Genomic DNA, 72089 nt, shown 5'->3' with positions numbered 1-72089 from the left:
CGGACGAGAAGAACTTTTGAATCTAACCCACTAACTGGTGAAGACAGGAGAGGAGAGAGACGAGCAGAGCATAAATATATGTCAATTCTTGATGCTATAAGTGTGTTTGTGATGTGAGTATGGAAATAAATATAAACACAAAATGGGAGGAGACTGAGGAGGAAGACAAGAGGCTGTAGAAGGAACAAGAGAGAGCAATGCTATTATAAAGTGTGGCTGCATGGAAGGGATGAGGAAGCAAATGTTGAGTAAGAGCAGCAAGAAAAGGAGACCTCATCTCATGCATTCGGCGGCGGATAACTTCCTCATTCTCTCATTTTTTATTTATGGAATATATTATTATTATTATTATTATTTTATTTAAATAGGGAAAACTACTGAACTATGAACTGACCATGCCAGTTCCCTGAGATTATCAGTACATTACACTCACGCAAAATCTCAACTAACTAAAGCCGCTGCCCTCTTTTTCAAATTTCCTGCACTTACCTAACACTCAACGACTCTCTTTACCTCTCCCAATGCTGCCGCTCTTCTTCCGCCGTCATTCCCTCCGACGCCGACACACGCACCTCTACTCCACCTGGCAACCGCTTCATCTCCCGCTTACTCATCCAATTTTTCAGATATGGTCCGCTAACACCTCTCTCGGAAAAACCCTAGTTTCCGCTGGCCTTTCCTCTTCCTTTCTCCTCTCTTCGTCCTCCAATAAGAAATTCCTCTATCTCAAGCCTGTACAGACCGGCTTTCCTTCTGACTCGGACTCTCGTTTCCTCTTCACCAAACTGCGGGCGCTCTCTCGCCGCAGAAACTTCCCTTTCAATCTCTTACTTTCCAATACCGTACTCAAGTCCTCTCTCTCCGCCGCAAAAGCTGCTCTTCCTGAGAAATTTGAGCTTCATGGGGAGAAATGTCGGTTGGGGATGTGTGATTTCAATTTTCGCGCAGAGAGTAAGATAATGAGTGATAACAATGGTAAAGATGTGGTTTCTGAGTTGGATTGTAAGACACTGTTCGCGTGGGAGGAGGCAGTTTCGCCTCATTTGGCGGCGGAGAGGGAGAGTGGAGCGGTGGGGGATAATGAAGTGGTCCAACTGCTGGGGAAGTGTTTGAAAGAAGGGTTGGAGAGTGAGTGGAGAGAAAAGATGGAGGTTTTATGTGTGGTGGAAACTGCTGGAGGGGTTGCCAGTCCCGGGCCTTCGGGGTCTCTACAGTGTGACTTGTATAGGCAAGTGATTATTAGCATTGTTTGTGTTCTACTTTTTAAGTAAATTTGTATAGGGTTGATTAATTATAGATAACACTTTTTGGTTTGAAATATGGAACTTGCGTAAAAGAAGGTTTGATGGATCATAATGGAGGTTTATGTTGATTTTCAAATTGTTGGGGTAAAGTTCTTGAAGAAGTACGAAACTTGTGGGTTGATTTTTGTTTTAGTCTAATATCAAGGGTCAAGCAAACGTTCCCTTAATTTTATGGACTTAGTGGTGATGTGTATGTGTACCAATTGACTATTATTTAGTTCTTTTTGATGGAGAATGTTATATTTTTTATTTATTGGTATTAAGTGATTTTTTACTTTCGTTTTAAAAATTTTAGGCTGTTTTGATTATGAGTTAATTGTTGGTATTGTTGTGTTGTTCTCTCAACTGAATGCATTGATTAATGAGAAAAAAATTTTCAAGTCATATGTCATGGCGCTGGTTTTCAGATTTTATTGACTTGCCTTGAACTATGTAATTACACATGTAGGGTTTACTTTTGCTATGTGTTTGAAAAATTTTGTTGATAATTAAAGCAATTGAGTGAAACAAACTACAGATTCTCAATAACAGTGAATAGAGTGTTCAGGCAACACGGTGATGGAGTCCATATCAATCATGAAAGTACTATAAATGATTGCTTCACAGTGGCTGTTGTTCCTTATCAGGATCTGCTCATTCAAGTCTTTGTTCTGAAAAATGAGTTTACTATCTGAGCTCAACATTTGACTCTGTTTCTTTCTTTTTGGTATTAAATATTCTGTTAATTATTTGTAGACAAGGATCATTAGTAATTCAAAAATTGGCATTTTGTGCTGAAACATCGGTATGATCAAATGTGCCTTTCTGGCAATCTAATAAACTGCAATAGAAATGTGTCAACATGAGTGGCTAGATCAGGCCCATAATTCTGAAAAAAAAGAGATTGCAAGATAGCCACTAATGCCTGTTGTTCGTTTCTCATAATTAATACTTATTTTGCATCATTTTTATTTATGCTACTCTTTTTTGTATTCTTTCCTTGGATTTATTTCTTCTTATCCATGATAACAGGCCGTTCCGCTTACCTGGTATTCTTGTTGGTGATGGGCGGCTAGGTGGTATATCTGGAACCATTTCTGCGTATGAGAGCTTGAAGCTTCGAGGTTATGATGTTGTTGCTATTGTTTTTGAAGATCATGGCCTAATTAACGAGGTGCCGCTGATGTCATATTTGCGAAATAGGTAAATTAGGTTACTTTTCTTCTCCAGGAACTGTATATCCTATTCCTTATTGTTCTTGGTAATCAGTTAGCATCATCTTGAAGCAATAATTTCCTTCTTGTTAATGGTAATAAGTATGAATTGGTATGAAGCAATGATTTGCATGAGTTAATATTGATGTACTTTAGGTTATGAGTGTCCTCTGTCTATGTGTTTATCTTTCACTTTAGAAGCTTTCAGTATATGTTCTGTTTATTCTTCTTACCTAACATTTTATTACTTTTCTTCATTTATATGTTATTTTCATTTTTTTCTTTACAGGGTGCCTGTGCTTGTGCTTCCTGCTATTCCAACTGATGCATCAAATGACCTTATGGAATGGTTTGATGAATCTCATGATGTCTTTAATTCTTTGAAGGACATAATGCTATCAGCATATTTAGAAAGAATATGCCGATTGAATGAATCTGCAAGGCTAGCAGGGGAGGTTTTCTGGTGGCCATTTACGCAACACAAACTGGTATCAGAAGAAACTGTTACAGTAATTGACTCACGTTGTGGAGACAACTTTTCAGTCTACAAGGTGCATTTTCAAAGCTGATGCCATATCACTGCCTATCTTTCATCTCTTTCTTTTCATTTCCCTTCCAGTGTACTCTGTTTTTATACTATCTGGTTGTATGTTTAATATTTCCATTAGCTAATTATACAATATGGTTTATTTATGGTTCTCAGCTGAATCAGACACAGTAATAATTCTCAATTTTGTTGTTGCACTTTGAGATTTAAAATGTTGAATAACCTAATATCTCGTGAAAATTTGTTTTCAATCTCTTTTAGGTTTGTGATAACGAATTCATTACTCAACAATTTGATGCATGTGCTAGTTGGTGGACTCAAGGACCAGATGCTATCTTACAGGTCACCCTCATGCATACAACCTATTTTAATCTTCAGTTTTGTTAAATCTTTACAACTACTTTTGAATTGTGCATTATGAATTGTATTGGAAAACATCTTGTAACCATGATGGTCTTTTCATTTTAATTTAGTATATCTGCTGCTTTGGATGTTTTCATCCCTTTTCCCATGATTGAACTTATTAATGTAGGTTTGGTCTGTGCCCATCTGATTGAAGCTCAATCTGAGAGAGAGTGAAATAAGATCACCTTGGTAGCATGTGTATATGAAAAGAGAGAGATAAAGAAGATAAGAGAAAGAAAGGAGAGAAAAAAAAGGAAATAAAACTAAAAAGAAGGAACAGAAGTAATACAGATTGGATAGAGAAACAATTTGGAAATTTTATTAATTTAATAATCAAATTTTGCTCCCAAGGACATAACGTGAAGTTTATTTTGATTGGATTTCTTTTTTAGTTCCATTCATGGAGTGTAGACCAAGGGTCAGTATTCTAGTGTCATTGTTCTTCCTCTGGCTGAAACCTCATTACTCAGCTTAAAGGCCGAATTGTTTTATCTGCTTCATATTGATCATGAATCTGAAATTCCTAAATGTGTAATTTGTTTAGGTGGTTTCAGACTGAGCTTGCAAGAGATATGGGTTATACTGCTGCCAGATTTGGCCATGTAATGTTCCCTGAGAATGTTCATGAGCCTGCCTTAGAATGTGCAGAACTTTTGCTTCAGGGTGTGGGAAAAGGTTAGTTGTTCTTGATCCACCATCAAAGTTGTGAATTATTTTTTCTCATATTCTTTTCCTCAAAGATATTTTCAGAGTGTCAGTGTACTCTTATGTACTTAATGAATCCTGATTCACTCACTTTGAATTACAAATCTCAAAACTCTTCTTCTTTAGGATTGGTCAAAAATATCATCAATGATCAGGGTGGATTGTTAGAAAGCTTGGTCTCATTTCTATTATTTACCTATATTACCATGATCTCCATTTGATCAAAATTTTGGTTTAATAATAATAAATTGAAACTGGAAACGGTTTTGGCTTAAAATTATGCATGCATTCCAACTTGTACAGTATTAAAATAAACTTTTGTTTCTTCCCCCCCCCCCCCCCCCCCCCAAAAGAAAAAAAAGAACTGTTCTAGCAGTCTGACTTGTTTGCCTATACTTTTTTTGTTTTAATTAAATTTAATGAAACCGTTTTTCTTTCTAAAACAAAAAGAAATAGGAAAAGAATATATTATCTTTGGTGGCATTCCTCATAAATTAAGTCACATTAGTCCCCAACAAAATTTTCAGTTTAGACTGCATTTCTGTTTATGTATGCTCGAAAAGGACTACAACTGCTTTTTGTGCAGGCTGGGCTTCTCGGACATTCTTTTCAGATAATGGATCTACAGCAATTGAGATTGCTCTCAAGATGGCATTCCGGAAGTTTTCTTCTGATCATGGAATTCTTCTAGATTTTCTCAAGAATAACAGGGCTGAAATTTCCGTTGATCTTAAGGTGGACCTCTTACATAGTTGAACTTATTTCTTGCATTTGGCGTTTCTATGGCAATAAAATTTTTGCTATGGTTGATGAATTCATTATGCTTGAACTGCTCTTCTTTCAGGTCCTTGCACTTAAAGGATCCTATCATGGTGATACTTTGGGTGCCATGGAAGCACAAGCACCATCTCCTTTTACAGGATTTCTCCAGCAACCATGGTATAAGTCTTTTGACCAAATATTATATCTGAGAAAAATTATAATTTGCATATTCATGAAGTCTTTCCTTTTGGAACTGTGATCCAGTAATCGTCAATCATGCTTCAGTATGTCCTGTTTTCATCAATCATTAAATTGTATTTGTGTATACTTCAAATGGCATGGTCTTTTTGGTAATCGCAGAAAATTGTTTTAAGATAATGTTACTTTTTTAACACTTTAGTACTAATATTTATGGAATGCTCTGATGTTTTTGAAACTGGACATGTTTAAGTGCTTAATTTATTGGAGTAAAATGATTCTCAGATTCAGCTTTAAAGTGCTAACTCTTTTCAAATAGTGATTTAGACATAGTTTACTGAACACTTAGGTTCAGACTTGTTCTGAATCACTTCTGGACTTTCAAACAGCAATCTCAAAGGAAGGTTCCTAACAGAATCATATTCAATTTGACTGCTACTATAGCTGGAAATGAATCGTTTTCATTGTTATAACTTTCAGCTGATCTCTATTGGTAATACTTGATGAAAGTTTCTTGTATGTCTCATACATGAGACAACATTGTAATTAGATGTTCATGCTGTTTGTGTACATTTTCTGCAAGCAATTAGGCTTCTCATTATTGTCCTTAGATAGAGGAAAACAATAATAACAAACAGTGAATGATGAAACCATTTTAATTATTGATATATGAATTACACAGGTATGCTGGAAGGGGCCTTTTTCTAGACCCTCCCACAGTTTTCATGTGCAACAGCATATGGAATCTTTCCTTACCTGACTGGTTTCATTCTGAATCTGTAGAACATGAAAATAGGAGTAAGTGGACTTGTTCTCTCTCTCTGTCTCCTCCCTCTCCCCAAGTCACTTCGTCTTTGTTTCTCTGATCCATTGTAATCCTCTGTTGCGCTTTTAGGTATAATTTTTGACAAATATTTCAATTTATTTGAAATTTTACAGCCTTCAGTTCTTGTGAGGATATTTTCAATAAGCATAGGGATAAGTCAGACCTTGCTGGAATTTATTCTTCATACATATCACAAAAATTATCTCAAATCCAGGATTGAAAGGATTTCACCATATTGGAGCTTTGATTATTGAACCAGGTGAGTATATTCTTTTTCATTGCTTCCGGAGAAGTTTTATTTTATCTATCATATGGTTTGCTAAGTAGCCGCAATTAGGAATCGTTAATATGACTTATTTTCATTTATTTTAAGTTTATTTTCTAATCCAGTGGTTTGGACATGTTCAACAGTTATCCATGCATCTAGAGGAATGCATATGGTTGATCCGCTATTTCAGAGGGTACTAATCAATGAATGTCGAAATCATAAAATTCCGGTTATTTTTGATGAAGTTTGTAGTGGGTTTTGGCGATTAGGAGTTGAGGTCTGTTGCTCTTGCTTGCATTTTATTTACGTCCTTTCTGTTTCTTGTCTTTGGAACAGGATCAATTTACTGTTAAATGTTTATCATTCTTTTGACAGACTACAGCAGATCTACTTGGTTGTGTACCTGATATTGCCTGTTTTGCTAAGCTGTTGACTGGTGGTGTCATACCTTTGGCAGTTACACTGGCCTCGGAGAAAGTTTTTGATTCATTTGTTGGAGACTCAAAGGTAGTGTAATATGGTAATTGACTTGAAAGGAATATGATGATTTGTTGGATTATGCTCTTTGCTTTTGTATGGATTGCAATTGTTTTTCTAGATTACTTTTCACTGTGACAGAAATGTGAATAAAGATATTGACAAACTACTTAGTAGCAGTATTAAACTTGTTAAGGGAGAATAGTATTGGAGAGGCTTTTTCATGTTTGTTTCTAACTGGAAGTTTCACTAGGAATTCTTGCTGAAATAGAAGAATGTTCACTGGCTTTAGAGCCTATTTCAACCTTCGAGTGGTACTGCAGTTGTGAGACATCAAACTCAAATGCTCAATCAAGTTGTTACATTTCAAAAAATGCTAATTGGATATAATTAATATGATAATTTTTGATCTCTCCTAGTTTTTATAGGCTTTGCATTTTTAAAAGGTGAAACATTAGTATTTTACCATTGCCAGTAATTAACTTTTTATTCCCTGTAAAATTCCTTTAACTAGTAAAATGATAAAACCGATTAATGTTTTGTACACAAATCAGTAAGATTTTTTCTATTTGTGTAATTTGGATGGTTATATTGTCCTAAATTTTTCCTGTTGAAGTGTAGAAAAGGAGAAGGTAAACATTATTCGGTCTCTCTGTCATTTAATTTGAGCTTTTCATTTTACTGTTGTCCTGTATGCTTTATCAATCTTACTTGCATCTACTTGGTTGTGATTGTAGCTGAAGGCCCTTTTGCATGGCCACTCATATACTGCACATGCCGTGGGATGTGCAGCAGCTGCTAAAGCCATTAAATGGTTTAAAGATCCTAAAACAAACCCTAACATCATTTCTGAAGGAAGGTTACTTAAAGAAGTATGTAGAACTATTTATTGCTCTTCTATTTTTATATTTTTTACTTGTATCACTGGTTTACCAGCTTTCACATTTTGTTAACTAATACTATGGGTTATTTGAATTTTTCTATTATGTATTGATAATCTTGACTTTCAATAATTATAGAGTTATGTTGAGAGAAAATAATTAAGTTTCCACAGTAGCGATTGATTGTTATCTCCAACAATGTTAGGTGTGAAGAAAGGTTTTTTGGAAGAGGGAGTTCATGTTATTGGCTTCAACTTTGGTTTTTGTATTGGGAGAAACCGGTGCACCTTCATACTTGTCAACACTTGTAAAAGTTTTCTGTAATGTAACATAGTAGCTTTTATGAATTATTTGACCTTGGATTTTTTTCCTTGGAGTTGATGCCTCTTGCTCCCACCCCTTCTTTTGTTGAGTTGTACAGTTGGTCACATTCGGGAGGACTTGATTTTCATATTAATTGGTCACAGTCAAACCTGCTGGAGGCGCAACTAAGTAATAATAATGTAAAGGAAAAGAAGCAAACATATCTTTTTATTTTTTGGTGACTGTAAAGAAAGTATAAATTTAGTACCAACTTAATTCATTTATTCATGCAGGACAGGAATTGTAGCAGAATTTCATTAATTCTTGTTACCTTGTTGACATACCCCAAATTCTCATTTCTCGAGTTATTATTGTTTGCTATTTTACTGGTAACCTAAAATCTTGAAATTGGTTGTGTTTCAACACAGTTTTAGTAACAGGTTTATAAGATATTTTTTGTTTCAATTTCCCAAGTTCTATTAATTAAATTATCTCATATAATAATCTAGACTTGTATTTGGATCATGTTTTTAGACTTATTTGATTGTGCACTAGAGAGTTCATTGTTACAATGTAAATGGTATTGTTGTGCCTCTTCAAAGGCTAGCGTTATACCCTTTTATAGGGATTTATCATCTGGGCATTGGGATTGGTCTAGGTAGAATTTTGGGATTACTTGTTTTCTTAGATAATTAATATGCAGTGATTTTATGAAAAGCTAGTATTGCTCGTTAAACTATGATTCTGGGCTGAAAAAAGGCTCTGGTTAAACTCCTGATTATAAGAATATGCTGGATGATCTGCTTTTTGGTGGTAAACATATTTAATTTTAAGGAAATGCTATATATATCACTGGAAAGGAGTTGACCTTTTTCTTGTCATTGATGGGTTGGATTTAGAAGGTGATATGATACATTATCATTTACTGTAAACATTATAATTGAGTGCTAAGTAGATATCAAGTATTGCATGCTTTACTCAGGTGTAAAACTTAGTCTATTCCATTTTACTTTAATGTCAATGCAGTGACCCGATCTGATGATTCTTATGTAGTATTTGCATTGAAATGCTTGCAGCTATGGGATTTGGAGCTGGTAAAACTGATCTCATCGCATCCTGCTGTCCGAAGAGTGGTTGCATTAGGGACTATCTTTGCCCTAGAGCTAGAAGCAGAAGGCTCTAATGCTGGGTATTTGCCCACTCACCTATTTTTGTTTGATTTTCTGTTTACTGGAAGTATTGTCATGCTTAATCAGCCTAGACTAGACTCTGTTTAACAATCCCTTTTGTTAAGTTGGATGAAAACACTGTATATGGCTATGGCAAGTTGGAAGGATAATGCAAAAAAATTTTCCTTGAAAGACACTTATTTCATGCTCATGTGACATTACAAGCCCATTTTATGGAGCACATTGATTGACTTTTTCTAACACATGATATCTGGTTGATGATATGAACCATCCTGCATCTGAAGTAGTTCCTATAATATAGATGGCTGTTTTTATCGTTGAGGAAGGGCTGGCAGCAATTTGAGCTTTGCACATACTGGGCAATTAGTAAATTCAACTCCCAGTATTTGGGAATCATGGGTCATGTGACTCATGTTCTGCAGTCAGTCCCTTGGTAAAAGCATTTTGTTTTTCTTACTAATTTTCTGGGAGTCAGTTTTCATTATCTCTATGTTTTCTCCAATTGAATTATGCTTAAATTTTAACAGGACCCTGCATAATTTTTGAAGCAATATTCGTATCTTGTCTTTAATGTTTCCTATGAAAAACATTTATCTGTTTTTTTTTTTTTTTTGGCAGCTATGGATCGCTATATGCAGCTTCTCTCCTTCAAAAGCTCCGTGAAGATGGCGTTTACATGAGGCCTCTTGGTAATGTTATCTATCTCATGTGTGGTCCCTGCACATCTCCTGAGGTCTGCCGGCAACTCCTCATCAAGCTGCACCTAAGACTCGAAGACTTCAACAGAGTTGATGAGAAAGTGGTATGACGTTAATTGTAAAAGTTTGATAAGTTTGTTTCTATCAAATTAGATACTAAGTCCTGAGTAGTTCAATTGTATTTGTATGACTCTTCCTATATGATGATAAGTTGGACTTTGATTTTGATGGGCCGTATAATATAATATTTGAAAGGATTTGTGAGATAAGATTGTGGTATTTGTAACCGATGATTAGACTGAAAAGATAGATGTAGTTAATACAAAATTATATCAAATCCTATTTTGTCAACTTTTGAATCGTAATAATACTTGTGCCTTAAGTTTCGTCCACCTGTTCTAAAAACAAATGTCTTATGGTTATTCTTATTCAGTTATTTGAAAGTTTTTATCTTATAGGTATTCACCCTTGAGATGAGATAAGCTAACGGGTTAGATCGGGTCGATTTGACTTGGTTCTTCAGGTTATGGGTCGAATTAGGCCCTAAGCTTATAGGTCCTAAGCTTATATAATGATGGGCTTTCGGATTATACTAGTTTAAAGATTTTTAAACACCGAAGGTTTGGCCTTATATATGGGATTAAATCGAGCCTTAGTCAAGGTAGTCTATAGGTTGGCCCATAAACTGATCTATTTAAATAATTTTTTAAATTTTAATTAAAATTTTTAAATATAAATTATTTTTTAATTATTAAAATTGAAGACAGTATCTCGAATATTTGATTTATAATCTCTCATTTGTGACAAAAGAATATCATGATTACGTGATGAAAAATATGAAAAGTTTATCACATAGTATAAATAAATTAATTTACATATTGTATAATTATAAATATATACAACATACTATTTATCTACTCATCTTCAATATCAAAATCTTTAAATTCTTCAAAAATATTTTCTGTCACCTTATATGTATTTTGAGATCAGTTTTGACCCAATTTTTCATATACATTATCATCTCGATCATGTTTGGATGTAAATTAGATCCCTTTTCACCCAACACGTATCCACTTGCACTAAAAGTGGATTTCGTGCTATAGTTTACACTGGAGATGATAGTAAATCTCGAATCATTGCATCAAGCATAGGAAAAATTTTTGTCTTATCTTTTCATCATACCAAAACATCTAGTTTTTCAATATTATATCTTTTGAACAATTTATTGATAATGGTCGATATTGATATGATTATAAAATTGATCATAATTTGTATTTTCACTGACAGGTTGCTTAACTTTACGGAAAAAAGACCATATGTGTGACTTTTTTTTTTTGTTTGAACTATCGGAACTTACCTTTAGTACAAAACTTTGTTTAGTCTTTCCATATTTTAAATTCATAAATACTTTACATTTCAAGTAAAAAATTTTAAACATATTCAACATAATTAACATTATTATTAATTGACAAATTTTTATTAATAATATCAAATAAATTTCGTAGTCCATTAGTTTTTGCTGTAGGGTCTAAAACAGTAGCTACAAAAAAAAAAGTAAATGAATTTCACTCTAATATTTTTAAAATTTTTATTTCATTTACCTAGATATATTCTTAAAAGTAGATTAAAGTCATGAGACCCATGTTTTTTAAAAAATAGCACTTATTTCTATCATATTATATATTATTGAACAAGTTGTTGGATAATAAACACTCAAACAATGGTCTATGGTTGTCTTCAATGGTTTTAATATGTTCATTAGACCTATAATTATCTCTCAATCTTAATCTGTAAAAAAAAAAAAAAGATTCCCCGAACCTTTTGATTGGGTATTAAAGTACCGTATAGTAGAAATTTCATACATTTCACATGTTTTCAATATGAGGTATGTTGAATTTTACTTAGTTTTAGTATTTACTTTTAATTTTTTCTTCTCAACACCATTAATTTACATAATTGATGATATACTTGTACTCGTGATAGAGATGAGGAAATATATGCAATGACATGTCAATTACTCGTATATGTTTTTTTAGCTAAACTCAAACTTTCTTGAACTATTAAATTAATAACATAAGATATACACCTAATATGAAATAATTTTTCATTAAATGGAGGAGATAAATGAGTATACATATATTCAATAATTTTATCATTATTTTTAACATTATCAAAAGTAATTGAAAAAAATAAAATTATTAATTTTATATTCCTAAAAAATATTTGTTAGTGCACGATAAATTATAAAACTATCATGTGAATATTCTAAATTTCTATATGTAATAATTTTTTTGCATAACTGTTAATCAAAATTAGTATAATAGGAAGTTACACAGAGATACTTTATATCTTGATTTGTAGCTATTTATAAATAAGAAGTTATTGAAATAATACCATTAAAGTTACTTAATTCTTCAATAATTTTTAATTTCATTAATTCATAATTTCTTAAGATGTCTGACCTAAAGATGAGCTAAAAATTCTTCTAAATGCTGATTGAACACTATTTTGTATCATCCATTCTAAAATTTCATCTTTTGCATAACTAAAATGTTGATTAAAAATAACTACATACCTGCCATGTAATCCCACATCTTTATATGATTATACGTGAAAGTTAACATTTCTCTCATATGTCAAAAATCGCTCGAACCTCCTATTGAACTGGCGTTGGTACCAACGGACTTCGATCGAATGAATGCAATTTGCTTTTGTCATATGAGTTCATGTGAAATTTTTTTACAGTAATAAGTAACGTGTCGACGAATATGTCCTGTGCTACTTGTACTTGCATATATCAAACAAGAACCACAATTTTTACATAATGTTTGACGAATTAATTTTTCTTTTATCGTTTACTCCACTCGATCGAAATGCTCATACATCATTGATGTTTATTTTTTTCTATCAAATGTGACTTGTATCTGTACCACTTTCACCTATTTGTACTCCATATATTCCAACTTGCCCATCATCAGTAATATCATCAGTGCTAATATTTAAATAGATTAAATTCATTTGACATTGGATCTATTTATTATATTTTCTAATGATAAAACTGAAATAAAAACGAAATTATAAACACAAAAAATTATTATTTACGACATATAATTTCTGAAAGAGAGTTGATGGAAGAAAATGAAAGAGGGTTGATGGAAAAAAATGAAAGAGGGTTGATGGAAGAAAATGAGATTGAGAATATAATAAAAGAATTGAGATTGCGAAATTTGTCAATAAAATTGAAAATGACGAAGAGTTGAATTGGTTTATATAGAAAAAAAATAAAGAAATTAATAAATTAAAAAAACAACGGGTTAGTAGTCTTTAAAGGGTTCTGCCACAAGCAATAATAATTGTGAATTTCTTTCTTTTTTTTATATTTTTTTAAGCAATGTTAGGTCGAATCAAATTGACCCATATGTTTAATATTAAAGTTCATCATCTAGTTTGAAGGACCCATATATTTGGCTTAACACATTATAATATTAGATTAAACCTTTTCATATTAGATTTAAAATTTATATTTTGAGCTGGACCTCTATTTGGTCCTACCCAATTAACCTATTTAAGGTAAGATGATTAAAGGGTAATTATATTGTGTATAAATGTATAAATTTGTTTTTATAATATTTATTTACTTATCGTATTTAGGAAGAGTAACACATTCATTTGATTCTACTTAAATTGATGACATATTTCTATCAATAAAATTTAAATATTTAAATAATTTAATATTAATTTAAAATCATTTAATTATAATTATAATTACTGACACAGAGAATGAAGCAAAGCAGCTGCTGACGTGTACCCACTCGAGCTGATGACTACGTAGCAACAATGACATTGAAAGTGACAGCAAGTTATCTCATTCTCATCTAATCTCACCTGAAAACCAACGGCCGCGATTTAATCCTCGTCTCCTTCGGACAATTCTAAGCGGCAAAAGAAAATCAGATCTAAGCCTGTATTGGTCGAGCATTTATCTACTGTGATGATGCTCACGCGGATTATTCATCACTGCCACTTATTTTAAAGCATGCATTTTCGTTTGTGAATCATATGTAGTTTCTAGAAACTTACAGTGAACGGCGAAGCACTTGATTATTACAAAGTTCTACAGGGTGTAGCCAACAGTAGCCAGTGTGGACTCACTGTACAAATAAGAAGAAAAAGGTGTTTTGAGACTCATCATCACCCCATCAATAATCCGTTTGCTTTCAGTTTGTCCATTTTCTCCCCAGTCTAACAGCAATTTTCTCGCAGGTTTTCCTTCTCTTTCCTTTACTCTCTCGCTTCGTTTGGCTGCTGAGAAAATTTCCAAACGACTCAAACTTCGAAACACTTAACTTTCTTCATTTTTTACTTTGTTTTCTTTGCTTTCCCACGCTTTCTCTTTAACAAACCGGGGTTAGGGTTTTGATAGCGGGAGAAAAATGGTTTTGTTTTAATTTGGGAACCTTTTGGAATTCGAGTTGAATTGTTTGGTTTTTGTTTGTCTGTTTGAAATTAGGGTTTTGTTTTTGGGTGATGTTTCAGATCTGAGAATGCATACGAGGTACATGGAGAGAACCAATAGTATGAGTAGAGGGAAGAGGAGTCTCGAGGGCAATGAAGAAGAGAAACCTGAGCGTAAACGCCCAGCTCTCGCTAGGTAAAGTTATCTTTTTTCTTTTTGATGTGTTTTCTTTTATTTTGTTTTTTCTGTTAATCTGTTAATTTTTGATCTCAAAATGACAAATTGTACAAAAAAGAAAAATTGAGTTTAGCCGTAATTAGGCATTTTATTTTATAACGTTAACAGACCAGTTGGTTGGTAAAATTTACTAATCATGCATTTAATGCTACTTATTATGAAGTTGTATTATGATTAATACTTTGTCACCTCTATTATGTTAGAACTTTTGCAATTAATGTTTCATGTTAGTCGAATGCGTTGGCCTTTGTCACGTTCATGGTGATGGTTGCTGTTGGTTTAATCATAAACTTAGACTTGAGTGATGGGTTTTAATTTGACTGGATAAATTTGGGATCTGCTAATGATAGTCGTCATGTTTTAATTGCAATTAACTGTCAACTGTCATCAGTGCTGCTGCACTGATTTCGTGTTGGGTGTATTTCATCTGTTCTTGCCTTCTCTGTATATCAGACTTCACGTTATTATTGTCATTTCAGCTTGCCGTACTATCTCTAACTCGGCATTGTCCCAAAATCTTGTTTGGTAATAAAAATGTACTATCTCTTGGGTACTTAAAGGAATCATTCAGCTAAGAAAAGGCAAGTAGTGTTTGCTGAATAGATTGTCCGTTTTTGGGACTGCTTCACTGCAGTAGGAGCCTGTGGCAATGTTACAAAAAATAACGGTCTGTGGCCAACTTAAGAATCTTATAGTTTTATCTTTGTCTGCTTAGCTTAGTCTATTTGTAATTTAGGGGTAATAAAAGTTATTAGAAATCTATGTATTTTAACATTTATTGATTCTGGGTTTTATCATATATTTAGGCTCCAATTGTTAAGATGATTTAAACAAATATAACTTAGATACCTATTACATTGTACATTTCAATTTTTTATTTTTCTTCCCAATCTGAGACTTATATATATTAACATTCTCCCTCAAATGCAACCGCACTACCAATTGATGCTTGCCATATATGGGTGACCCACGTAAATTGGGGTCTAATGCTTCTTGGCTGGCCTATGGGTCCACTTGGGTTTTAATTCATGAGTCTGACTTCTTTCAGACTAACCCACCATGCTCAATTGAGTCTTGGATCAACAATTGTTGGGCCTTTACACCTTTGAATTAGTTCATACTTACACTTGTATGACTTAATCTTTGAAGCCCCAACTTGGTAGCCTTGAGGCCCAAATGAGGGGAGATTCTATCCGTTTACTCCTTGTTTGGCCTTTTTGAGAGGCAGGTTCAATTGAAGCTCCAATCTGATAACCCATAAGCCTAGATGAGTGGTGGCTTTGTCCACTTACCTCCGGGTTGGCCTAGTTGAGGGTGAGGTCCAATTGAAGCTCCAATTTGGTATTTTGGAGGCCTAGATAACGGGAGGTTTCGCCCGGTTACTTCCCTAGTTGGCTTGATTGAAGGGGAGATTATTGGGCTTTAGTTGTGAGAGGTTTTGGACCAATGACTTAATTTATAAAGGGGAGGATTGTTGAGAATCTTATATTTGTTGGGAAACAAGTTGGGTTTAGATATATAAATGTGAGGGAAAACTTCACCCTTTGATCTATCTTTTGGGGTGGGAGATGCCTAATAGCACTTGTGGAGATCTAGCAATTGGTATTAGTGTGGGTTAAAATCCCAGGTAGACCTATGGGCTAGCCAAGAAGAGCTAGAGCCAAATTTAGATGGGCCACCCCATATAGGGCAAATGTCAATTGGTAGTGCGGTTTCACTTGAAGGGGAGTGTTGGAATGTATTAGTCCCACATTGGGAAGAAAGATAAAAAATGGAAGCTGTAATGTAATGAGTATCCAAGTTACATTGGCTTAAGTCATTTTAACAATTGGAACCCGAAATATGCTAAAATCCATAATTAATAAACATGTTGATCCACACTTCAAGTTTAAAGGGCCCTAGATTTCTTACAAAAGCTCTACTGAAAGAAAGATTGAAGTAGGGCTTTTGTTCTGTTATGCTTTGTCTACTAAAGAGTTGTATATTCATTTTGATAAATTGTGACAGCAGAACGATTTGGATATTTTTTTGTCTTATGGATATCTTCCTTAGGATTGTGCTGAAATATTCAATGTTTTTGTTTGAGGATCATGTAACACTAAGATGTTTGTGAATATCAATATATTAAATATTTAAGTACATTGTGCAGTGTGATTGTAGAAGCTCTGAAGGTGGACAGTCTACAGAAGCTCTGCTCTTCTTTGGAACCTGTCCTTCGTAGAGTTGTAAGATACATAACTTTTCTTTGATCAATAATTTCCATTAAATTTTTTTGGGGGAATATGGTTTAATGCTAAATATGTTTGATTTTCTGGCTTAAACATTGTTTTGTTTCCTGGATATATTCATTATTTTGTGAGTATATTAGTATTTCATTATATCTAATGGATGTGAAGAAATTTTTATGCATAGAATTGTATGTCAACACACATGCATATTATTGTAGATGTTTTGCTCAGAATATATGTGCTGGTTATTGAGTTTTCTTTTCATATGTGTGATATAATGTTCCTACCTCCTTTTCTTTTAATTTCTTTTAATCTTTAAAATTTTAATGTCTAAACAGGTAAGTGAGGAAGTAGAACGGGCGCTGGCAAAGTTGGGTCCTCCTCGGCTCAATAATGGCCGGTGAGATATACATATGACCATTTGTGAGATTAGTCTTATTATATCAAAATTAGGTGAAAACACTTCTGAGTTTTGCCACAAGATACTCTGATGGTGTGTTGAGTTATTTTGACTTAATTTTCCTCTGTATAAGATTTGGTATATAATAGTGGATTTAAGCATGGGGCATTACAGAATGAGATTCTATCTAGCAAATCCTTTTTAGATCAATGGGCTTTATATGATCTTGTGGTTGTTTTTTTTACTTTCTAGCCATCTGGGAGTCTTATTGAGCTGCCAGGTGATTTCAGATTATCTTTGGGGTTTTCAAGTGTTTGTTTTATTTCAAAAGCATCTCTCTTGTCATGTAGCATACTTGTCTTCCATCTACTTGGATAATATTTCAATCAAAATGGTTTGTCTGTGAACAATGACTTTTTTTCTGTGTCTTAATGTCTTATGCTTCTTACATCGGTATCTCCTGATTTACTGCCTTTCACCCAAATCCCTTTGCCCAGATTATATTGCTTTAGTTCTGTATTCTAATTATATTCTTCTAACGCTCAATTTTCAGGGCTTCTCCAAAGCGAATTGAAGGTGCAGATGGATGTAACTTTCAGCTTCTCTTTAGATCGAGGTTGTCTCTTCCTCTCTTTACGGGAGGAAAAGTTGAGGGGGAGCAGGGTGCAGCAATCCATATCGTTCTTGTTGATGCAAGCACAGGTCATGTTGTTACATCTGGACCTGAAGCCTCTATAAAGCTTGATGTTGTTGTGCTTGAAGGGGATTTCAACAAGGAAGATGATGAAGGCTGGACTCAAGAAGAGTTTGAAAGCCATGTGGTAAAAGAGCGTGAAGGAAAGAGGCCGCTCTTAACTGGGGATTTGCAAGTAGCTCTCAAGGAAGGGGTGGGGACACTTGGGGATCTCACTTTTACTGATAATTCAAGCTGGATAAGGAGTAGGCAGTTCAGACTTGGTCTGAAGGTTGCTTCAGGATACTGTGAGGGTATTCGCATTCGTGAGGCAAAAACTGAAGCTTTTACTGTCAAAGATCATAGGGGGGAATGTATGTTTATAATCTATTTCATTTTATTCTTATTTTGTTGTCTGTCACGAAATCTAATTGGCATCTGTTTGCTGACAGTGTACAAGAAACACTATCCACCGGCATTAAATGATGAAGTATGGAGATTGGAGAAGATTGGCAAAGATGGAGCATTTCACAAGAGGCTAAATAAAGCAGGAATATTCACAGTTGAAGACTTTCTGAGGCTTTTTGTCAGAGATTCTCAAAAATTAAGGGGTGTAAGTCTTGCTTTTTGGTTCCTGAATAGAAATGTTAATGCTCTTTTGTTATCTGCTGATGTGATTTACCAATTGTAGATTCTTGGGAGTGGTATGTCAAATAAGATGTGGGATGCTCTCCTGGAGCATTCAAAGACTTGTGTCCTGAGTGGGAAGCTTTATGTCTACTACCCTGATGATTCAAGAAATGTTGGTGTTATTTTCAACAATATTTATGAACTGAATGGCCTTATTTCAGGGGAGCAATATTTTCCTGCTGATTCTCTTTCTGACAGCCAGAAGGTGGTTTCGATGTTCTTTCTCAGTCGGATCTCACCTTTTGTTGTCTTATGTTTTCTGTGGGTTTCAATTATATTAGCTGCCTAATACCAGTTTTGCCCTGTCTAATTCTAAACATGCAAATGTTGCTTTGTTGGATTTTACTATGTATTTTATTTAACTTGGAATAACATGCTTAACTATTGTCGATCTTTTTTATTTATTTATTTGTTATTGTTTCATCTTTTGGGGTTATGTTTTTAAGAGATTGTTTGTTTCTATTCAGTAGTTACCTTACTTGTAGTGAATGCATAAAAACATTGTCCCAACTTTATCAATTAAATTTGTAGACATTCACATCTGATGTTAGACTTTTATAATGTATGAGTGCTGTTACTGCTGTATTGAAATGCTTAATTAAAAAATTCTTTCTGTTTACCTAGAAGCTGAGTTGATCTGTTGTGCTCATTTAGCTTGCTTGTAGTGTCTGCTATTGAGCTATGGTAAACCAAAAATTTTCATTAAACAACCTTTTCCCCTGCAATAATAGCATGTCATAATAGTACCAACCCTTAAAAGATCCATTTATGCATGCTTCTCTGATAGTTTCATTTGGTTCCCCTGTTGGTAACTGTGCTGTCCTATGATTTTTCCCTTTCCCTTCATATGAACACATAACATAAAAAATGAAATTCATTATAATTTCTTTACTGCAGTGATTGTAATTATGTCTGCTCACTACTTTCTTAACCGTTATTTTTTTGTGTTCTTGTGCCCAAGTCCATTTTTTGGAACAGAGTTGAGTTAATTCTGTTGGTGCAAAGTTTTGGCAATAGGTTGTATGTCTAATTTGTGTCTTTCTGTGTTCTTTACCCTTTCTTGGGTGCTGTATTTAAATTCTGATTGAATGGCATAGTCTTGGTCTTTAAGGAAATAAGTTTGATACTGTAGGTCTATGTGGATACACTGTTGAAGAAAGCATATGATAATTGGAATCAAGTTGTAGAGTATGATGGCAAGTCATTCTTGAACTTAAAGCAAACCAAGAGGTCAAATGCATCTCGTGGTGAAGTTCAGATAGGTCAAATAGATTTCCCTAATACTTTCAACCAGCAGATGCCACTACCATGGCTGCCTGCTACTGTTCCTAACGAGGAGCCGCCATTTAGTACTGGCCAACAAGTGGGAGGTAAATGTTTGTAGCTGTATTGGCTTCACTCCATATTTCTTAGAATGAAGTTATGTTGTTTTCCCTTTTTTTGTTAGTGACAGTTATATTTATACTACAATTACAAGTTATAAAATTACATTTTGCTGCTGAGGTAAGCATTTTCAAGAGCATGCTTGACTTGGCTTACAAAAGCATCAATCTCAAGTACCTGGGGTGGGTCATAAACAATATGCTACCAGATTACAAAAGTGAAGCCAATTTTTTAGGATTTCAGTTCTCACTCGAGACAAATGAATATTTGACAGGAGCAAAGACAAACTCTTAGAAATAGTGTTGGACTTGCAGAGCAAAATCAGTGAAACCTGATTAACTACTTTTGACAAGTACCATGTAGACAAATTTTCAAATTTATGTGGGGTAGGCATATTTGATATTTTAGTCTGAAAGGCTTTCCTCCCTGATGCAATACCAACGCCATTGTACTGCAACAAATTTTAGCTGCTGTGACCTTCAAAGTGTGTTGCACTTTGGTGTCAACTCAGTTGGTAAAGTGGCATGTAAGATGGGAGAAGTTTAGTATTGAGATCTCAGCAATCATTCAGAGGGAGAGAGAGAAAATAGGCAAAGGCCTCTATAAACTTGTTCAAAAGGTTATGAAGTGAACTTTGATAAACATCAACCTTTTTCCAAATATCCATATCTGAAATAAGCATAATGGAAGCTTATATCTCTCTCCACAGTTGGATTATCCCAGTGTTACAAAGAAGAAGAGTTTCTTATGTGTACTCAAATTATTGATTCTCTGTAAGTGTTTCAACAAGATATAAACCTGTGTTTTCTGTTCTGTTTTTCCATCGTCAGGTTATACGAACAATTTGGCCGCAAGATACTCAACCCAGCTTCAGCTTGTGAGCTCAAATTCCCGCAATCAGTTCGACAGTAATTCATTTGTGCCTAATGATCAGCTTATCAATGATTCACACCAAATACAGAGCACTAGATTCGAAAGCAACAATGTTGTTGGGCTGGCTCTTGGTCCTCCGCAGTCATCCAACTCAGGATTTCAAGCTGCTGGCTATTCCATTCAGCAATCCAATGTTAATCCTTTTGATGATTGGTCACAAAATCGAGACAAGGGAGTTGAGGACTACTTCACAGAGGAAGAGATTCGTATCCGAAGCCATGAGATGCTTGAGAATGAAGATATGCAGCAATTGCTGCGAGTCTTCAGCATGGGAGGCCATGCTTCTATTAACATGCCAGAACCGGAAGATGGTTTCCCATATGCTTCTCCAATGCCAAGCTTTGATGAGGATCGGACACGTCCTGGCAAAGCTGTTGTGGGGTGGCTGAAGATCAAGGCAGCAATGAGGTGGGGGTTCTTTATCAGGAAGAAAGCAGCTGAGAAGCGGGCGCAGATTGTTGAATTAGAAGATTAGGTTTCATCACCAAGCCTATCTTTCAAATAGCTCCTGCAATTTACTAGATCTCTTCAACTGACAGTAACAATTCGAGGTTCTGAAATTGGCCAGGACATTGTGGTTTTGGGATCTCAAGGATCTTTAAGTGTTCATGTTTTCTTATTGGATACACCGACAACCTCTGGCTTCAGGGCACTTATTCGACATCGCTATTCCACATCACCATTCCCTTGTACAGTCACTTGTACAGTAAGTTGTTCATTTATTACCATGTTCCTCTCAGTACCTTACTATTGGTTTGTGTATGCTTATGACACCTGATTTTGAGGTCTGAAGGGGTGATCTGCTATTTGGTTGATGACCTCTTATGTTCTTGTTGACTAACTGCGGAAACATTTAAGGCACTACTGTATTAGTTGTTTAATTGTATTGCTGTTCAAGTGTGCTTTTTTAAATCTTATTCTCATTTATGTGCTGGTTGCTCTTTTCATTGTTAAGTCAACTTATCTTTGATTCAACTGCTGCTTGTTTATCCATCCTATAAACTTTAGATTTAATCGATCATGATTGACATATCTAGACGACTGTATTAATGTCTTACAAGGATCCCATTTTCAGAGAAACTGGATGCATCGAATTGGCTGTCCTGTTTGGTTCTATTGTGAGTTTGATTTAGTTGTCTTACGCTTTCAGATGATTAGCAAATAACTAATCCTGCTACGTGGGTTTCTCGTTATTCCTCTATATCCTCCAGGGGCTAGAACTGAACAGAGTTAGCTCGGTTTGGCTTGGTGTTTAGCTTAATTTGAACTGGATTTGGGGTGAAGCTTCAATTTGGTAATTCGATTTGGGTTTAACTTGAATCTTCACCAATGATATTATTTATCTTTTCGGCAGCCCTTCAATGATTAGTTTGAAGAACTTTAAACTCAAGTTGATTAATATAGATTTAAATCAAACTTAATCTAGTCTATGTTGGGGTTCAGTTTAATTCAAACCCAGCCTTTATAAGTCCTACTAGAAAGACAGTAAGCTGAAGTCAAATCAAGCTGTATCTGTATTATTCTGTCTTCAGCGTCATTTACATTGAAGAAGAGAAATGGAGTTGCTTTGTTTCATTTGGATTCATAAACATGTCTATATCTGCGGCATGATTATATTGACATTAGATTAGAGGGTTGGTAAAAAAGGGTTTTTTTTTAAATTTCTAGAATTAAGGAGAGATGATTAACAGACGGTTACAAAGTCGTCAGCAGCCTGAAATTCCGGCACCGAATTGGGAAAGATAAGCTCAAGCCATTGCATGCATCTGTACATCACACATGAAAATTATTTCATATATATATATATATATGCACACATGAAAATTTTATTAGGAACTTCGTAACCTCCGCTATCAAAAGAGTTTTCATGAAACGGATTCAAATAATAGTGTAATTTTTTTCCCTCAAAATATGATGATGATGATAATTTATCACAACTAGAAAGAAAGGTCGTGACAGTGATTAAAGAAGGCAAAATTCAGTGGGGGCTACAAAAATTGTAGGTGTAGTTACAATATCCCTATATATAGAGAGAGCATGAGCAGAGTTGAAATGGGTTTTTGGGGTGTTTTTATTTTTCGTCTTCACCTCAGTTACAAAAATGAGTTGTGAATGAGAACTGAAAAACCCTAAAATTCTCCCTTGAAGGAGCTCCCTTTTACAATCCAAATCCTAGATAAGGTCTTCTAAGATACTCTTTTCAACTACGTTTCACTTCTATTTCTTCTTCCAACGTTAGTATAATTTCCATTGTTAAATATTAATGATATATTAATTATCAATTTTCTTTTTAATCTTTGTGATCTTCATTTTTTTTCCATTGTTTTGTTTTGTTTTGTTCGTAGGTTTGTTCTACAATTAAGAAAACCCGTCAGAGTTTGACATCAAATGATGAGGTTATAGTTTTGAACTTGGATTACAAAATTGATATTATATGTTACAAATCCAAAGGTAAGGTATGAGACTTGAATTTTATATATGAAAGTATTAATTTTTAGTGTGGGTTGAAGTGTGTTCATTATGTTTTCCAGTGCAATCATGCTCGGGGCTAGCTCAACCTACTAGGGTTGTAAAACATTATGATATGAATCGATTTATATGAAATTTGAGATATGATTATCCGAAGATTTGTATAAGATCTATGGATTTTGAAAAGAAAGCTTTTGATATATATAATGGATGTAGTCACAACTGCTCCAGATTTGAGGAATACTTTATATAGAAGGAGGAGTCGATTTTATAAGAGAGTTAGAAAACTTTGATAAGACTATTTCAGTTTCATGCGATCACCCATTTGTTAGTTGAGAAGCATGAAATTAAACCACCAAGTTCAAATTTTGGATTTCTTGATGGATAATTATTGAAATTTGAAACATCTTGATAATACTAGTGAATGTAACAATGAACATTCAATTTTTCATTCATATAATCACATGTTATATGTTATTCATTCATTATTTTTCTATGTTATTCCTCAAATAAACACAAACTATAAATACAAAATTATTATTTATAACCGTCAGTAAACACTAAAAACAAAAATTTATTAAAAATTCATTTATTTATAATAAAAAAATACAAAAAACATCTTAAAAGGGTTTGAAGTTAGTTGAAGTCAAAAAAACGCTAGTGAAAGTTTAGGGTGGGAAGAGAGAGCCGTCAAAGATAGATGGTGGTTGGAGGAAAGGAAAACAAAACTCTAGAGATGAGGGGGGAAAATCAATTTTTAAAACTTCAAAAGTTTAAGGGTAAAATTATAAGTTTTCAAAATTAGGGGAGGGAAGGATAAGATCAAATTATATTTTTTTAATATTACTGATGAAATGACCTTTTTGTCTTTGTAACTAAGAGCTAAAAGTGACAAAATTTGAATGATAGATAAATATTTAGATTTTTGGAGAGTTGAAGGTGGGACTTTGGGACAACATCAATCCTTGGGTAGGAATAAGTGCATCGGCCATTCCAATAACGATGAGGAGACTTCCATAAGACATTATTTATACCAAAGAGAAAGACCATTTATAACTTATTGTTGGGTAGGAATAATGTTGTAAGCTTGTTAATAAAGTAAAAGATGTTGAAAGAGTATGTGTGTATATATATATGACTTATTGTTTTAAATTAATCCAGATTAAGATAAATTGATTTATTATAAAATATCCAATAGCCCATGAAGAATTGATGTAAAAATAAAGGGTTCTAATATTCTCCACATATTATTATTGGTAATAGAAGATTATCGAAATTTTTTATTACTGATAAACCAACACTATAGTAAAAGATACTTATTAATTTTTTAAGACAAAAGTACCTATATTTTTAATTAATATAACAAGTAATATAAAGTATATTTTACAATAATGATACCCATAGATATTTGAGTAAAATAATATACTAGTATTCTTTTATTATCTCTAATTAAACATAATAATTATTTATATCTATCTATTTTTATCAAATGTTATTAAATATAGTAATAATTTTATACAATAATTCTTTAGGTAATTTATCTTCAATGTAATATTCTAATTTTAGTAAGGCCAAATGATTATTTCCCACCTAAGGTTTGATGCAGACCTAACTTTCCACCCGCAAACTATTGAAAATCTAAATATCCACTTATTTGTTAAATTTTATTATTACTGTCAAGAGTAAAATCATCATTTAGAAATTTTCTTTAAATTCATATGATTATCTTAAAGTTTTAAAATGTTAATTTTTGCCCCCTAACCTCGTATTTTTCAGATTTAAAAGTTGACTCCTCTCCCCCCTGAGTCTAGGGTTTTAAACACCCATATTTTTCCATTACAGTCGCCTCCCAAATTTTTAGAAAATTTTAGTTGCACCTCGATCTTCCTTTCTCTTTCTTTCTAGTGACGATTTGCCATCATCGATCAACGATCTCTCTTTCCTGCCTTGCCGATTGCTCTCCCTTCCTACTCTGGTTGTCTTTGTTAGAGATGAAGACGACTTTGTTTTCATCTGAGACGAAGACCATTCATCTTCATCTGAGACAAAGTTTGTTTATCTTTATCTGAGATAAAACCGTCGATGAAGACGATTAGAGAGGGGAGGGAGAGAGTCGACAACCAAAGATAGCAAATGGTCGTCAGAGATTAGAACTAGAAACTGAGGGAGAGAGAATGGGTGAAATTGAAATGTTTTAGAAAGTTGGGGCGCGACTGTAATGGAAAGAAAATGAGAGTTTAAAACCTATACTTGGGCGGGCGATGTCAGTTTTTAAACTTGAAAAATATGAGGTTATGAGACAAAAATAAACGTTTTAAAACTTTAAGGTAATTCAAAATTTGTGTTTAAATAAAATTTCTAAAAAATGATTTTACCCTTAACAGTAACAGTGAAATTTAATAGATAGATGAATATTTAAATTTTCGATAGTTAATAGATGAAAAGTTCAGTTTGTATCAAACCTTGGGTGGAAAATAGTTTTTTGATATTTTAATAATAAAATATTACCCGAACCAAACAGACTCTCATGTTATAAATCAAATTTTTAGTATAGGTCAAAGAGGCCCATTAGGATATAATGGAAAGATTAATTGGCACTCTATATAGAATAATATTATATATACCAATTTTAAGTGTACAAATAATACACACTTATATTTGATGTTGCATAATTGAATATTACTTTATTATTTATTTAAAATCATTTAATTATATAATAATATATATTAAATATATACTCATTTATTTATTTAAAATAGATATAAATAATTTTACTACTCTATCTAATGGAGGCTAGGTCCCCTCTTATGTTCAATTGAAAGAGTTGTCTCTGATTGGAGATAGCCAAAGAGAAAAGAAAAGGGAATTTCTAGAGCAATTGAATTCGACGGTATATTTGTTGAAAACTTTAATTAATTTGGTACTTCGAGTATTCATGTACATGGTAGTATTCAGTTTATATTATGTTAAATTTATTAACACGTGTTATAAGGTCAACTCACTTGATCTTAGAATCATAAAATAACTTTAGATTTATTTATCCATCTTTTGATTGAATCAAATTCGGACTTAAATAAATTATTTTTATTTTTGTCATTTTTTTCATATTTGAATTAAACAAATCATTTAATGAAAACATATGATTTGCTGTTATGGGCCTAAATCGTAGCACGGTTTTAATTAGTAAATAAGTAAATGGGAAAAGAAAGGGTACAAAAATTATATGAAAACAATATGATAAATGATAAAAAAAAATTTATAAAAAAATATAATAAAATTTAGAGATAAAAAAAATTATATAACATGTATTATGAGTTTAGTACAACATATTATTAATAATATATTTATAAAAATACGATAATAGCAATAAAAATTTTAGCACTTGTTATAAATCTCCCGGTTAAAATCAATATAACAATTTAAATGTAATGTATCTAATAAACTATTAAATTTACTATAACATAACATATAATTAAGATTTAATTATCATAAAAAATAATCATTTTATGAAGTTTTTATCAAATGTAAAGTATGTGATTAACAATTAAACAGGATTAAATTATCATTTCATGAACTTTTTTATCAAATTATCACAAAAATATTATGATTTGTTGAGGTTTGAACTAAGAAAATTAAACAAACGTGTTTGTGAGGTCCATGAAATACCTTTATAGTGTCACGTTCTCAGTAAAGCTAATACAATAGAAAGAGATGTAATGTCATCGTCCACAACTAAGAGATTGAACTTGAGATGAAAGGGTTTTGGTTTAAGAGATTGACACGTTTTTTTATCCATTATAATAAAAGCTTTAAATTTTTTTGACTTTAAGTCTTCACCAAGGTTGATAAGAGATGAGTTTATAGAATAATGTAATGTAAAAAACAATCAAAACTTACCTTTTTATAGAATTTTAAAGATGAAGAGTAGAGTTCGACAGAGAAGCATTGTCGATATAGTGAAGAAGAGCTAATGGAAAAACATTTTGCTATTATTAAGAAAGTTGAAAGCATTGGAAAACATAAGAAGTTAGGAATTTGGATGACGACAAAATTGAGTTTTTTATTTTATATAGTTATGACATTATAGTAATTAATTGAAAATGCAAAAGATATTTTTGTACTTTAAAATTAAAAAAAAAAGCATAAAACAACAAAAATACACGTTTAATATGAGAAATGTGTAAAATGTGTGTTTAATATATTTTGGGTTCAAAATTTCAAAATAAAGTGTTTAAACTGTAAATTAAATGGGAATGCGAATTAAATACAAATAATTCGTGTTTTTACTAACTAGGTAAATTCTCTCAGGTTGTCAAATCTTGATCAAGGACAAGTTCATGCACATTAAAACCATAACTTCAATCATATATTGAATCGTCCATTAATATAAATGAAACACGTCATCACAAACAACCTTTGTATAACTATCTTATACTCTGGTTATAGTTTTTAATATTTATTGACATTCGTTCTAGATCTCAAATCTAAACAAATTAATATATATGAAACACGTCATCACAAACAACCTTTGTATAACAATCTTATACTCTAGTTATAGTTTTTAATATTTATTGACATTCGTTCTAGACCTCAAATCTAAACAAATTTGAGTTAATAGATCCTATCTTGACTATTGTTATTTTCACATAGGAATAACTTATGACCAAAACTTATACACCATATGAGAAATATGTATCTATATCAGATCCAATCGTGATATCTTAAGTCCAAGGATCAATGGTACACTAGTATGATCCTATGATAAATCATTGATTACTTATTAAATGTCTATGTGATTCATCATAATTTGTTACGTCTAAAAAATAGTCCTTTAATTGTTAATTCATACTAATGCTTGCATGATATGACTTTCATTTTGCCCACACTAATATCATTTTATGATATTCAATGGAGATATTTAGTATATTTACTATGAGATGTCATTGCTCAATATACATCACGTATGTAGGAGACACTTTGATGATTTGATATTTTGAATATCCATATCATCTAGACACTTCATAGACATTCAATTTATTTATTAAACAAATAAATAAATCAACAAATAAAATTGAAGCAATGTACGAATGTGAAGGAAAAAAACTCTTTCTTCTGTTATTATATAAATATTATTACAAGATTAAATACCTTGAAATTGACAATACAATTGGTTCCTTGGGCAAACACTAACACTCTTGTCATGAATGACCATCTTTTTCCTTTTCATGGTCATATTAAAACCCTAGGGTATAACTATCTTTTCACTTTGTGAATGGTTACATATCCCTTATGTATGGTCATCCGCTATGACCTACTTTATGTGTCACAGATGATTATATGTGTGCTTTGTATAAACATCCACAGTCGTTAGAATTCCCATCATTTGGGTGTATGGGCTACATGACTTTATACACAATTGTATGTGACATAAAATTTGTAAAGTACATGTGCATCTAGAATGCTATATCACGATTATTTTATCTAGTTTTTCCATATCAAATACATCACACTTTTTTCATACAAGTTCTAAAGCACCGATAATATCTATAAGAACATCATGACATGTTGAAGTCATGGAAACATTACATGATGATATATCATTTGTATACTCAAATTGTGTATCAAAAGTATATACAATAAAACTATGTGTACACACTTTTGATATACAGTTGATGTATTATCATATGATTAGATCCAATTATATGATGACACATCACCTGTGTAACAACCTATCTTTAGAACATAACCCTAGGAGTAATTATTTGGGATGATGTGCCATACATGTTACAATAATTTTTATACATATGCATTATGACAAAATTATTTCATGACATACCTCGATAAATTTTTATTAAAATAGAAATATGGTTCAAAATGTCAAAAATGGAAAACATCACGATCCATGAAAACATGATGATGATAATAATAATAATAATAATAATCTCGACTACATAACTAATAAATAAAAAGAGCATCTACGATGGTGGCCAAGCCATCACTGAGTTGATCCACTAGTCTCCACGCCCACCCTGTCCTCACGTCTACCTGCAAACAAAACAAACGCATCAGTTCTGAAATATCCTTTAACAACCCAGTTGCTTTATGTTAATATACCTTAGTGTCCTAGATGCTTATCAAGTGGATGTCTCATATGCCTTTTACGATAAATAATTTATCACTTATAATGCACTCAGGTAGGATGTCCTAAATGTCCTTTACACTTTATCGAAAACCAGGATGGACATCCCAAATGTCTCTCATACATAGTACATTCCTAAAACAGACGTCCCAAATGCCTTTTACTGGGAACCTAGATCGCAATGAATGTCCTGGATGTCTCTTACATCCTTTGACATTGCATGGAGGGCAAAAACATCTTTTCTTTAGCCCTCGATACGGTATAGTTTCGTACCATAGAGGAAAGGTCATCCAACACCAAGGAACAACCGTTTCTTCCCCTTATGAGGGACGGTAATTCTAGAAAGTGATGGGACAACTGTTCCTCCTTAACCTAGTTCTGACATGCTAAATAGGCTATGCGTTGAAGTTACCAATCCAATCGTTACGCTTAATGTAACTATCATCTCCTACCTTGTGATGGAATGACCATCCCATTCCTACTAGGACAAACATCCCCCACCTTTGAAAGCTATGAAATATTATCATTTCGATAATGAGTCACACACCTAAAAAAATCCCAAATCAACCTAAGACTCCCCTACTTTATTCCATTAACCAAAACCAATATGAAGACACCCATAACACAACAATCACAACAACTTGTATCAAAACTCAAAGAAATTCATATATATGTTCTTCATATCCTATCATCATCATGGCCATATTCATGTACAACATAAGTATATACATATTGCAGGCATCATAATATAACTAATCTAAATATAGATTATACATATCACAACAAAACAGGGCAAAAAACATGAGAAAAGGAAAGAATTTCCCTTACCTCTCCTCTAATAATGCTTAGTCTTTGTGTGGCAAGAATTCGACGACTTTCAATCCTCACTGCTCCTTCTGTGAAAAAATGAGTTTAGGATTAAAATACGTAACCCTAAACGTAACACTAAAAGGAGTTTTATAACCACTGGAAAGCATGTCTGGGACGATCGTCCTTTCAAGTGGGACGAGTGTCCCCAAGATTTGCATTGTAGAAATTGCTTGAGCACGTTTTAAAATTGTTAGCTTATAGGGATGGGCTTTCTAGAGACAGGGACGAGTGTCCCACAGGTTTGAGTTTTCTTTGACTTTGACAATTCAACGCAATCAAACCTACTAAAAGACTTGGGTCATGCCAAACTAACTAAATTACCCTTGAACATACCTAAGATTGTTACAATTTCGAAAATTAGATCATATACCAAAAGTGTGTACATATAACATTATTCATTACTATATAATCTATCACCGAAAATAATCATCAATATCAATGATCATCAAACACCACATGCATGTTAAATAAACATTATCAATTTATATATTTTGTTTACTAATTCTCAAGAACTTGTCAGGTTGCATGCATCATCAATTCCCCTAACAATTGTTAAATTTATCAAATTTTTGAATTAGATTTTTCTGAGAACAGAATGCTAATATCGTAAAATTCACACTTATAATATCATATCATGATATTTTATCAAGAACACATAACAGATTGTTAAATCAGTAAAAAATCATCAAACTTCACTAAATAAAATTTCCCCTACTTGTTCTTCCAAGTGGCATAGTTTGTTATAGATAATATGACCCCTTTCCCTCTTTTTATTGTTGCTAGAGTCCTTCACTAATGCCGAAATTTGCTTCTAAACCAAGTATAAACACTCTTTTCAATATTTGGATAAGAAGGTGCAAAATGTTTTATGGGATATTCTTCGATTTTGTGATACATCATATATATATCTTATTTAAAGATTTCATCTGAAATCGAATGCACTCTAGGTATGCATGACTATTTCAAATATGCATATTTGGTATGTTATCCATTTTATTGATGTGGTGTAGAATGAATGAACATTAACTTTTCATGCACAACTATCATGTGGTGTCGGATGAATAGACATTAATTTTCATGCACAACTATTCATGTATAGGGGAAAAATAACAATTTTTTTGTGGCAATTTTTGTAGCTCATAACATTACTATGTGAGAATTCCTTAAGGAAGTAAATAATATAACAACGAAAGTAGGCTTTCGAGCAATAAGCCAAACCATTTAAAAATGCCTCCATGATCATTCAGTTCACAACATTGACTAATCAATCACCATCCATTTGCATAGCTCACAATCTTGGTCTTTGCATAGTTCTCGTCAATGTAAATTTTCACCTCCTTGTCAAACAATCTATCTAATGGTGTTAGCATTGTACTCACTAGAGTCAATGCTTGACCAGGATGAAATGAAATTTCTAGAATCTATAAAATAAAAAGATAACAACACATGAAAACATTGAACTATTATTTTTTTCTATTGAAAGAACCAAATTTTATTTAATGTATTAAAAAGATTAAACTTTTAAATTTTACTATTGAAAAAAAGAAACATTTATTATTTTTAGTTGACGTGATAGTTTTTTCAATTTGAAACATTAACGTGATTATTTTGGTGCTAATTTTGACATTCCATACAATGACATAGATAATTTATATGTTAAAATGGATATTTACAACCTACAAAAATTTAAGTTGCATGTTTTTTAAAAATTTCTTCCACAAAAATCATAAAATACATTCAAAATAAAACCTACCCAAGAAAGCAAAACCTAACTAAAATTATTTTGTTGTTTTGTCCTTTATAACAAGGATATTTTAAGTTGAAAGTTTGGAGTCTGTTGTTTTGTTTTCATTAGTAGTTTGACTTTTTTTATTCATTGTTTGGTTATGTGTAAATGGATTTTAATTTTAGCGGAGTTTTGTTTATTTTGGGCGAGTTTTGTAGCGTTTGTGGAAATAAATTTGGAGAATTGAATTAATTTTGGATTTTTGTGGGGTTGTGGTTGTCCACACCAACCCTAAAATTGTTTAGAGCAAATACTATGTGTATTTATTTTTCGGTATACAAATAATATATTATTATATGTTTGAATATTATTTTATCATTAATTTAAAATCACTTGATCATATGATGATAAATCATCGTGTACTTATTTGAGTACATAAAAATATGTATATATGATTTTATTGAATTATTTATGACAACCTTTAAATTGTATTTGTCAACAAAAACATTTTGCGATTATCATTTCTAAATTGAAAACAAATATCCTTGGCATTAAATTTCAACGACGTTAGAGATTAGATTGATCTGATTCCGTGTAACTAAATACAAGTTTGGTCTTTCAATAAGAAAATCGAAAAGTTAGTTTCCTTCAATAAGAAAAAACAAATTTCAATTATTTTAATAGGAAAATGGTGATAATTCCGTACCAGCAAGTATTATTATCTTGTAAAATAAATATGATTACTTAATATGTTTTTGTATTAAGTGAGCCTAATTATTTAAAAAAAGAAACAAATCAAAACAGAAAAAAAAAAAAAACTTTCAAATCCTTGAACAAGCCATTACATACACATTTATATGCCTTTGCTTGCTTCCTGGTTGTTGCTTTATGAATCGAATCAAATATTTTATCTTTTTCTCACAACTTTACATGCAAATGGAAATGGAAGATCCAATAACAATTAGCTGGCACTCAATAAGGCAAGCTGTTAAAGTGCAACTTAATAGAAATTAGAAACTTAGATTATCGACCATAATGAGTTATCAGAAATTAATTAATCAAATTTCACTTCAGTTCCATCACTTGAACCAAAGAATCCCTTGAGTTCATATGGCTTTAATTTGATTCCCCCTCTACTAGATTTAACGCATTCTTTTATAGAATTTCAAAATTATGAATTCCAGCTGTAATAAGAATAAAGAGTTTATAAGAATTGAAAAAGAAATATTGTCAATTCTTAAGTATTCACATTCTAGAAAACCGGAAGTCTACATACATCTAAGACTTTGTAGATGAATAATGTTATGGCTATAATATTATTCATATATAAACTCTTAGATTAAGGTTTTAACTTTTAGCTAATAATTAAAAAAACTTTATTTTTAATGATGGACCCAAGACATTTAACTCATAGAGGGATAGCAAGGATTTAGATATAAAAAGAAAAGAGATTAAAGACTAGTCAAAGTAAAAAAAAAAATTGAGTGAAAAAGATAAATAAAGAAAATAAATGCAATAGAGGAAGACTTATGGACAATGATATGACAATCGTGGGTGATATGACAAATGATGTGATACTATTTTTAGTGACTTGGTGATACTATTTTTAGTGACTTGGTAAGATAACAAGACATAATAACGTGGTTTATTTATACAGAAAGTTGGATAGAGTATTTTTTAGTTATTGAGAGTTTAATTTATATAGTTTTTCTAATATTTTTAATTTTATTTAAAGTTAATTTCCTAATGTTACGAGTTTTAATTATAAATCTATAAAGAGTTATATTTTAATTTAAGAAATAGAGAATTTTTAATTTTTTTCGATTTGGAAAACTCTATTTAATATTATTAATGTTATCCAGCTAAAGTCCAAGTTTCTATATGTTGAAATTAATTAATTTTTTTAAATGTAATTAAATTATTATTTTAGTTTAATAAGTTTTTAATTCTAATTAATACAATGACGTGAGTTGTTGTAATTCAAATAATAATCGATGGATTTATAAATAAAATATAGTTTATTCTCTAAAGAGATTGTTTACTTTTAAGTATTGTTCTTGTTTATTTTTCCATTGGTTGAATGATGTCAATCATTAATTATTATTGTGAACAATATCACAATCCCAATTATGCTGCATTTAATTTAAACGCCCTTTTGATCTTTTATTGTTTAGTTTATTGCAGAAAAACATACGGATGATGTTGAAAAAGTTGTTTACATAATATTAGAGACACCCAAAATTGAAGCCTCTTTCAGCAACTTATTGTAAGTTTTCTAACATCAAATTATCTCATGCCTTGGTAATTTTTGATACTTGACTTGATCCGTTTTTATGTTAAATTTTTTTTGTACTTCAAACTAAAAACCTTTTCAATATTTTTCTAACTCTCTCTCTCTCTCTCTCTCTCTCTCTCTCTCTCTATATATATATATATATATATATATATATAAAGCCCTCTATCTAAAATATTTTTTTAACAGATCCAATGAAAATGATCCTATAACCCCTTATACCAATTACACAAATTATTGTACTTAAATTGGAATCCAACATAAACACACATAGTATCACTTTAACCAAAATGAATTTACAATAAAATTATGTATACAATTTGTGTGCACGAATAACAATATGTCACCATGTGATTGAGTATTATTTGATCTTTAATATAAAATTATCTAATTATATAATGACATATTATTGTTTGTACACAAAAATTATATATATAGTACTACTCAATGAACTTATTACCCCCAATCTTCTCACAATAATAATCACTGTTTTGAAAGTCAGACCGGACCAGTCGATTCAATTGGTTGAATCAGGAGCCAACTTTAAGTCCAGTTCAGTTAATATTAAAAAGTGATTTAATTGTTGACTCCGTCAAAATCGTGAATCAAATGAACCGATCAAAACTGACAGAACCGGATTTAACTAAAATTTAGGGTATTTTTATAAAATTTAATTATTTTTAAGTAATTTTATTATTTTAGATTAGACTGGATGAATTTCTAAAAGTTTGTAGGGAAAATATAAATATAAAAATAAAAATAAAATGAAAAAGAAAAAAAAGTATCTTATATCCATTGAAGTGTCTTCTATGAGTAATGACTTGTAGAATTATTATTTTTATCATGAGATGAATACTTTTTTTTCATCTAATTGTTTCATTAAAATCAATTGAATAATTGTCACTCCTTAGAAAATATCTGTTCTAATCACCATAGGTCTGAGTATCTTGATTGATTTCTTTTTTGCAAATTTTTAAGCAAAATATGTTGATTAATCTGATATCATTGAAACAAATTTATTATGATTTGAAAATAAGTTAAATGATCAATTTTCAATCAAATTAGTCAAACTATGAAATAATGAAACAATCGATTTGATCACCGGTTTAGTTTTAAAAACATTGATAATAATAATAATAATAATTTGTGTACATATATAAATAACCTATATTTTATAATATTATCATTTTTGTACGAAGATAAGAGCTTAATTAAATAAATGATTATAATTTTGTGATATTTTTTACTTTAGCTGCAATTTTTTGTATTCAAAGTTGTTAGTTTTGATGTTCAACGCAATACTAGGTATAATATTTCAATTTTATTATTTATATAGATTTAATTAATATTTATGGGAACAAGGAATCTGGCAAAAGGATTATTTGTACAAGGATTCTCCATGTTTAGAATAAGATGCAGGGAGCACCAAATTAATATTATAACACCAAGTAACCTTTTATAATTATGAGCTACAAATATATGGCATGCATTTTATTTTATATTTATTACATAAAAAAATATTTCACAAGAGTTTCCTTATACCAAAATTACATGGAACGAGAGAACTGCAACCTCAAAAACCCTGAATTAAAAAGATATAAACAATTAACGACGAGCTAAGCTTTTAGGATGAGCTATTGATTGCACATTCCGCAGGAGGGCCCTGGGGGAATCGTTTTGAGTCCTTGCAATAATCATAAATCATGTAATTCTTCTGCACCCAGTTTAGTCTCTGTTGGCTTGTGTTATCCAGTTCCTCCGACAACCAAGAGTTGCTATTATCTGAATTCGAGTTGCAGGAAGAAGAACCTGAACTTGAAGACCAGACGCAAGCATTAATGGCGTTGTACTTTCTGTAAGAAGCTGTGAAAGGAGCCTGTGACCAGTCGGTTTTGATGAGCCCGCCTCTCGTCGCCCAGTTATCGGCGTTCCAGAGACTTGAGTAGATCCTCATCGGCTGGCTCTTGAGATAGGGAACACCAAGGGACTCAGCGTTTTTGAACTCTCTAACGGGCGTGCCATCGACATAGAAGCTGAAAAAGAACATGAACGAGTTAAGAATGAACAAGTTCCTGGTCAAAGAAGAAGCGTGGTAAATTTTGAATTGGTGGAAACTTGCATGATACGTTGAGGATTCCAGAGAATTGAATAGGTGTGAAAATCAGCTGTCGGATCAAACCAGAGATGGAACTGTTGCTCTCTGTCACCTTTGCCTTGGCTAAATACATTAGTGTGAAGAGTATAAGGATCACCGCTTAAATTTCCAAGGAATTCAAAGTCTATTTCATCCCAAGCTGAGCCTGGTGATTTTAACTGCATCAAACAAATTTCTAGGCGTCAGGATTTGATTACAATAACACTTTAATAAACTGAAAGAATCACTATAGTTTTAACAAAAGCAACTTACGTAGTAGGCAGTAACAGTGCCCGCAGAGTTTCCAGGTACGAGCTTGAGTTGCATATCAATTTTTCCGAATAGATATTCACTCTTGGACTGAAAGCCTGAGCCAGAGGCTTTGTCCAGGGAGAGAGTGAGAAGTTCACCGTTGTTGAGAATTTGTGCGCGGCCGTCTCCCCAAGTTATATCAAAATTCTGATAGAAATTAGCAGAAGCAAGTATGAAGAAAGAGGTAAGAATAACCATAAATATCACTAGCATTTTGCAAGAAGAAGAAGCCATTGATTGAACTGAAGCTTTGTATTTTGTTGGAAGTGATGAACAAATGCAAAGAGTTTATATAGCAGGAAAAGTGGCAAATCAAATCAATCAAACAATTGGCAAAAGAAGGGAAAGTGCGTGTATTGAAGGATCCCGGTGGATGTTAAAGTTGATGGAGAGGAAATTATGAGCTGTGAATAGCTGGCTCTCGCTATGAGATGAGATCATTATAAACTACAAAAATTAATTGATTAGGAATATATTAAAGGAACCTTTTAATGATTGTCTTAGTTCACCGAACGAGTAAATATTCATGATGAGATTTCTCCTTACCACCTCATGTATATAATTCATAGTCTTAGCAGAGTTGAGTATCTAATAATAGGTCTTTATATCTATTGCAATGACACAAATTGAGTGTTGAGAGAGAATTGAACACAAATTGGTTTTTTAATAAAATTCAACTCATTACTCAAAATTCTAGGTGTCCATATAAATATTACAAAAGAATACTTAAAAAATAGGACTCAAAAGCGGAAAGATACCTCCGAAGAGATTATTGGGTCTAAGGGTCTTTGTCTCCTAACTTAGGATGGATCGAATGGGACAGCTCCTAAGTGTAAAAAATATATATGATATCCATATGTGTATTTCTGTGTTTCTTTTCCTTATCGTAATTTTTCATATTTACATTTACATTGAAGATAAAATCACAATCTAAACCACTAAGATAGTAAATTATTGCTTTTTATTGTGTGAGATGATATGAAGTTTATTAATAAAATTATGTATATATATTTTTAGATATATAATTTAGTACATGATAATGTATTATAATATAAATGAGTGATTTTGAATTAAGTATAAAATAACAACTAATCATATGATAACGTTTCATTTATATACTTAAAAGTATGTACATATAATATTGCTCGAACTAAATATCAATTGACAGGACATGTTCACTCGCTAGTCAAAACATGGATTGTGGCATCTATCGATTAATGTTTTTCTAGGAGCCACTATAAGGGTAGAGAACTTTCTCTATCGTCAACAAATATATTAACCAATTTAGATGAAAGTAGGAGCAGACGTCTCATTGTCAGGTCACATTCACCAAACGAATTACAAAACTTGAGAATAAGAGAGAAGAAATTGAGAAAATTGTTTCGTTTTCGCTAACAGTAATAGAATTTTAACTCTCTATACAGATTGTTCACGGCTTACTGGTGACCGAACTCGTCATCATCAGCATTCTACATCTTAAAAGAAAATGGGAAGTCAAATATCATCCATGAAAGTGCATGGATCTTTCCTCTCGGGATTTTTCGGTCACTGAAATTTGGCCAAAGAAACTTAAGGTCTAGTAAAATGTGAAAGTTAACATTTGGGCCCTTATGTGTGCGCTTATAGTTTAAGCGAACAATTATTTAGAGAATTTTGAAAAAGTTTATAATATCACTAATCTATTAAACCTAATTTTCTTATCGGTACTGGAATTGTTCTATTTTTTAACAAAATTTTCCGTTAATAGTTTTTTTTTGTTAAATAGTTATGTTAATTTTTAACGTCATTTGCATAAAACAAATTACATGTATTTTAGATATCTAATACAAAAATAAAAAATTAGAAGTGATAAGAATTTAAGTGATACTTTTAGATTTTAATGGACCAAAAAGTAGAATATGATCCAAAACTTCAACATAAAGTTTAGGATTAATTAATAATCAATCTTACCAAAAGATGCCAGTAGCTTTCTACTTCAAATTCGTTATCATACTAATAATAGATTAGAGAGAATAAAGAAAAGAATGAGGTTTAGATATCATCTTACTTCCAATAAGATGCTATCATGTGTCCGGTTTAGATAGTTGACAAAGTAAATAAAAGCTAAAAAAAGCCCAACATATAGGGTTGGACTCGAATCGAGCCTGTTTGATCTCAGTTCAAACGAGCCTGAAACGAGTCATCCCTATACGAGATCAAGCTACTCATCAAAATTTTCAATTAAAAATTTTGATACAAAACGACGTCGTTTTGATTAATATATATTAAAACGACATTGCTTTAATAACGAAAAACGAATCGAACTGAATTCGAACTGAGTTTGAGCTCAGCTAAATGTAAACCAAGCCAAACTCAAGCTCGGCTTGGCTCGAATCCAACCCTACTAACATAGAGTACAACCTACAAAATTACGGATCGTGTCAAGATTTGCTTTTAAGGTGAGCCATGATAAGAGCCTAAAGGGAAGACTTGCAGGTCAACACGACATAATTTATAAAATTTTAAAAAATAAAAATATATAAAAAATTAATTTTTAGTGAGCTCACTCAAAAAGCATGCAAGCCTATCCGCAAAAAGCTCATGAGAGCATGACCTTGTTAACTCAAAGAGTCATTATGCTCTTATTTTGATGATAACAAACTAATATATCCCTAAACATATTGACTAATGATTTTACTTGAGTGTGAGTTTATAATTACAAGAATTTATCAATGCATTTGAAGGAGTTTCAAGATGGAAATGAAGACAAAACTTAAGTAGAAAATTCTTGAAGATTTGAAGTAAAACTCAAGTTTAGGTAGATATATTTGTAATTTGGAGCATTCGTTTTGATTAGAATATTTATTTGCATGAGATAGCTCACTTGAAAACTTATTCTCATATCTTTCACATTTTGGGTTAAAATGTTGTTTTTCAAACTTGTTGGGTTAAGCAAATTTTTTCACTAAAGTTTATAAATTCATTTAAAATGATGAAGTTTTGAAAACTACATTTTCATTGTCGTGTCTTTCGAACAACGCTTTGTTGCCGTTTGTGGTGGTGAATGGTCGTTCTTTATGGGTGGATCTGAAAGATGGATAGAAAACGTCGGTTGTCGACTGGAATGGTGGTGGTCGGAGAATGAAAACAAACCCTATGAGTGAATCTAAATTTTTCAAACTTTGAGAATGAGGTGAAGTATTAGTCTTTAAAACTTAGAGGAGAAATGACATAAAATTTTAAGGTTTTAGGGTTTAGGGATAAAATAACGATTTTACTTCTACCTGTAATTGAAAATTTTGATGACAATTAGTTTGTGGGTGGGTGTTTAAATTTTTTATTAGTCGTAGGTATGTTTTTAAGATTGAGTTAAAATTTGAGGGGAAAATAGTACTTTGACCTAATTGCATATTCTTCCATTATAAAACTGAATAATTAATCTATCAGAATAGCATCCAAACTTACAAGGTTATAGATTAATTATTATTTAAATCGAATGACTATTTCCCATCCGAATTTCGATGAAACTGAAATTCCCATCCGTTCTTCATGTTGTTGGTGAAAATTGTTATGTTACAAGATAGAAAAATTATTTTGCGTAATTAAAAAAACAACAATTCAAAAAATATTTATAAAGTATAATGGGCCCTACCCACAATATTACACATTCATATATTTTTAAAATAACTTTATCCTATATTCAAACAAGATATTTTTCAAATAACTTAATCCTATATTCAATTTAGATAATCTCAAATAATTTAATCCTTAAATTATTTCAAAATTAATAAATGTTTAAACACCCTCCTGATTATGCGCCATGAATGATCTCTTCTTTTCTTCATCGTTTTCTTTATTATTTTTCATATTTCTCCTACCACAACACTTGCTTATGACAAAGACAAGATGACTTCTGGCTTCAAATTCAATTTTAAAGTTTAAATAATTAATGGTTTCACCACCAACAACAGTCCACAGATCATTCAATGTCAATCGAAAAATGATGATCTAGGATAACAAGGAACCACTTCATGGACCGACCCATGAATAATCAAAAGAAGCATTTGGTACTAAAATATTTATAAGTAAAAAACCCATGATGGGTTAATATTACTATTATTATATTAAAAAATGTTATATAACTCAAACTCTACAATTAAGATAAATTATAAAAATAAAACCATTACACAGAACTAGTCATGTGGATAGGCCATATCGAATTGAGCTAGACTCAAATTTGCATAGCTTATCAAGCCATAGGCCATGCTAGGTTGAGGCCCACAAAAATGGTGACCCTAACAAGTTATGTTAGCCTGTGAAATTTGAATGCCCAGGGCATGAGTCGTGCCATAGTGGGCTTGCTAGCAACCTCTCTCTCTCTCTCTCTCTCTCTCTCTCTCTCTCTCTCTCTCTCTCTCTCTCTCTCAATATATATATATAATTTTTATAGGCCTTGCCAAGCTAGCCTGTAGGTCTTCTTGTCATAGCACACAAATTTATGGGTCATGTAGGTTGTGCCAAAATAATATGGGTCATATTGACCACAATGTTGATAGGACCCATTACCGCCTCTACCAAAAATTGATGTCGATATGAAACTAGTGATGATAAATGATTTATAAGTTTTAAATGCCTTTAAGACCAACAATGATGGACTTGTAAGCATTTTAATGAGAAATTTGAAGAGTCCATACATCCTTAAAAGTATAGACTTATTTAGTTTAACAAGAACATAAATAATTGGTTACTATAATTATAAAAATAGTACTTATAATAATTGGATATTTATCCTCTCGTTATTTATTTCACACTAAAGTTTTTTTTTAATCGATACAAGATTTGGTGGTTGAACTAAATATTTTGTTTGCTTTAAAAGACTTCCGAGAGTTGAATTACTTCCTGAGTTTTGAGGCAGTGAGAAAAACCTCAAAAATATACTTATCCTAGTCTAAATATGTCATTGATGTTCTAATGAAAAACAAAATGCAATGTATAACCCTTGTGCCACACCCATGGTAATTGAAACAAAGCTTTTTATACATTATAACTGTGAGAATTAAACCAAATTTTTATTAGTTTATTTAGTTGGTTTATGTAGACTTATTTTCATGAGATTTTAGCCCATAGGTTAGTTTTACAGAGGTTTGTGTCAGTTTTTATTTTTTTAATGGTTGGTTTCTTTTTGGTCTCAAACTTATTGTGTTTATTTTGTAATTGTTCTATGCAATGAATTATAAACTAAAGAAGTTTGCCTCCTAGTTTTTTTTGTTTTTTGGCCTTCATCTTTGTTCTTTAGATTATATTATTTTGTTTAATCAATATTTTGGCTCCTTCAAATTGGTATCAGAGCCTATAAGGGTCTTGTAAAAAATCTTAAAGCATGAAAAATTCTCATGTCCTATAATCATGTTAGGTTTTTGTCTTTGATGGCAAAAATGAATTTGAGATGTGGCGTTTGCAAATAGAGGAACTTTTAAAGTGTGCTAGAGTTTGGCATATTATACAAGATGGGTTAGAAATACTCATAAAGGGAATACAATTGACTACTACTGAACATATAAAATTGGAGAAAAATTAAGCTCGTGATAACAAGATTGTTGCTATATTATTAGCAAAATTGATTTAGATATCTACAACAAATTTATGCATGTGAAGACATTGAAAGTGATGTGAACAATATTGGTAAATTCCAATTGAAGCAATGATAATGTGAGAAGGGTTTAATTGCATAAATTGAGAAGGCAATTTGAGTTAGCATGGATGAAACCCACAAAAGGTGTTAAAGAATTTTTTGCAAGAATTAACAATGTTGTTACTATTTTGCATACAAACGGTAAGGAGTTGAAGAATGTTCAAGTTGTGGAAAAAGTCTTGTAATCCTTGAGTCCTAAGTTTCATCACAAGAAGACAATTATTGAGGACACTAATGATCTAAACACATCGCAAATTGACATCTTAAAGGCCGATTGGAGACATATGAGATATCCCTAAATCGTCAACATGTTGATATTGGTGAAGAAGTGTTGTAGGCTCAAATATTTCAATCTAAGGAGAAAGGGAAGACCTCCAATGCTACTGATTCAAATCAAAGAGGCCAAAATTTTAGAGGTAAAAGATGTGGAGGCAGAGGCAATTTTAGAGGTTGTGGTAGAGGTAACAATTTCAACTACAAGAGAAGTAATAATTCATATAATAAGTAGCAAAATAATCAACAGAATAATAATAATTATCAAAGGTGTGATAAATAAAAAATTGAGTGTTATAAATGCATTAAGATGGTTCATTACCACTATGAATATTGGTATGATAGGAGATTTAATAATAGAAATTTTCATGCAAATGTGGCTGAGAATTTTGTTGATAAAGATGAGACAATTTTATTTTCTTGTTTTGGGGATGAAGAAAATCAGGAAAATAATTGGCTTATTGATTCTGGCTATAGCAATCACATGTGTGGGGAAAATAAGTTGTTTACAGATTTGGATGAATCATTTAGATCCTTTGTTAAATTTAGAAATAATGAAAGGGTGTTCATTATTTGAAAAGGGAAGATTGGTATTACTTTGAAAAATGGTACTTCTAATTTTAAATTTGATGTATTATATGTGCCAAACCTTCATCATAATTTGTTGAGTCTTGGGCAAATTTTTGAAAAAAGGTATGATTGCACTTTAAGTTTGACAGTTGTATAATTAAGGATGATAAGTTCGAACTAATTGCAAAGGTAAATATGAATAATATTTGTTCGCGGCCCATTACTCCTTACCTTGTCTTAGTTTTGTGACTTTTGATGACACTTGGTTGTGGCATTTAAGTTTTGGGCACTTGAATTTTTGGAATTTGAGTTTTCTTACTAGAAGAAAATTGGTAACTAGGCTACCTTCTATTACTTTTTTTGATAAATAGTGTGAGTCTTGGATTTTGGAAAAGAAACATAGAGATCCTTTTTCCAGAAGGCAAGGCTTGAAGAGCTAAACAGTGTGAAGTTTGCTTTTTTTTGAATATTATACTTGAAGAAGAAGTATATATCGAACAACCTGCAAGTTATGTTAGAAAAGGCCAAGAAAATAAAGTTTACAGGTTCAAGAAGACATTGTATGGATTGAAGCAAACTCCTAGAGCTTGGTATACTAGTATTGATTCATACTTTGTTAAAAATGGTTTTCTAAAATGTCCACATGAGCATACTTTATACATTAAATTTAATCTTGGAAGAGATGTTCTTATTGTATGCTTATATGTGGATGATTTGATATTTACTAGTAATAATCTCAAATTAGTTTTTGAATTTATGAGTCATTTTGAGATGACGGACTTAGGATTGATGCCTTATTTTCTTGGAATTAAAGTTTATCAGCTAGATAGTGAAATATTTATTTCACAGAAATAATATGCTGGTGACATTTTGAAGAGGTTTAAGATGGATATTGCAAAATTAATGATCACCCCAATTAAAAAAAAATTGAATTGACAAAAGATGAGACTAGTGAATTTGTTGATGCTACTTACTTTAGGAGATTAGTGGAGAGTTTTAGATGCTTGACTTCCAAGATGCCTAATATCACTTTTAGTGTTGGATTGATTAGTAGATTTATGGAATGCCTGTGCAAGTCACACTTCCAAATAGCTAAAAGGATATATCTAAGGTTTGCAATTTGTGATATCTTTTATTCATATTTTGATGGTAGTGGTTTTATTAGTTACACAGATAGCGATTGAGCTAATGACATGATTGAAAAAAGGAATACTTCATATTATGCTTTTTATTTGGGTTTTGGTGTGTTTTCATGGTCTTCTAAAAAGTAGCAAGTTGTGACTTTATCAACACCTAAGGCATAATATATGGTAGAAATAAGTAGTGCTACTCAAGTAGTATGGTTATGGGAATACTTAAGTTTTTATAATATAAACAAGATAGTCCAACCAAAATATTTTGTGATAGCAAATCTGCTATTGATTTGACTGAAAATCCAATTTATCATGGTCATAGCAAGCACATTGGTATCAAGTGTCATTATACACAGGATTTGGTTCAAAATAAGGAGATTGAGATTGACTATTACAAGACTAAAAATTCAGTGGTTGACATTTTTATAAAGTCATTAAAGTTGCAGACGTTCATGAAGTTGAAGAAGATGTTGGGCATGCTCAAATTTGAGGAAATTGGTTTAAGGGAGACAATGTGAAAATTAAATAAATTTTTTATTAGTTTATTTAGTTGCTCTATGTAAGCCTGTTTTCACAGGACTATAGTCCATGAGTTAGTTTTTCAGCTGTTCCTATCAGTTTTTATTTTTTTTTGTGGTTAGTTTCTTTTTGATCTCAACCTTTGGAGTGTTGTGTTTATTTTGTGACTATTCTATGCAATGAATTAGAAACTAAAGAAGTTTATCTCCCAGTTTTTTTTTTTTTTGTTTTCTAGTCTTCACATTTGTTCTTTAGGTTATATTATTTTGTTTAATCAATATTTTGGTTCCTTCAAAACCTTTTTTTTTAAAGATCTCACTATCTATAAGAGTTAGGTCTTAGATGTACAAATGACACCCTTGCCTTTTTCTACAAATTGAAGGGTATGTTGATGCAAATTGGGCTGAAGATGTAAGGGACAAAAGGTCCACAAGTGGCCATTGTGTGTCTTTTTAGGCCATAATCTCATTCAATGGAGTTTCAAAAAATAAAAGGTGGTGTCCTTATCTTTCACTGAGCCTGAGTATAGATTTCTCAGCTAGGTGGCCAGTGAAATTACTTGGCTAGAAACTTATAAATTGAAATGAAAGTTACTGTATTGCAAAATGCTGTGCGGTGTGATAGTTAGAGTGAAAACCCTCTTACATCAAATTATGTGTTCCGCAATAAAACGAAGCACATGAAAATACTTGTGCATTATATCTGAAAACAAGTGGCTTCAAAAAGCTTGAATATTCAGCATCTACCCACAACATTTCAAGTAGCAAATCTGCTCACCAAAGCTCTAACAACAAAGAGGTTTGAAGAGCTGAAGAAAAAACAGTGCACTAGGAGGTGAATTTTCTAATTTCTGGAATACTAGTGATTGCAACAAAGAGGTCAATAACAAGGGTAAGAATGCTGGTCAAACATAGTAAAAAACTGTTGGTGATGTTGTCAGCTTGTTCTGTACAGTGGTGAATTGGTTTGGTGCCTCTGATCTATACAATTGCTAAATCTGCTCTTCATTGATTATTTCAACTGTCTTACTAGTTTGTGGTTTCAGGGAGGAAATCATGAGAGTTTGTGGATTGCTATCATGATAAAAGGTCTATTTGCAGTCTCTTTTTCTAGTTGGACTCAGGGACGATTTGCATTTGAAGCTATTCTGATTAAGATGATTAGTCTCTACTGACCGATCTGTATGCAATTTTCCTTTCTAATATTCTCGTTTTGCCCTTGAATTTGTGGTCTAAATGATGTGGTTAACTGCTGCTGATTCTCTGTTTTTCTCTTCAGAACTCAAGGAAGGTCCTACATGTTGTCAGCAAATGAATGTGGATAATTGTCATTAATGATGTGTGTATGTGTTGAAGTTCGTTTTTTTTTTTCCTGTTACTTTGAAATTGAAATTGAAGACAAGAAGGTGATATTTTCATTCTTGCATTTTTTACTTTGGCAAACTAAAAACGGTGTCGTTGTGCTACTAAAATTTTCATTTTTATCAAAACTCGGGTGAAACTTCTCGACTCCCCAGTTGTTGGAAGATATTTTTTTAGTTCTCTACTCTTCACTTTCCCTCTCTAATGAGAAGATGAAAATTGTGACTTCATCAACTAGATTCAAGCAGTAATCCAGATCAAAATCGAACAATATTGGCTCTATTTTTCATAGTTGTATATTTCAGATTTGCTTATAAATATGTAACTTTTTAATTTTTTCAAAATAAAACTCTATGTTAATCTTCGCTTCTTAGCATACCTTTCAGGAAATAGTCATTTGGCCTATCATTTAATAAAAATTCTAAAATCTTGAGTTGAACGAACACACCCTTAAGTCTTAATTACCATTGAGGTTATGTTGAAATTTATTGGGTTGAATAGGCTAACACTGAGTCAACAAATTTGGACCTGCACCAAGCAACCATGCATATAGAAAAATAAACATGTCAAGGTTAAACCAGCAAATTACCCCACAATTATCTAATTAATCTTCTTTAATGACATCAATAACTTAATAATCAATGAGATGATTAATTATAAAGTATATATCAATAATTAATTATACTTTATCAAATAAAATTTATCAAAGACTGCTGATATCATCTACACCATCCTCACTGGTATCAGATGGGTGGAGCTTCTTTATGTAGATTCCCCTGGCATGTGTAAGAGTCAAGTTTTTTCACTAGATGCAATGTACTTACCCACACCCTAGTATCATTTAACTTCTTTAAAAAAAAAAAAAAAAGCCGATATATTAGCCTATGGTCGCACAAGTGGACCCACAAAAATCTATCATGCTAATCAGATCAAAAAGTGTCATGTGATTGGCTTGTCATCTAATGCTAGGTTGACCTAGATGATGACAAGGCAAGAAGATAAAGCTTCCGTAAAAAATTTGATGGGCAAAATATATCACTTGATAAATGTTCGGCTTTTGATGGCGACAGTTGAATTAAAATTTGTATATAAAGTAACAAGATATCTCATCACAACAAACAAAATCTCCTGGAAAATATTTCATAATTTATTTTCTTGAGAGCTTAGGTTAATTGCTTTTCAATGGAGGACGAGAAGGAGGAGAAGCATATGAGCGATGAGGAAATTATTTTAAACCCTGATGGTCAAAACCCTAATATTAATGGAGGCAATAGAGTGAGTAATGATTATGGTGGTGGTTCAGCTGAGCCTCATGATATGCATAGTGAACTTTATGCCATTCATGGGAATGCTTATTTTGACTTCTTTCCGCCGGGTTATCGTTTCAAGCCTAATGACGATGAGTTGGTGGTACACTACTTGAAGAAGAAGATTCTGAATGAGCGTTTGCCCCCCAATCGGATCGAGGAAGTGGAGCTTTATAAGAGGAATCCTCAGGACCTTGCAGGTTTGAAAGAGAGTTGTTTAGTTTGTTTATATTTTATTTTATTTATTATTGTTTATGGAGTGAGAATGATTCATCTTTTTAGATTAGAGAGTTCTTAAGTTTCTCATGTTAAAGGAAGTTAATTTGTATCTTTGGCATTTGTGCGTTCTTTTCTCTTTCCAGATAATTACATTTCCCATGGAGATAAGGAATGGTATTTCTTTACACCAAGAGATAGAAAATACAAGAATGGAGAGAGGCCTAATCGTTCTGCAGGAGATGGATACTGGAAGGCTACTGGAGCTGATAGACCTGTCAACCATAATGGGGTTCAAGTGGGATCTAGGAAGGCTTTGGTCTTCTACAAGGGAAAGCCTCCAAAGGGTGACAAAACTGACTGGATTATGCATGAATTTAGAGTCGAGAATCTCCCCAAAAGAAAAAGGGCTGAAGTTGAAAACGATATGCGCGTAAAGTTTTCTCCTTTTCTTTCTATCTAATTCAATGCCTACATTACTTTTTCAATGTTAATGTTGACTCAAGTTTCCTGCAGCTGGATGATTGGGTTTTGTGTAGGCTATACAAGAAGGTTGACAAAAATTCCAAGGTTTCAGGTCGTCCAAGAGACGGTGAAGTCCCGCATCAAGAACCTGAAAATGAAGTTCCTCTTCAGGTTCAGGTTCCTCAGCAAATGCCCATACTAGAAGAACAAAAAATGCTGCATCAAGAAGGCTTCAGTATGCTTGAAGACCTTGTATCCTTTGGTGAAATATTTAGTCCCTACTACGAGGCAAATCCAATGGGGTTGTATCATATTGATAATTCTCTATTTTTTCAAAGCTGTCAAAGCAGCCTTATTGGAGGCTCTCAGACATTGCGCTTTCAGATTGGGCAGAATCCGATGATTCACCAGATGATTCCTGGTAATCGACTGTTGCCTGCCGAACCATATTCTTGTGCAGATAATATAAAGTACGAGCATTTTAATGACTACCACTCAGATGAACTTTTGAATAATTCACCAGTCCATCAGGAATATAATGCTACTGAGCCGATGGTTTCCGGCTACAAGGGGCCTCCCAACTCTGTCAGTGATGATCAAGGGGCTTCAAAATATGTCGTTTCTCCATCCTTCAATGATGATAGGCAGCTGAAAAAGCCGAAAATGCATCTCTAGATTACCGTTTGAATGAACTGTTAGATATCGTTTTCGGGAGACAGTTTACAAACCATCTTGTTTTGTTTAGGTAATATTTTTAGGAAGTTTCAGGTTTATTCTTGTTTTAACAATTCACTAACGATCTCATTTTGTTAAGATTGATTGTGCAGACTTGATATATTCTTATGTGATTGACTTAATATTTTAATCAAGGAAAATAAAATTTGATTGAAAATGGCAATGGTAGTTTAAATTAATCAGTCCAAGTTTAATAATAAGCAAGCACAAGAGAGTTTGAATAAATCCTGTAAAATGTTTCAATTTGCTTATTCAGTTTTTATACTTGACCCTTGTAGTGTGAATGCTTCTTATTCACCCTGGAAGAATCTTTTCCTATTTCTAATGATTATCAGTTGCCAGCTTGCTATTTCATTATATAAGGCAAAAACTGGACCCAACTAGTCTAGTTTATGCTTTTAGCAGCTGCTAGTTGTTCTGGAAATACATACAAAATGCTGCTCCAGAATCCTGAAGAAGGGAAGGCTGACACGAGAGCATAAACATAAACCCATTTACTTGCTGCTCTGGCCTGTGGGTGTGTGCACTAGAACATACTAGAACCAAATCTTCATTGTCCAGGTGGCAGCATATAATGGGTCAAGGTATAAACCACACGCTTGAGATAGCCCGAATCTGGGGTAGGTAGACATAACCTAGGAAGAAACTATGGTATTTCCCTTTAAAATAATGTATCCAAGAAGTTGCATAGAATTTGACTGGCTGATAATATTTTATGATAAGGATCTCCAATTTAAAATGATAAGCACGATTGTTTTTGCATTACAGCTGTTCGGTTGTCACTTTGCTTTGACAGCCCACTATATATTATAATGTTTAGTGGGCTGGCCCTTTAAATTGCCAAGGAATCAACATATTCCTAGTGTGTCAACATATTCTCAGTGCCACATTAAGAACAATCACAACTTTTGCAAAAGTCAATGGCTTGCAATTCTTCCTCTTCTTCTTTTTATCCATATGTTTCAGTACCCTTCTTGTTGTTCTCTCTTTTGGCTGCTACTTCTTTTCTTGTTGCATTTGGCAATTTTTATCAGGACGTTGATGTCACTTGGGGAGCTGGCCGTGCAAAGATTCTCAACAATGGCCAGCTTCTTACTCTCTCTCTTGACAAAGTTTCTGGCTCTGGCTTCCAATCCAAGAGTCAATTTCTCTATGGAAAGCTTGATATGCAGATTAAACTTGTCCCAAATAACTCCGCAGGCACTGTTACTGCATACTATGTAAAAATTCTCGAAATTTATGATTCTTGTTCCAATTAACTTTTATACTATGATGTTTAATTCTAATGCATGGATTTTGTATTTTGCAGTTACAATCAGCAGGGTCGTCTTGGGATGAAATAGACTTTGAATTCCTGGGAAACTTGAGTGGGGATCCTTACATTGTTCACACTAATGTTTACACTCAAGGCAAAGGTAACAGAGAACAACAATTCTACGTGTGGTTTGATCCCACTGCTGATTTTCACACCTACTCAATCCTCTGGAATCCAAGCCATATTGTGTAAGTTTTCCTGAAACCACATCTAATTTCTCCAACTATTACTAAAATTTGGTTTATGTATTTGCATTAAATCTGTTATGTTTTCTTTCTTCAAGCTTCTATGTCGATGGCAGAGCGATCAGGGAGTTCAAGAACCTGGAATCAATGGGTATTCCGTATCCAAAAAATCAGCCAATGAAAATTTACAGCAGCCTCTGGAATGCTGATGACTGGGCGACAAGAGGAGGGTTGGTGAAGACAGACTGGTCTCAGGCCCCATTTACAGCTTCCTTCAGGAACTTCAATGCCCAAAATGCTTGCGTTTGGGCTAATGGGGCATCATCTTGCAATTCAAACTCTACCGCGAATCCATGGTTCTCTGAGGAGCTTGATTCTGAAAGCCAAAAGACGCTCGAATGGGTCCAGAAAAATTACATGATTTACAATTACTGCAATGACACCAAACGGTTCCCTCAGGGCCTCCCCCAGGAATGCAAAGTTACAGCCAAGAAATAAAGAGGATGAGAACTTAATCTAAAAGTCACGCAATATTTAATATTTTGCTTCAGACATTTACATTGGATACATGGAAATTTTATAGTTGAAGCATTATTCCTACGACTTTGATGTATCTAAATAAACATTTTGAATAATATAATTTTCTTTGTTCAATTAATGTTAGAAAAAAAAAACAGAATTATAATTTTATGATAAAAAAAATATTAACTTGGATAATTTTATAGTGGAGATTTGTAGAAATAAAGATATCCTCGCCTGAAAGTTCTGATGTAAATCTAAGAGTTAATGAAGATTACACATGATCAAAGATCTCTAAATTTGATAAAATTCTTCAACTTCTTATCATTATGTAAAACTTTCTATCATTATCCACATCAAATAGAGTTTAAATTTAAATTAAAAGGCAATTTCAGATAGCAAAAATAAAAAAATATTGCAAATTTGATAGTTTATCCATGCTAACTATTTCAGTATTTGTTTATCAGTACTTAAGATCTGCATTGAAAAAGGATGCAGACGTCCCATGGAGAAGCTATGCTCCATATTTTCTTATTTAACCATAACTTATTATAATATTATGGCTGAAGCACTATGTCCCACCCAAACTTTAACAAAATAAAATGCCCCACCTTTTGAGTTTACAATTTTCATTTTCATACTCATCCATCAAAGTTAGATTTTACAATCAAAATATTTTTGCCACTTTATACAATATATAATAAGATTAATAGAGTTGTTAGCAAACACTTATTCATTTTATAAATTTAGTTTACAGAATTCATAATAGTAACAAGTTTATAAAATAAAACAAATTTATAAATAATAATTTTAATAAATTTAATATTTATAAACTTATAAATTTATTATAAAAATATAAATTTTTTTAGATAAAATGTTATTTAACTTTGAAAGTTATAAGATATATGTTTTTTGCTTTTCACAAACTTTATCAAAAAATTAACAAATTTAACAAACGGGTATGAGAATGAATTTTTCAAACTTAGAAAGTGGAACAGTTTTTTCATCAAAGTTTGGATGGAAATGGTTATTATCCATTAAAGCATAAATCAGTAATTTTATGTCTCTTAATTTTAAAATATTAAAAAAAATAACTCCTCCACTATTAGACCCAAAAGTTTTAAATATAACAATTTAACTTTAAAAATGTTTGAAAACTCAAAAATCAATCCTTAATTTTTTTTTTTGGGAAAGTTCTTTGGGTGTTAAATATCTTTTTTCTAAACCACCAAGAGACATATTGAAAATGTAAAAAATTTTTAAAAACACTACCATTTTTTGAATTTCGAAAAAACTCTAAAATTTTAATTAAACCCATAATATTTTCAAAAAGTATAATTCATCTTCAAACATTAAATTATAAGATATTGATATTCTTATCTATATTTTTACTAATATAGTTATTATTATCATTTGTCATTATTCTTACCCTATAATCAACCAAAAACAAAAAAGATAAAAAAGGGATGAAGATTAAAAGAAAAGAAAAATAAATAAATTTTTATATAATTTTGATCCTTAAAAGGTGTACTTCTTAATATTGTGTCAATTTTTTCGTTAATAAAGTTCGACTTTTAAGTGCGAAACAATTATTTTTGTCATCTAGTAATAGAAAAAGTGTTTTAGGCTACATGATGGGTGGTGGGAAAATTAAATTACCCTTTAAATTAAAGGTCAAAACTTGGATTTAATGGACTTTAAAACAATATTTAATGAATCTACAAATTTTGACCACGAGCCATCTAGCCTTTCTTCTTTCCCATTTTCTCTTTTCTTGTTTGTTTATTTAATTATGTGTGATACTATTGATCTCTTATATTTTTCTCTCTTAAAATTCTAATTATTATTAAATATATAAGTAAAATTTTATCCCTCATCAAAATTATTAAATAATACACAAAAAAAGGGTTGGATGTATAAAAACAAAATTTGAATTTTTACCTTAATCACAAAACCATAATTGAATAAACCCTAGTTCTATTTTAATCAATAGCGATGCAATTCATGATATTGAAATTTATGTTTTGCAAAGAAAAATTGCACTAATTATTTACATTATTGGAAGTCGAAACACATTGGCATTTCAAATAATAAGTGGATTTTTTAAAACATAAATAAAATCAGCTGTGTATACTAATAATATGTATTAATTTATATACTAATAATAATATTTCACAATGTGAACATTACTTTATATTTAAAATTACAATATATGTATAAGTTAATTTTACTAACTTATTTATAAAACTTAATGTAGCAATATATAAATATGTGATTTTAAAATGTGAGAAAAAATAAATAATCAAATTATGTAATTATATATGTTGTTATCTCAGTTTGTATAGGCAAATTAGTAAAATTTATTTGTGTGCACATTTTTATTCATATAATTCTATTTTCCAACCTAATGAATAAATTCATATATATGATTGTTTCCAATTATTTAGTATCATTATTTATCTAAAAGAAAATTGATCAAAATTTAAACTAATTGTCGATAATTGATTGGAATCCAAAAATAGAAGGTTACGACAGCAAGAACAATCATCAATAATTAATGTTTTTTTTTTTTTTTTTTTTTTTTGCATTTTCTCTACAAAAATTTGAGTGAAATTGTAAAATATAATATAATTTCTTCAAACTTTTGATAAATTTATTAGTTCACTTTTTCCCTGTTCGACCATTCTATTGGACAATACAAGAAAATTTGTAAGGTTGTTTTAATTAGACTCACGGGAAACGTGTTACAAAGTGTTGAATGTGTGCATATAGGACAATTTAAATACGTCTCTATCGAACCGAAAAGCCAAAAAAATTGACTTCTAACAAATATTAACAACAAATTTCATGTGAGTTTAATATAAAAGTTCCATCAAATACAAATTATGATGAAGCAAATTCGTGCATCATATCATTTGTTCGTCCGTGTTAAATGGACATATCATTTTTTGCTAATGCCCCGGATGCTTGATCTGATCCTACCAACGAAAATGATAGATAGCTAGAAGAAATAACACTGTTCATTATGATTCTCTGAACTCCGAGATTTTGTGCGGGCTGGCTGGAGGACCCTGGAGCCTTTGGTGCCTCGTGCTGGTGCTTGTTATGGATAAACTGCACAACTTTTAATGAGGCAAAAGCGGCAGGCGGGCACAGGCAACGAACCCATTAGGGACCTTTCAACATCAGCAAATAAAGTTTAACTAACGAGAGGCATAGCCGTATCCGATATCTATCCTCTTGCTTCAGTTTAAGCCACACTCATTCACCCAGTCAGAAACGGCAAGTAACCTTCCAAATTGACCTCTCTTATTCACTTCCTTTAATTCGGCAAAGGATTATTTTTCACCCAAATTTTAGCTTATTTTAAAAACTATACCTATGACCGATGAAAAATCTAAACACTTATCCACTTATAAACTACTGTTAACTTTTTCATTAAATATAAGGGTAAAATCATCATTTAATAATAATATTAAAAAATATATAATTTTATCTTTTTTTCTCTTTCAGATTTTAAAAATTAACATTTAACCTTCATACCTGGACTTTGAAAAGTAACTCCTCCCCCCCCCCCCCCCAAATCCCTAATTTTTTCTTCACTTGCCCTCGAGCTATTAACGACCGACGTGGCTAGAGGTTAAATGATGACGAGCGTTATCTAAATCTAGATGACACTCGTTATCCTTCACTATTTGATGGTGCGTCATCCATTCTCTAGATGAGGTTCAATGTCCATTATGGACAACCCTTGTCATCCAGTGAGGACAACGCTTGTCGTCCAATCTAAATGACTCTCCTTTGGATGACAGTTGTTATACTTGGACGATGATTGTCATTCAGAGGATGACCTCTAGACGAAGCCTCTTTCATCATTGGTCATCTATCGTCAGAGAAAGTGGTTGGATTTCGGGAGAAAAAGTGAATTTTTTAAAACTTAATTCAAGAGAAAAATATTAGTTTTATAAATTAAAGAGGGAAAATGAGATAAATTTTTAATTATTTTAATATTATTGATAACCCTAACAAAAAATATGTGAATGTGTCTAATAAAGTAAACTTTGAGTGGGTATTTGGTTTTTCATTTGCCATGGCTTTATATTAATCATTCAACAAAACTTGGGCGGGACATTGTCCTTTTCCCCCTTTCATTTGTCCATATTTCCTTTATATATTTTCTTCAATGCATGCACACCGCATAATTTCAAAGTTTAAAACGAAATAAAAATGGGTTCTCTCTCTTTAATAGTTTTGCTTGGGTCTATAATAGTTGTTTCTGCCGGGAATTTTAACCAAGAATTTGAAATCACATGGGGAGATGGTCGTGGTAAAATACTCGATAATGATAAGCTTCTTACTCTCTCTCTGGACCATAATTCCGGCTCAGGATTTCAGTCCAGGAATGAGTATTTATTCGGCAAGATTGATATGCAGCTCAAGCTTGTCCCTGGAAACTCTGCTGGCACTGTCACTGCTTACTATGTAAGTTTCATTTCATTCCGAATTTTGTTTGTTTCAGGATACGAGAAATTATGCATATGTTTTCTTCTTGATATATGTTGCTGCAGTTACGCTCAAAAGGGGCAGCATGGGACGAAATAGACTTTGAATTCTTGGGAAACCTGAGCGGTGAGCCTTACACCCTTCACACCAACGTTTATAGCCAAGGCAAAGGTGACAGAGAGCAACAGTTTCACCTCTGGTTCGATCCCACTCAAGATTTTCACACCTACTCCGTCCTTTGGAACCCCCAACACATCATGTAAATTCATTACACACAAACTGATTTTACATATATCTTAAATTCTGAATGAGGTGACAATAAAAGAATAAACAGATAAAATTTATTAACATTTTCTGTTATTTTATTGCATTTCAGTTTCTCTGTCGATGGGACACCGATTAGAGAGTTCAAAAACCTGGAGAGCATGGGCGTCCCATTTCCAAAAAACCAACCGATGAGGATACAATCAAGTATCTGGAATGCCGACGACTGGGCTACAAGAGGCGGACTTATCAAGACAGACTGGAGCAAAGCTCCTTTCACGGCCTCTTACAGGAACTTTAATGCCGAAGCTTGTGTCTGGTCCTCTGGAAAATCTTCTTGCACTTCAAGCTCACCCCCTCGAGGTGATTGGTTCAATCAAGGATTGGATTCCGGCGGCAAAAAGAAACTCAAATGGGTGCAAAACAACTACATGATTTACAATTACTGCACTGACACAAAGCGATTTCCCCAAGGCCTTCCCAAAGAGTGCTCGGTTAATTAACATTTTAAACTATTCGATATATAATTGTCAAACTAATAGTATATTATAAATATATTATAAATCTGCTTAATATTTATCTAAATAATTTTAGCAAATATGATTAATATCTTTAGTAAAAATATTTACCTAAATGGCTATCTAATTTGTTGTGTTATAATTGAGTTCCAAGCAATGTCGTATATTTGAAGCAATTAGTCTTGGTGGATTTTATACATATTATTTTACAATCTGAATTCAGATACATTAATCAATATAAAGACTTATAAAGTTTAATCATATTGTACTCAACTTGTCTCAGTACTCTAATAGGGACTTAATTATATTGAGTACTAATTTATATACTGATAATAATGATATAAATACTAATAATTATATAATTAAATATTATTTTATTTGATATTAATTTATAAATTGAGATTTATTATAAGTGTATATAATTTTATTAATTAATATGATGACTATCCCAAACTCTTGTATATAAATGAGTACAAATACATAAATATAAACGTTGATATATTATTACGTAATAAAATGATTTTAAATTATAAATAAAATAATATCTAATTGCATAACATTCAATTACATTATAATATACTATTATTTAATATATTTGTATTTATGTCTATTATTAATTCATATAATATTATGATTTTTCTTATTTTTCAACAATATGGCGTATTATATAAAATAAAACAGACAAAAAAATATTTCACTAAGAGCTGTGATTAAAAGTTCATTTGAAAATTTTCTACAATTAATGAGTTTTGAATGTGCTTTCTAGCGGTTATAAATGCTAAATCAATAGCAACTGAGTTGTTAGGAAACTTTGAAGAAATTAATCCAACATGCCAACTACTTATGCCAAATTATCATATTCTATTTACTTGAAAACAGTTTTCAAACATTTGGGTCTAAGATTTGACTAAATTTGTTAGTAATCGAAGCATTTAAGACATAATTAATTTTTCAAGTAAGATATCGTTTTCTGTGATATTAATTGCTTGACACTTTTTTTCTGTGATATTGAGAAATTGACATGTATATTACTAGAATACAAAATTGTGATTGCCTTCTGAGTTGTGCTGTTCCAGAAGTCAGTTTCGTATATTTTAGAAGTTAATTTGTTTAAGAGCTATGGGCTCTCCACTATTTTGAGCTTTTTATTTTTTGTATTTTCATCAAAAACTTGAAAAGCTTCTTTCTATTGGATTCGTGGATTTTGTAAAAGCATTTGTGTTTAATGTAATGACTATTTCTCGTATTAGTAATAAATGTGGTCCAAGTAGGGAGATCCCGGGAGAGACTTTGTTAAAAGAAATTAATTAGCATTTGCAAACAAAATCATTTTAAAATTATAAATTATTACAAAAGCTATATATAATTACAGGTTATTATTCTTATAGAATCTTCCAAGGATAATTCGATCTATTGACAAATTTTTTATTAAAAAGCATGAATTTTTAAAAAAGGTAACCTGAATTCTATAAAAAAGTTACTTGAATCTAGGAAGTGACGATAATTAGAGTTATATTAAAGTGCAAGTGATGCAAAATAGATGGAGCAAAATAATCTATTCTTCATCTTATAATCTTTCTCATCTATGATAAAAATTTCTTTATCGTCTATATGTGATTTTTCCTATATTAAGCTTTCCTTCTAAATGTTTTCTTATAGTAAGTATTTATGTATTTTGCAGTTAGCTTTTATTTAGTTTTCATAACAAAACTTAATCAATACGATAAAATTACACACACAAATAATGATGTTACTATGTAATTAGATAGTTTTATATTAGAAATAAAATAATATCCAACATATGATAATATATCATTATTTATATATAAAATTATGTATATTATTTGTGCACATAATAATACTCTAATTGATAATTATATAAAGAGATTCTTTCAAGAAAATGGATTCATCCATATCAACCAAATTGTAGCTATAGCTTCAATCCATCTACATTTGCGTCCCAATTAGAGATGAAGGTGGGTCATGTCGAGTCATGCCAAGCCGGCTTCGACATGGCCCACCAAGTTTGCAGGTTGTGTTGGGCCTAAGGCCCACACAGTCATTAGAACTACAAATACATCAAACATTTGGTTGGTAATAATTTGTAAATGCACTATCTTCTACACTTCAGTTTCACTTTGGAATATATGAAGATCTAGATGAGACATGGTAGGTATATATCAAGTAAGTTCATGTCTAACTTTAGGAGACATTTTCTTTTCCCCTAAAGGTGAAAATGTTGTTTCATCAAAGTGACAATCTACAAATCGTACAGTAAAAAGATCACCTTTTAATGGTTCTAGATATCTGATAATGGATAGTGAATTACATCCAACATAAATTTTAAAACGACATTAGGGTCTTATTTTTATGCATTTAAAAGATGCAATAAAGATATATATAACACAACCAAATATCCTTAAATGAGATATATCAAGTTGGTGACCAAGAATCAATTATAGGGGAGAATATTGATAATAAGAAGAAGGTCGTAAGCGAATTAATGTTGTAACATGTAATATAACATGTCCCTACATAAAAGTTGATAATTGAGTTTTTAGTAATAAAATATGTGTAATTATCTGGAGTCGTTTGATAAGAGACTTAGCTAATCCATTCTAAATGTAGACATGTGGGACTAAATGTTCAATATTAATCCCCAGAAAAACGCAATAATCATCAAATGTCTTGGATGTAAATTCACCAACATTATCTAGTCGTATTGACTTGATCGAATAATCTATAAAATGTGCCTTTAATTTAATAATTTGTGTTAACAGTTTAGCAAACACAACATTTCAAATTAGCAATAAACAAACATGAGACCATCGTACAAATGTATTAATTAAAACTATAAAATAACAAAATAGCCCACTTGATGGATGAACAAGTCCATATATGTCCTCTTGAATCCTTTATAAGAAAGATAGAGATTCAACTCTAATTATGAAAGAAGATGGTCTAATTACCAATTTGCCTTGTGTACAGGTGGTGCAAAATTTTTCAAAATTTTGCACCAGACAATAAAATTTTATGATTCTTTACTATATGTCTATGTGAATTTTCAATAATTCTACGTATTATTGTTGATCTTAGGTGACCTAGATGGTCATGACACAATATAAAAACTTTTGGATCAAAGAACTTTTGGTTCAATATTGCGTAGGTTTCAATTATCTTTATGATTGTATAATACAATTCAAATGATAAAATAGACAATTTTTCTAGTATAAACATTCTTCTAGAGGCATTATCAGTTATACAGATAAATTCTGTGCCGTTTTCACTCATGGTTTCAATGTAATAACAATTATTTTTTATATCTTTAAAATTAAGTATATTTCTTCTGGATTTACTTGAATATAATATATTATTAGTGCTTAATTTGGTTGTATTTTTCAACAAAGTTATGACTCTTTCGGAGTTTTTAATCAGATTTATTGATCATAATATATTATTTACTTTAACTTTAATTGGTGTTAAAATTAAGAAATTTTTTTTTCTTGAGAATTGTGTGCGTTATTGTACTATCCACCAAACACATGTCTTCATCATCAACTTTTGAGATCAACGCTTCAATTTTGGAGTCCATATCCTTTCATTTAAAAATTATGTTAATTATAACATACAAAAAATATTGAAAGGAAGAAGAATATGATAATAAAACACAAAATAATATTCATGACTCCAAAATAATTATATATGATGGATTTCAATTATAAAAATCTTGGGTATTCATATCACTATTTAAGTAACCTATATTTTTATTCTTGAAAGAAGTTTTGAAACATTAAGATTTATTAAATTGATAGAATCTAAATCATCAAAAATTTAATTATTGTGAATGTTTAATATAGATCCACCTAATGTTTATATGTACTACAAGTACATAACCAATGATATTTATGATTACGTCTATTGTTTTATGGTTTACTCTACAATATTCTTTATTCGTTTCAGTCTTAATCCACTTTTAGTGGTATGATTGAAATTTTCTATTATAACCATTTTAGATAAAAAATGATTTCATCTATGATCTCTCACACCCATGATAACTACTTCTGATAGTTTGATTGTTTTTTTATTAATGAGAAAATATTGATTCAGAATTTTCTTTCTTGATATTGCTACTACATGAGTATATTATTATAAAAAAAATAAAAGGTGGAAAATATTTTCTCTTCCACATTATCTTAATCAAGGAAAAATTCTGAATATCGCAGAGATGTACTAAATTACAGAGCCATTAGAATACTATTGAATCTGATGTTCAAATTTATCTTTTAAATTTCTCTATGAGTCTAGTGGATTTATCATTATATCCACATATTCGGCTTGCAATCTTTTGGGGATTTGATGCTGGTAAAATAGTGGCCTTGGATTTATCCTTCTAGGATATTTTATTTTACAAACTTTAGGTTACAAATCAGATACAATTATTATAATAAAAATAAATATTCAAACAATATTCAGACTTCTGGCCTAGATTATATTTTTGTAAACTTCAAGTTGCAAATAATATTCATGACTTCAGAGCCAAATTCATGATTTTGTAAAACTTTGGATTATAAATGATATTCAAGGCTTCAAGTTCAAATTCATAACATTCAAGACTTCAGGTCCAGATTCATATTGCAAACTTTGGGTTGCAAATATGATACAATTATAAATAAAATTTAAATAGAAGAATAAGAAAAATAAAAATATCTATAGTTTGTATTTTATAAGCAAGATAATATTATAACTGAGTTATTCATATTTGTAATATACAAATAAAATAATAACACAATTGAAAGATAACCAATATTAAAATATATCTGAACTGATGATTTTGATAATGTATTGTAATATAATGAATAATTTATATTCATAATGGTAAAATGAAAATTTAGATTTTTACGAAAATGAAGAGAAGAAACGGAAGTTGAATATATTAAGTAAAAAACTAAAAATGGAAGAAAGGAAGAAAAAGAAAAATGAAGATATTTGATTCAGAAATGGAACAAAAAGGGGAGAAAATATACTTGTTCTTATAAATATAATTGAATTAATTGAACTATGGAAACTATAACTAAATTTTATTAAAGGAATAAAAGGTAGGCTTCAGAAATGATAACAAGAAGCAAAAGGGAGAAGGAAGAAAGCTTTTAATTGAAGAAGTGTATATAACATGAAGTGAAGGGGGGTATTTATAGAAAATTTTGCCGCCCCTCCAGTCAATAAAAATGACAATCTTCAAAGCCAATTTTCCAAGGCATTTAATGCCTTTACATTATCTTTTAGCCAAAGTCTAAATCATGTGGTGGAAAAATCCACCATATATAACACTATCTTTTGGATTTTCACCATTTACAGATAATTACATTAACTTTGTTAAGAAAAAACCCAGGAGGATAAAAACCAAAATAAAGGAACATAATTATTTAATAACTTGTAAGTTGGTGTTAGACGTGCTTAAATTGCCTCATTTAAAACTTTACTAGGAAAACTCAGTAGGACAAAACCTAGTAAAGGAAAAAAAAAGTACAGTGCACCTTTTGTCTAATATGTGATAAACTTTAAATATTTGCCTGACAAATGCTCCCCTTGATGAATGCTCCTCTTCTTTGTAGTAGGATTAATTTGGTTGCTTGTTGAGCCATTGCATACCGATGTTATACACTAACTTCTTAAATGTTGATGTCGGTAGTGTCTTAGTGAACAAATCTACAAGATTCTCATTAGATTTTATTTGCTTGACATCAATCTTTTTGCTCTGCTAGAGCTCATGAGTGTAAAAGAACTTTGGTGAGATATGTTTGGTTCTGTCTCATTTGATGTATCCACCTCTAATTTGGGTAATACATGCTGCATTGTCTTCATATAATATGGAAGAAGTGTTTGTTGTAGAAGAAAGACTGCATGCATTTTAGATATGATGGATAATAGATCGAAACTATATGCATTCTCGACTGGCTTCATGAAGAGCTAAAATTTCTGAATGATTTGAAGAAGTTGCAACCAAGGTTTGTTTGGTGGAGTGTCATGATATTGTTGTGTCATTATAAGTGAAAACATATTCCGTCTGTGAACGGGCCTTATGGGGGTTAGAAAGATAACCAATATCTGTATATCTAACCAAATTAACGTTTTAATAATTTTTCAATATATGCTGATTGATGGATAAGTATTTCATTTGAATTATGCTCAATCTGCAAGCCAAGACAATATTTTGTTTTTCCCAAATCCTTCATTTCAAATTCTTTTTTAAGATATTCAGCAGTTTTTGAGAGCTCTTCAAGAGTTCTAATTAAATTCATGTCATAAACATAAACTACTACAATAGCAAATCCCGATTCTGACCTTTTGATAAAGACACATGGGCATATAAGGTTATTCACATAGCCTTCTTTTTTCAAATATTCACTGAGGCGATTGTATAATATACGTCCGAATTGTTTTAATCTACATAATGATCATTGTAATTTAACTGAGTACATGCCTCTTGAATTGACCCTTTTTACTTCAGACAATTTATATCCTTTAGGGAGTTTCATATAAATTTCAATGTCCAAAATTCTATACAAGTAGACAGTAACTATGTCCATTAGACGCATATCCAGTCCTTCAGAGACTGTTAAACTGATTAAATATCTGAATGCAATTATATCCATCACAAGTGCATATATTTCATCAAAGTTTATATCGAGCCTTTGGGAAAAGCCTTGGGCTACAAGCCTGACTTTATATCTAACAATTTCATTTTTCTCATTTCTTTTTCTCACAAATACCCATTTATATTCAACAGGTTATACGTTTTGAGGTGTTGGAACTATAGACCCAAACGCTTAACATTTTGCTAGAGAAGCTAATTATACTAGAATTGCTTTTTTTCATTTAGGGCAATCATGTCTTTGTTTGTACTTAGCCACAGTACGTGGTTCAAAATCATCATTATTCAGAATTTCAGTAACTACTACAAATGAGAATATATCATCAATTATAATTGTTTCACGGTTTCATATCTTTTGTGTATGAGCATAATTTAAAGATATTTCAATATTCTCATTTTTCTATTCTTCAGGATTTTGTACCATTTTAGGGATTTGCGCCATTTCAGGGGTTTGAGTCTCTTCAGGAATCATAACCTCTTCTGGAGGAATATTAGAGAGTATGAATTTTTCATTTATCTTAGAATTATCATGATTGATATTTGTTTGATTATTTGTCTTTCTTTTTCTAAGAACCGTGTTTTTCGATCCAACAGGTCTACCATGCTTCTGGCTTGCAATAGATTGATCAATTATGGCATGAATAAACTGTTCAGTAGTCACATTAATTCTTTCTGGTGCATTAGCAGCTGGAACATGTGATTTTATCACTTTTGCTGTATCTACAAATGCATTAGACATTTGGTTGGCAATAATTTATAAACGCACTATATTTTGTGCTTCAGTTTCACTTTGGGATGTGCGAGAATCTAAATGAGACATGATAGGTACATACTAAGTAAGTTTATGCCTAACTTCAGGAGGCATTTTCTTTTCCCCTAAAGATGGAAAAGTTGTCTCAACAAAGTGATAATTTGTAAATCATACAGTAAAAAGATCACCTATTAATGGTTATAGGTACCTGATAATAGATGGTGAATTATATCCAACGTATATTCTCAAACGATGTTGGGGTCCCATTTTTGTGCTTTGAGGAGAGACAATAGGGACAAATATAATACAACCAAATATTCTCAAATGAGATACATTAGGTTGGTAACCAAAGATCAATTGTAAGGGAAAATATTGATGATAAGAAGAAGGTTGCAAGCGAATTAACGTTGTAGCATGTAATATAGCATGTCCCCACATAGAAGTAGATAATTGACTTTTTAGTAATAAGGTATGTGCAATTACTTTGAGTCGTTTTATAAGAGACTCAGCTAATCCATTCTTTGTGTGGACATGCGGGATTGGATGTTTAACCTCACTCCCCATAGATATGCAATAATCATCAAATGTTTTAGATGTAAATTCACTAGCATTATCGAGCCGTATTGACTTGATTGAATAATCTGTGAAATGTGCCTTTAATTTGATAATTTGTGCTAACAATTTAGTACATGCAATATTTCGAGTAGACAATAAACAAATATGAGACCATCGTACAAATGCATCAATTAAGACTATAAAATAACGAAATAGCCCACTTGGTGGATGAATGGGTCTACATATATCCCCTTGAATCTTTTGTAGGAATGATGGGGATTCACCTCCAATTTTGTAGGGAGATGGTCTTATTACTAATTTACCTTGAGAACAGACGGTGTATAATTTTTCACCGGACAATAAAATTTTATGATTCTTTAATGAATGTCCATGTGAATTTTCAATAATCATGCTCATCATTATCGATTTTGGGTGGCCTAAACGATCATGCCAAAGCATAAATACTTTTGGATCACAGAACTTCTGATTCAATACCGCGTAGGTTTCAATTGCCTTTATGATTGTATAATACAATCAAATGATAAAGTAGACAATTTTTCTAGTATAAACCTTCTTTCGGAGGTATTACTAGTTATACAAAGGAATTTTACACCATTTTCACTTATGGTTTCAAGATGATAACCATTTTTTCATATATCTTTAAAACTCAGTAGATTTCTTCTAGATCTACTTGAATATAATACATTATTGATGCTTAATTTGGTCCCATTTTTTAATACAACTGTGACTCTTTCGAAGCCTTCAATCAGATCGATTGATCCTAATATAATATTTACTTTAGCTTCAATTAATGTTAAAGTCAGGAAAAACTTCGTTTCCTTGAGAATTGTGTGCGTTGTTGCACTATCCACCAAATACATGTCTGCCTTATCAGCTGTTGAAGTCAACGCTTCAATTTTGAAGCCCATTTCCTTTTATTTAAAAATTACGTTAGTCATAACGTACACAAAATATTGAAAGGAAGAAGAACATGATACTAAAAGACAAAATAATATTTATGGCTCCAAAATAAATATATATGATAGATTTAATTATAAAAATCTTAGACATCCTTGTCACTATTCAAGTGATCCATATTTTATTCTTTGAAAGAGGATTTGAAACATCGAGATTCATTAAATCGACAGGATCTAACTTATCAAAAAGTAAATTCTTATAAGTGCTTAATATAGATCTATCTAATGTTTATGTGTACTACAGTACACCGCCAATGGCTTTTATAACCACACTAATTGTTTTATAGTTTACTCTGCATTATATTTATTTCGTTTCAGTCTTAGTCCACTTCTGGTGGTATGACTGATATTTTCTATTATAACCATCTTTGAATCAAAAATTATTTCTCACACTCATGATAACTACTTCTGGTGGTATGATTGATATTTTCTATTATAACCATCTTTGAATCAAAAATTATTTCTCACACTCATGATAACTACTTCTGGTAGTTACATCTATGAGAACTACTTCTGATAGTTGCATTCACTTCAAAGAACGATATAATATTTTGGGGCGAGTTTGATGGTTTTTCATTAACGAGAAAATATTGATTTATAATTTCTTTTCCCAATACTGCTTCTATAGGAGCATAAAATAAAAAGTGGACAATATTTTATTTTCCACATTTAGGAAAAAATTTCGAACATCGCAGAGTTATACTAAATTATAGAGTCATTGAGAATATTAGTGAATCTGATATTTACATCTATCTTTCAAATTTCTCCACAAATTTAATAGATTTATCATTATATCCATATTTCGGCTCGCAATCCTTCAGGGATATGATGCTGAAAGAGAATAGCTTTGTATTTGTCCTTCTGGGACATTTTATTTTATCAATTTTCAAGGCTCATAAATTCTAGGTGGAGAATCATATAAAAAGCCCATTTAATATTATCCATCCAATTTTAGGAACTTTAGGTCCAAATATTGTCATATTTACAAAACTTCTGTGTAACATCCGAATTCAGGTGTGTCAGTAAACTCCACTTCCAAAATTACCCCTAGAATGGATTTTATAACTTGTTGTGTAAAGAAATTGTAAAAGAATTAGAGAAAACTACTAAATGAGCAATATTTTTCAAAAGGGGTAAAATGGTCATTTTATAAAGATTCAAGGGACAAAGTGGGAATTAAAATTGAAGGGCACACTTGAAATTATATGGTGGTGCTAAGGGTTTTTGGTAATTGGCTAAGGATAAAATAGTAATTTATGAAAAAGGTTAAGGGCAAAATGGTCCAATAGGCTTATAAACTTATTTCTATTCATTTTCTCTTCCATTTTGCCGAGAACCTCCATTGTTTGAGCTAAAAACTTCCCTTAACCAAAATTCGTCCAAAAACCTAGCGAAACTACCTAATTTCCAGAGGCCCCAATTATAAAAAGTGTAGATCTGTCAATTCTGATCAGTTCTAAGGTAAGAAATTTAATTTTTAAGATATGTGAAATTTGGGAGTTTGATGGATGATTATATTTTTGGTTGATTAAGGTTGCCAAGAAAAAGAAAAGAAGGTGAATAAGCTTAAATCACCTATTTGGAAAAGAAAAGGTAAGAATTTCATACTTTACATACTTGAAGTAAATTTGAGTTAGGTTATTTAAATAACCTTTACTTATATCAGTATGTAAGGTATTAGAATTAAGGTGATTTATGCTTAAAAGGATAAAGAAATTCATTAGGATTCATGATGTAATTTTTGGCCATAAGGGTAAAAAGGTAATTTTGGCCATAAGGGTAAAAATGTCATTTTATGTGATATAGGTTAATTTTGCTTAATTATGTGCATAAAATGTGTGAAATAACCCTTATATTAAGCCTATATTGTATAATTGAAATTAATTTGACGCATGATATATATATATATATATATATATATATATATATATATATATATATATATATATATATAAATAAATGCATGAGAAAATAATATGATATTTGAGAAGGAATGAAAAGAATAAGGGAAAATAACAAATGTGCATATTTCATATTATGGTTATATATGCATACATGAGGAATCATAACATATGCATGATTTAGAAAAAAATAAAGAGAGAGGAAAAATATTTTCTAAGTCATGCATGCGTTTAGAAAATGGAAAACAAGTATTTTTGGTTTTATAATGACTCATATGATACAGGAAAGCAGAAAACATACTAAAAATTCTTACACGCCAGCTGTACTGTGTGGACAACAAATAAAATAATCGGTTATACTGTGTGGACAACCAGCTGTACTGTGTGGACAGCAAAGAAAAAAATATTAGCTGTACTGTGTGGACAGCAAAGAAAAATATTAGCTATACTGTGTGGACAGCAAAGAAAAAAAAAATATGCGTGTAAGAGAGAATTATATTTTGTATGGTGACTGCAAGTACTATCATATGTAGTCTAAATCGATCAATGAGAATGAGAGAGAAACAAATTAGTAAATATTTTATGAAAGTCATTTGCATTAGAATTATGCATACAAGCCTGTGTGGCTGATAAAGAGTTGAGAAAGATGTACGATCAGAAAATAAAAATGTCATGGCACTCATACATGCATAAATCATAATGAGTGAATCATATCTGTATAGTAAGGAAATGAATAAATGTGTGAAAGAAAAGAATTATGATATGTGTTAAATACGTGTTCTGTGTCAATTATTTTGTTGTAAATAGTTCAGACACGCTAAGTATGGAAAAGATTATAAAAGATTAATACTGGTATGAAATACTTTAAGTGTTTAGTATGATTTTCTTACTGAGTCATAGTCCCTCACTCCATTTAATTTAATATTTTACAGGTAAAGAAATACAGCAAAGGTTCCCGGGGAGCACTAATGAGACATGAGGCTAAGGGAGGAAGGCACCATATTTTTATTGATATATATATGTTTTGATGTATATGTGAATATATGCCTATATATATATATATACTTGATGTAGATATTGGTGGATATGTATATATATATATATACAACTTGTTATGAAAATTGATTATAAAGTTTTTGTGGGTGATAATTTCTATAATTGTTATTATTATGTACTTATTTTATTAATTGTGATTAAGTTGATGAAAATCCAGTCGGTTGGTAGGACTGGTTTATATAAATTGTTAATTGGGAGTGTTACAGGGCATAATGGAAAAGAGAAAAAAAAAATTCCCCGAGCCCTCTAAAATAGGGGAACTCATGCCGTTTTTCTGTAACACACCCAATGGTTAGAAAGGTTACATTCTGGTTTCGTAGACAATATATATGAGTTAATCTTTGGAACTTTAGATTCAAATATTATCTCATATTTACATAGCTGATTTTGTTGGAGAAATATTGAGACTAATTTTTAGAAACTTTAGGTTCATATGTTATCCCATATTTACAAAACTTCTAGTTTTGTAATTAGTATTCAGAATATTCTAATATGTATTCTGATTATATTTTTGGACTTTAAATCCATATTTTTCACACTTTATGCAAACTTCAAGTTGCAAATGTGATATAATTATTTTAAAATAAAGACTGATGAAACTTTGGGCCTATAAATATATATATATATATATTCACAATTTTACAAACTTCAAGTTGTAAATCAGATACAATTATTATAATAAAAATAAAGATCTAAATAATAAAAATTCACATAAATAAATATTCAAATAATACTCAGGACTTCTGGTCCAAATTTATGTTTTTGTAAACTTTAGATTACAAATAAGATTTAGGACTTTAAGTACAAATTTATGATTTTGTAAACTTTGGGTTACAAATGAAATTCAGGATTTCAGATCTAGATTTATGATATCCAAGACTGCAGGTCTGACTTCATAATTTTGTAAGCTTCAGGTTAAAAATAATGTTCAGAACTTCGGGTCTAGATTTATGATATTTCAAACTTCAAGTCTAGATTCAAGGGTTCAGGACTTCAAGTCCAGATGTATAATTTTGTAAACTTCAGATTATAAATAGGGTACAATTATAAATAAAACATTAAATAAAAGTATAACATAAATTAAAAGATAATTAAAACATCACAACTAGGATATCCATATTTACAATATATAAATAGCATAACAATATAATAGAAAGATTATGATATACTTTAATTAATTGTACTGATAACGTGTTATTAATATAATTGAATTAATTGAACTATGGAAACTATAACTAAATTTTATTAAAGGAATAAAAGGTAGGCTTAAGAAATGATAACAAGAAGCAAACGGGAAAAGCAAGAAAGCTTTTAATTGAAGAAGTGTATATTACATGAAGAGAGGGGGGTATTTATAGAAAATTTTGCCGCCCCTCCAGTCAACAAAAATGACAATCTTCAAAGCTATTTTTCCAAGGCATTTAATGCCTTTACATTATCTTTTAATCAAAGTCTAAATCATGTAGTGGAAAAATCCACCATGTATAACACTTGTTATTTTTTGCATACCTATACAATATAAATGGTGGGTTTATATAGCCCAATCTCATCACCCTTCTAGTTCCATTGCCAAAGATACTATGCATGTAGTCGCCCGTTCCTTCTCTTCATTGAATGCATTCCCACACAAGTCCCAATTTGTCTTCCATGTGGTGGAAAAATCCACCTTATGTAACAGTTATTTATTCGTCCATTTGTTATGGTGTAATAGTTTGGCAATTTGGCATTGAATGCGAAGCACAACGAACCTAAAAGAATGGTGTTGAAATTTGTCGACTTTACCAAGGGTTTTTCAGTCATTTGAGATCTAAGTGTGGATATGTGATAGTATATTACTGGAAGTAAATGGATTTATAGCCCCTCTTCTTTTTTATATTTTTCTTAGGCAAAGTAACTATTTCCCACCCAAGGTTTGGTGCAAACTCAATTTCCTACTTATTAATTATAAAAAATTTAAATACCCACTAATTTGTTAAATTTTACTATTATTATCAAAGGTAAAATCATTATTTAATAAAAATATTTGAAAAAATTATAAATTCATCACATTTTCCTTCCCAAGTTTAAAAACTAACAATTTTTCCCTACCTTTCTCTCATCTAAAGTTTGAAAAATGTCTATTTCCCCTCAAAGTTTGCCTTTTCTTTCTTGTTGCTTCTCTGTCAACTAGAGTCGACCAATCTCCACCCTTCTATCTTCCAAATGAGGACGAATTGCAAGTCGACCTCTTGTCAGTTGACGATTCATAGGTAAAGATCTATGCAACGCACAGATCTGCGAGTTGCATAGATCACGTTAGTCGATCTGTGTATCGACTGACTCATAGACTGGTTTACTGATGAATCATCAGTTGATCTCTTGTCAACCAAAGATTTGTTCTCGTTCGGGAGATAGGAGAGTTGAGGTTGGTCGACTTCGATCATCGGAGAAGCAACAAGGAGGAAAATGTAATCCCTAGAGGAAAAATAGCTATTTTTTAGACTTTAGATGAGGGGAAGATAGGGGGGGGGGGGGGGCTGGGGAGGGGGAAATTATTAATTTTTAATCTGAGGAAAATATAATGAATTAATCATTTTTTTAAATATTTGTATTAAATGCGATTTTATCTTTGATAGTATTAGTGAAATTTAACAGATAAGTGAAAATTTAAATTTTTGATAATTAACAGATAAAAACTGGAGTTTACACCAATCCTTGGGTGAGAATAGTTAGTTGGCCTTCGTTCTAATATTTTTATTCATATGATAACGAATTTTGAAGTAGAAAGCTATGAGCGACTAATTAACAATCAATATTTAATAGAACCCAAACGTTATCTTAAAAACATTATATTATATTCTACTTGAAAAATATGAGTTACCTTGTAATCCGTGAAGTCTAGTATTATCTGGAAGTCAGGCTTATCCTAGATCCTTATCACTTTCAGCTCTTGATTTTTTTAAAATTAATTTCTTAAAACCTTATTTAAATAACATTAAAAATTACAAAATAACTTTAAGAAATTGAACAGTTATTAACTAAGAGTTTTGTTAGAATTAGAACATTTTTAAAGTCATAAGAAAATGTAATGTTAATAGACTATGAGTATTAGACTTCTAAAAATTCTTTAATGGATCAGCTAATATCAGCTAAGGACTTAAGTGTTAATTTTAGATACTATCAGACCTTATACAATGATGTTTTGAAAATATAATTATGACCACAATAGTTAATAATATGATATTTATACTCTTAATTTATTGTGTTTTGTTAAGTTTTTAAGAAATATAACCTTTATTTTTAAAAGCCACCAAGAGACATATTTAAATTTTAAAAAATTTCAAGCATACACTAAAAATTTTTCAAATTTCCAACCAAAAAAAGCCTTAAAATATTCATATTCACTTTATAAAATTTGAAAATTTTATTATAGTTCAAATAGTTTGTAAAATGGTATTAACACCTCTAATTTGTTTTGTTATATTTAGTTCTTTGGGAAATAACTATTGTTTCTTAAACTGTTGAGAGACATTAAAATTTTAAAAATACCTCTTTTCAAATTTTTAAAAGAAACTTCTAAAATTTTTTATCAACACCGGTAACATTTTTCAAAATTATGTTTGCACTCAAATATACAATTATAAATTATGGACACTTTTATAATTTAGATAGTTAAAAGGTTTATAATTAATTTTTATTAATTTGAGGTTATATGATAATTTTGGAAAATAACAAAGTAGGGATAAAAAGGTAGTTTAACTTCTTTTTTTTTTTTTGGGGTTACCAAAGTCTATTTTGAGTTGAAAAATATTATTCATCTCCTTTAGGGGTAAAAAAGTCTTTTTATGCCGAAGCTTGGTGGGAAAATGTAATTTGCTCTTCTTAAACATACTTCCTAATGGGTAAGAGATAAAGATTGATTCACTGCTCAGTTCTTGATGATGAGTTCTGGGTCCCCTGTAAG

General features: G+C 31.4%; 6 protein-coding genes and 1 long non-coding RNA gene across 8 annotated transcripts in view; 6 read left to right on the top strand and 1 right to left on the bottom strand.

Moving 5' to 3' along the window:
* The window catches only part of LOC123200037 (bifunctional dethiobiotin synthetase/7,8-diamino-pelargonic acid aminotransferase, mitochondrial-like), a 10066-nt gene extending 40 nt beyond the window's left edge, over positions 1 to 10026 (top strand). Inside the window, 15 exon segments of the mRNA XM_044615123.1 lie at positions 1 to 1228; positions 2316 to 2486; positions 2787 to 3048; positions 3306 to 3386; positions 4004 to 4124; positions 4741 to 4889; positions 4999 to 5093; positions 5797 to 5912; positions 6054 to 6146; positions 6149 to 6199; positions 6352 to 6485; positions 6584 to 6715; positions 7423 to 7557; positions 8946 to 9058; positions 9678 to 10026. The exon segment at positions 1 to 1228 is cut by the window's left edge and continues 40 nt beyond it. Of these exon segments, the coding sequence (XP_044471058.1) occupies positions 522 to 1228; positions 2316 to 2486; positions 2787 to 3048; positions 3306 to 3386; positions 4004 to 4124; positions 4741 to 4889; positions 4999 to 5093; positions 5797 to 5912; positions 6054 to 6146; positions 6149 to 6199; positions 6352 to 6485; positions 6584 to 6715; positions 7423 to 7557; positions 8946 to 9058; positions 9678 to 9867 (2550 nt within the window). The 5' untranslated portion in view covers positions 1 to 521 and the 3' untranslated portion in view covers positions 9868 to 10026.
* Positions 10027 to 13866: 3840 nt separating this feature from the next.
* On the top strand, positions 13867 to 21669 carry LOC123200635 (calmodulin-binding protein 60 B-like). Of its 2 annotated transcripts, none has more exons than XM_044615931.1 (9): positions 13867 to 14020; positions 14294 to 14408; positions 16600 to 16675; positions 17017 to 17078; positions 17632 to 18125; positions 18204 to 18364; positions 18443 to 18646; positions 19574 to 19811; positions 20655 to 21669. In XM_044615931.1, the coding sequence occupies exons 2-9, from the start codon at positions 14302 to 14304 to the stop codon at positions 21230 to 21232; spliced, it is 1920 nt and encodes a 639-aa protein (XP_044471866.1). In that variant the 5' UTR covers positions 13867 to 14020; positions 14294 to 14301; the 3' UTR covers positions 21233 to 21669. The 2 variants fall into 2 exon arrangements, with proteins under 2 accessions (XP_044471866.1, XP_044471867.1); XM_044615932.1 differs by lacking the exon at positions 13867 to 14020 and adding an exon at positions 14036 to 14193.
* Positions 21670 to 22646: 977 nt separating this feature from the next.
* Positions 22647 to 23681, top strand: LOC123199880. Its single transcript, XR_006498456.1, has 3 exons — positions 22647 to 22991; positions 23103 to 23213; positions 23289 to 23681. It is a non-coding gene; the product is annotated as an uncharacterized LOC123199880 (long non-coding RNA).
* A 12049-nt stretch (positions 23682 to 35730) lies between these two features.
* LOC123200313 (probable xyloglucan endotransglucosylase/hydrolase protein 23) lies at positions 35731 to 37042 on the bottom strand. The gene is made up of 3 exons (XM_044615459.1): positions 36662 to 37042; positions 36374 to 36567; positions 35731 to 36287 (listed from the first exon to the last, which is right to left on the bottom strand). The coding sequence occupies exons 1-3, from the start codon at positions 36932 to 36934 to the stop codon at positions 35879 to 35881; spliced, it is 876 nt and encodes a 291-aa protein (XP_044471394.1). The 5' UTR covers positions 36935 to 37042; the 3' UTR covers positions 35731 to 35878.
* Positions 37043 to 47409: 10367 nt separating this feature from the next.
* LOC123200915 (NAC domain-containing protein 20-like) lies at positions 47410 to 48890 on the top strand. Its single transcript, XM_044616299.1, has 3 exons — positions 47410 to 47734; positions 47897 to 48183; positions 48267 to 48890. The coding sequence occupies exons 1-3, from the start codon at positions 47410 to 47412 to the stop codon at positions 48888 to 48890; spliced, it is 1236 nt and encodes a 411-aa protein (XP_044472234.1).
* An 897-nt stretch (positions 48891 to 49787) lies between these two features.
* Positions 49788 to 51104, top strand: LOC123200181 (probable xyloglucan endotransglucosylase/hydrolase protein 23). Its single transcript, XM_044615328.1, has 3 exons — positions 49788 to 50170; positions 50260 to 50453; positions 50549 to 51104. The coding sequence occupies exons 1-3, from the start codon at positions 49871 to 49873 to the stop codon at positions 50946 to 50948; spliced, it is 894 nt and encodes a 297-aa protein (XP_044471263.1). The 5' UTR covers positions 49788 to 49870; the 3' UTR covers positions 50949 to 51104.
* Positions 51105 to 55115: 4011 nt separating this feature from the next.
* LOC123200217 (probable xyloglucan endotransglucosylase/hydrolase protein 23) lies at positions 55116 to 56512 on the top strand. The gene is made up of 3 exons (XM_044615369.1): positions 55116 to 55451; positions 55538 to 55731; positions 55849 to 56512. The coding sequence occupies exons 1-3, from the start codon at positions 55197 to 55199 to the stop codon at positions 56237 to 56239; spliced, it is 840 nt and encodes a 279-aa protein (XP_044471304.1). The 5' UTR covers positions 55116 to 55196; the 3' UTR covers positions 56240 to 56512.
* Positions 56513 to 72089: the final 15577 nt, after the last annotated feature.

This window comes from Mangifera indica, chromosome 17 (genome assembly GCF_011075055.1).
Source record: "Mangifera indica cultivar Alphonso chromosome 17, CATAS_Mindica_2.1, whole genome shotgun sequence".
NCBI lineage: Eukaryota > Viridiplantae > Streptophyta > Magnoliopsida > Sapindales > Anacardiaceae > Mangifera > Mangifera indica.
This window is presented reverse-complemented; position numbering and strand designations above follow the sequence as displayed.

Coding starts and splice junctions, on each gene's coding strand:
- LOC123200635 (XM_044615931.1), top strand. CDS start 14,302: ATGCATACGAGGTACATGGAGAGAACCAATAGTATGAGTAGAGGGAAG. Junction 18,365..18,442: donor ATTCTCAAAAATTAAGGGGT/GTAAGTCTTGCT, acceptor TACCAATTGTAG/ATTCTTGGGAGTGGTATGTC. Junction 18,647..19,573: donor CTCTTTCTGACAGCCAGAAG/GTGGTTTCGATG, acceptor TTGATACTGTAG/GTCTATGTGGATACACTGTT.
- LOC123200313 (XM_044615459.1), bottom strand. CDS start 36,934: ATGGCTTCTTCTTCTTGCAAAATGCTAGTGATATTTATGGTTATTCTT. Junction 36,568..36,661: donor GCACTGTTACTGCCTACTAC/GTAAGTTGCTTT, acceptor TGTTTGATGCAG/TTAAAATCACCAGGCTCAGC. Junction 36,288..36,373: donor TGGAATCCTCAACGTATCAT/GCAAGTTTCCAC, acceptor GTTCTTTTTCAG/CTTCTATGTCGATGGCACGC.
- LOC123200915 (XM_044616299.1), top strand. CDS start 47,410: ATGGAGGACGAGAAGGAGGAGAAGCATATGAGCGATGAGGAAATTATT. Junction 47,735..47,896: donor GAATCCTCAGGACCTTGCAG/GTTTGAAAGAGA, acceptor TTCTCTTTCCAG/ATAATTACATTTCCCATGGA. Junction 48,184..48,266: donor AAGTTGAAAACGATATGCGC/GTAAAGTTTTCT, acceptor AGTTTCCTGCAG/CTGGATGATTGGGTTTTGTG.
- LOC123200181 (XM_044615328.1), top strand. CDS start 49,871: ATGGCTTGCAATTCTTCCTCTTCTTCTTTTTATCCATATGTTTCAGTA. Junction 50,171..50,259: donor GCACTGTTACTGCATACTAT/GTAAAAATTCTC, acceptor TGTATTTTGCAG/TTACAATCAGCAGGGTCGTC. Junction 50,454..50,548: donor TGGAATCCAAGCCATATTGT/GTAAGTTTTCCT, acceptor TCTTTCTTCAAG/CTTCTATGTCGATGGCAGAG.
- LOC123200217 (XM_044615369.1), top strand. CDS start 55,197: ATGGGTTCTCTCTCTTTAATAGTTTTGCTTGGGTCTATAATAGTTGTT. Junction 55,452..55,537: donor GCACTGTCACTGCTTACTAT/GTAAGTTTCATT, acceptor ATGTTGCTGCAG/TTACGCTCAAAAGGGGCAGC. Junction 55,732..55,848: donor TGGAACCCCCAACACATCAT/GTAAATTCATTA, acceptor ATTGCATTTCAG/TTTCTCTGTCGATGGGACAC.